General features: G+C 40.8%; 1 non-coding gene across 1 annotated transcript; it reads left to right on the top strand.

Moving 5' to 3' along the window:
• Positions 1 to 35,509: 35,509 nt before the first annotated feature.
• LOC138882071 (small nucleolar RNA R71) lies at positions 35,510 to 35,616 on the top strand. The gene has a single exon (XR_011403546.1). It is a non-coding gene; the product is annotated as a small nucleolar RNA R71 (small nucleolar RNA).
• The last annotated feature ends 36,473 nt before the right edge of the window (positions 35,617 to 72,089 follow it).

Raw genomic sequence — 72,089 nt, forward strand, 5'->3', positions numbered from 1 at the left:
TCTCATCATACTTCCCACCGAGAGAGAGAGGGTGAAAAGGTTTATTGATGGTCTTATTCTGCCGATTCGTCTTCAGATGGCCAAGGAGGCCGGGAGCGAGATCATATTTCAGGAGGCGGCCAATATGGCCTGCGGAGTTGAGATGGTTCTGTCACAGGGAGGTGGTCATGGGTCGGATAAGAGGCCCCGTCATTCAAGCAGATTCAGTGGTACCTCGTCTGGAGGTAGAGATTCGTATGGTAGAGGCCATCCTCCTAGGCCCTTTCAGTCAGCTCTCCAGGTATCACATGGTATCTCAGGTGGTCATGGTTCTCAGACGCATTATTTGGATCAGCAGTCCTTCAGTGCACCACCGGCTTCCATCAGTGCACCGCCGCTTCAGAGTTTCCAAGGTGGTCATTCAGGGCGACAAGGTCAACAGTCTCAGCAGCCGAGGGCTTGTTACACTTGTGGTGATATAGGTCACATTGCCAGGTTTTGCCCTCGAGCTTCGGGTAGTTCTCAGCAGCAGGGTCCTCGTCCTATGATTCAGGCACCAGTTGCTCCACAGCCTGCCTAGCTAGCTAGAGGCGGGGGTAGAGGACGTAGAGGTGGAGGTAGAGGTCATAGAGGTGGAGCTCAGACCACTAGAGGTGGGGGTCAGCCAGCAGCCGATCATCCCAGGGATGTGATTCAGGGAGGTGGGGCCCAGCCCCGATGTTATGCTTTGCCAGCCAGGCCAGAGATTGAGTCATCCAATGCTGTTATTACAGGTACTATTTTGGTCTGTGATAGAGATGCTTCAGTGCTATTTGACCCTGTATCTACGTATTCATATGTGTCGTCCTATTTTGCACCCTACCTAGTTATGCCTAGTGAGGCCTTGAGTATTCCTGTGTATGTATCTACACTAGTGGGTGATTCTATAGTGGTTGATCGGGTTCATCATTCCTGTGTTGTGGTGTTTAGGGGACTTGAGACCCGTGTTGATTTGTTGCTCTTAGATATGGTGGATTTCGATGTTATATTAGGGATGGATTGGTTGTCCCCGTATCATGCGATCTTGGATTGTCATGCTAAGACTGTGACTTTAGCCTTACCGAATTTGCCCCGTTTAGAGTGTAGAGGGACTTTTGGTCATTCTACCCGCAGTGTTATTTCGTATGTGAAGGCTCGGCGTATGGTCGAGAAGGGGTGTTTGGCCTACTTGGCTTATGTTCGTGATTCCAGTGCTGAGATTCCCTCTATTGATTCTGCGCCCGTGGCTCGTGAATTTCCTGAGGTTTTCCCATCAGACTTGCCAGGGATGCCACCCGATCAAGATATTGATTTTTGCATCGATTTGGCTTCGGGCACTCAGCCCATTTCTAATCCGCCATATCACATGGCCCCGCCAGAGTTGAAAGAGTTGAAAGAGCAGTTGCAAGACTTACTTGAGAAGGGTTTCATTAGACCCAGTGTATCGCCTTGGGGTGCACCGGTTCTGTTTGTAAAGAAAAAGGATGGCTCGATGAGAATGTGCATTGATTACCGACAATTGAACAAGGTTACAATTAAGAATAAGTATCCACTGCCGAGGATTGATGATTTGTTCGATCAGCTTCAGGGTGCCAAGGTATTTTCAAAGATTGACTTGAGATCTGGCTACCATCGGTTGGGGATTAGGGCATCTGATGTCCCTAAGATAGCATTCCGCACTCAGTACGGGCATTATAAGTTCTTGGTTATGTCATTTGGGTTGACCAATGCCCCATCAGCCTTTATGGATTTGATGAACCGAGTGTTCAGGCCTTATTTGGACTCGTTCGTGATAGTCTTCATTGATTATATTTTTGATATATTCCCGCAGCCAAGAGGGGCACGGGCAGCATCTTAGAGTGGTTCTTCAGACCTTGAGGGATAGTCAGTTATATGCTAAGTTCTCGAAGTGCAAGTTCTGGTTGAGCTCAGTTGCATTTCTGGGTCATGTTGTATCAGCAGAGGGTATTCAGGTTGATCCAAAGAAGATTGAGGTAGTCAAGAACTGGCCTAGACCAGCATCAGCAACAGAGATTCGGAGTTTCTTGGGGTTAGCAAATTACTATCGTCGGTTCGTGGAGGGGTTCTCATCTATTGCTGCCCCAATGACCAGGTTGACCTAGAAAGGAGCCCAGTTCAGATGGTTGAACGAGTGTGAGGCGAGCTTTCAGAAGCTCAAGATAGCTCTGACTACGACACCGGTATTGGTTTTGCCCACAGGTTCAGGGCATTATACAGTCTATTGTGATGTATCTCGTATTGGACTTGGTGCAGTGTTGATGCAGGATGGCAAGGTCATTGCCTATGCTTTGAGGCAGTTGAAGGTTCATGAGAAGAACTATCCAGTACATGATTTGGAGTTGGAAGCCATTATTCACGCATTGAAGATTTGGAGGCACTATCTGTATGGTGTGGCGTGTGAGGTGTTCACGGATCATAAGAGTCTTCAGTATTTGTTCGAGCAAAAGGAGTTGAATTTGAGGCAGAGGAGGTGGTTGAAGTTGTTGAAAGATTATGACATCACTATCCTATATCACCCGGGAAAGGCCAATATGGTGGTCGATGCCTTGAGTAGGAAGTCAGCCAGTATGCAGTCTTGCTTATATTCCGGTCGGCGAGAGACCGCTTGCTTTGAACACTCAGGTTTTGGCCAATCAGTTAGTGAGGTTGGATATTTCTGAGCCTAGTAGAGTATTAGCTAGCAAGGTCGCCCGTTCTTCGTTATTAGGGCATATCCGTGATCGGCAGTTTGATGATCCCCATTTGTGTGTGGGACACGGTACAACGTGGAGGTGCCAAGCAGGTTACCTTAGATGCTGATGGAGTTTTGAGATTGCAGGGTCGAGTTTGTGTGCCTAATGTGGATGGGCTTTGAGAGTTGATTTTAGAGGAGGCACATAGTTCCCGGTACTCTATCTATCCGGGCGCCGCGAAGATGTATCAGGATTTGCGGCAGCATTATTGGTGGCGTAGAATGAAGAAGGATATCGTTGCCTATGTGGCTCAGTGTTTGAATTGTCAGCAGGTTAAGTATGAGCATCAGAGGCCTGGTGGTTTATTTCAGAGGATTGAGCTTCCCGAGTGGAAGTGGGAGCGGATCACTATGGACTTCGTTGTTGGGCTCCCGCAGACTCAGAGGAAGTTCGACGCAGTTTGGGTCATTGTTGATAGGCTGACCAAGTCAGCGCATTTCATTCCTGTGGCAGTCTCTTATTCATCTGAGAGGTTAGCTGAGATCTATATCCGGGAGATTGTTCGCCTTCATGGTGTGCCGGTATCTATTATTTCGGACCGAGGTACGCAGTTTACCTCGCATTTCTAGAAAGCAGTCCAGCGAGAGTTAGGCACCCAGGTTGAGTTGAGTACAACATTTTATCCTCAGACGGACGGGCAGTCCGAGCGGACTATTCAGATATTGGAGGATATGCTCCGAGCTTGTGTCATTGACTTTGGAGGTTCGTGGGATCAGTTCTTGCCTTTAGCAGAGTTTGCCTAAAACAACAACTACCAGACGAGTATCCACATGGCTCCTTATAAGGCTTTGTATGATAGGCGATGTCGATCTCCGATTGGATGGTTTGAGCCGGGAGAGGCTCGGTTGTTGGGTACAGATTTGGTTCAGGAGGCTTTGGACAAGGTCAGGATCATTCAGGAAAGACTTCGTACAACTCAGTCCAGGCAAAAGAGCTACGCAGATCGAAAGGTTCGAGATTTGGCTTTCATGGTTGGTAAGCGGGTATTGCTCCGAGTGTCGCCTATGAAGGGCGTGATAAGATTTGGGAAGAAGGGCAAGCTTAGCCCTAGGTTTATTGGTCCATTTGAGATTCTTGATCGAGTGGGAGAGGTGGCTTATAGACTTGCATTGCCACCGAGTTTATCAGCCGTGCATCCAGTGTTTCATGTGTCCATGCTTCGAAAATATCATGGCGATCCATCCCACATGTTAAATTTCAGCACTGTCCAGTTGGACAAGGACTTATCTTATGAGGAGGAGCCGGTAGCTATTCCAGACCGGCAGGTTCGCCAGTTGAGGTCGAAGAGTTTTCCTTCGGTTCGTGTTCAGTGGAGAGGTCAGCCTCCTGAGGCATCGACCTTGGAGTCCGAGTTCGATATGCGGGACCGTTATCCTCACCTTTTCCCCGACTCAGGTACTTCCTTCTAATGTCCGTTCGAGGACGAACGATTGTTTTAGAGGTGGAGAATGTGACGACCCAAAGGGTCATCACTGGTTTTCTCCCTTTTTCCGTGCTTCCGAGGCCTTGAAAAACCTTACCTTTAGTTGCCTCGATTTGCGTGCATAGTATGGGAAATTTTTATGTGTTAAATTATGTGAAATTTGATAAATTGTGGCTTTAAAATGGTTAAAGTTGACTTTGGTCAACATTTGGGGTAAACGGACCCGGACCCGTGATTTGACTGTCCGAGAGGGTCCGTAGAAAAATATGGGACTCGGGCATATGCCCGGAATCTAAATCCTAGGTCCGAGCCCGAGAAATAAATTTTTAAAAGAAATTGTTTTTCTGAAATTTATTTGGAAATTTGAAATGAAGATGGATTAGAAAGCATTGGTATCGGGCCCGTATTTTGGTTCCGGCGCCCGGTACATGTCTTATATGTGGTTTATGCGCTTCCTATGAAATTTGGTTGAAATCGGACGTCATTTGACGTGTTTCGGACCTAAAACTCTAAGTTTGGAAGTTTATGAAGTTTGATGAAAAAAATGATGATTTTGAGGCTTGATTCATTGATTTTGATGTTATTTTGGCGATTTGATTGCTCGAGTAAGTTCGTAGGATGTTATTGAGGTAGTGTGTGTGTTTGGTTGGGAGCCCCGAGGGCTCGGGAGTAATTCAGAGGCAGTTCGGGGTGTTTTTGACCTTAGGAAGTGTTGCAAAATTTCTGCAGTCAGTGCCCAGTCATTTTCTTCTATGTGATCGCATAGGTATGTCTGTGATCGCGTAGAGTTATTTTGGAGTCACCCAGTTTTGTTCTATGCGATCGCGTTATTGGCCATGCGATCGCGTACCTCTACAAACTCATTCTATGCGATCACACACTCCCTTCTGCGATCGCAATTCACAAAAGGCCCAACCCCGCTTTGACCCTCTATGCGATCGCACTCGTCATCCCGCGATTGCAGTGACCAACCTACCTTAACCTATGCGATCGCATAGGGCAATTCCGCCCAGTTATTTTAAAAGTCCAAAACATACCCATTACGGGAGTTCTATCATTTTTCATAAAACTTGTCTTCTCCAAGCTCTAGGTGCGATTTTTGAATCTCTTCTTCCTCAAAGTCTTTTGGGTAAGTAATTTCCCACCTATTTCCTTCACTCTTCTTCATTAATTACTGAAATTCTAAATCTAAATCATGAAATCAAAGTAGAAATTAGGGGTTTTGGGTAGAGTTAGGTTTTTGGGAATTTTGAGTGATTCAACCTCAATTTGGGGTCGGATCTTAAAATAAATTATATATTTGAACTCGTGGGGTTATGGGTAATCGGGTTTTGGTCTGAGCCTCGTGTTTGGACCATGTGGGCCCGGGGTCGAATTTTGGTATTTTTGGAAGAATGCTAGGAACTTCATATCTAAGCTATGGGATTTTGTTATTGAGTCTTTATTGATATTATTGAATTAATTATGCCTAGATATCGTTGTTTCGGAGTCGGATTATAAAGGAAAGGCGGTATTTGAGGGGTGATTGCTATTCTTTGGACCGAGGTAAGTGTTTGTTCTAACTTTGGCTTGAGGGAATAGGATTAGAGTGTTGTTTGCTATTTGCTAATTGTTGAGTACGGCATATAGGCATGGTGACGAGTATCTATACACCGGAGTCTAGCATGACCGTGAGTCTTATTTGTGTTTATTCGGATTTTGTGATACCTCTTCCTTGTTAAATTGATAAATTTCATATAATGTGAAGAGTTTGAGGAAGAATTATGATTTGTACATTCTTGGAGCATTGGCTCGAGTATATCTTAAAGCGTGAAAGTATATGAAATGATTGAACCCCTTTGGAGCGTTGGATCGGGTGGTAAAGTGAGATAAGAGGTAAAAGTGAAAGAAAGAGAAAGAATTATTAAATTGCTCCCTTGCCAGGATGCTTGTTGCTTTGTTGACTATCTCCCTTGCCGGGATGCTGAGATTATTGATATTGTTCCCTTACCGGGTTTTTAACTGCTTAATTGTACTCCCTTGCCGGGAGTTAGATGTTTATTTGTATTCCCTTGTCAGGATTTCTATCATTATTTGTCTACTCCCTTGCCCCTTGTTTGTGATTGTTGCTTGGGTGAGGAAGAGTGATAAAGCACGAAGGGTGATGTCGTGCATTGTTTGCTATTGTGAGGAAAGAGTGTAAAGCACGAAGGGTGATGTCGTGCCTCACGATGTACCATTCCGTGCCGATTATTATATGGTGAGGAAAGAGAGTAAAACCACGAAGGGTGATGCCGTGCATATTTCATTTATATGATTGCTTTGGTGAGGACGAGAGCGTAAAGCACAAAGGGTGATGTCGTGTATTTGTTGCTTTCTGACTCTTTGTTGATATCCGAGTTATGTTGTTTTTTTCATTACTTGTTCTTATTTGATTTACTTCGAGGTTATAGATTTCCTTACCCTATTTGCCTTGTGATTGTTGTTTGGGTGAGGAATAGCGTAAAGCACGAAGGGTGATGCCGTGTATTGTTTTGTGAGGACGAGAGTAAAAGCACGAAGGGTGATGCCGTGCAAATTGTTGACTTTTGATTCTTGTTGACATTCTGGCTTTGTTACTTCTTTCTGTTATTGAGGATTTCTATTTGAAACTGTTAGCTCCCCATGGCATGCTCCCCCCTCTTAGCTTTTTAAATTCTGTATATTTTCTTTTATTGCATATATCTGCATAGGTTGTTTTTGGTAGGTCCTGTCTAGCCTCGTCACTACTTCGCCGGGGTTAGGCCAGGCACTTACCAGCACATAGGGTCGGTTGTGCTGATGCTACACCCTGTGCATCTTTTTGCACAGATCTAGGAGCAGCTTTTGGACCTCAGCAGTAGGATTTGATCGGGAGCTGACTTCAGTCCAGAGACACCGAGGTAGCCTTGCTGACGTCCGCAGGCCCGGAGTCTCTCTCTCTTTATTCAGTTTGTTATCTTTTGTACCGAAACAAACAGTTTATAATTTTCTTTCAGACGATTGTATTTTGTAATTCTTAGAAGTTCGTGAGCATTGTGACACCAATCTTGGGTAGAGGATTATGTTAAACTTTTCGCATTTCTATTCAGTTTTTATATAAGTTAAGACTTCCATTTGAAATTTTTAATTATGTTGCCTTTATTACATGTTGATAATTATGGAAAATAATGTGTGTTAAACGGAAGGTGATTTAAGTTGGCTTGCCTAGCTCCTATTAGTAGGCGCCATCACGACCCCGAGGGTGGGAAATCCTGGTCGTGACACTATTACTATGATTAACTACTAAAAATCAAGCAATTAACAATTGATCACAAAGGACAGCAGACGAGCAACGAAAAAATATCAATGAGAGAAATAAGGGTAATTGATTAGACAGGTGCAAGATAACTGACTCGGGATCCAATTCTTGAGTTAGTTCACTCTATAATACGATTAATTCTCATGAAACAACCGATAATTAGATTACACTTGAAGTTAATGCTCCTCTTCCGATTAAACATTAATTTCAGTAATTAATCCAATTGACGCAGAGTAAACAATTGCAATAATAAAATGATAGTTATGATCTAAAGGGTAACTTCTCACGAATAATTTTCTATTTTCTAGTTTGATTAATAATTCAAAAGGCTCTTTCGATTATCTATTTGAATCACGAATTTAAGCTAGAGCATAAGATGTAAAGAAATTTAATATCAAGCTGCTTTTTCGATTTAGCAAAATCAGAAATAACTCCACAATACGAATTAAAACTCCACCAATTAATTCCAACATTTATCAAGAATCGAATCCCTAACCAAGTTATCAAAACGCCATATTTTTCAACACCCTAATGGAATTTACTCCATGGCAATTGAATAAGTCATCTCAATAATGTTTAAAAACAAAGAAAACATCAATACTAATGATTCGATAAAAACTCACGTATTGCACCGATTGTAGGTTGAAATCTTGATGAATTCTTGTGTCTTCTTGCTTTGGTTGCTTCTCCATTCTTTTGTGGTTCAAAAGTCCTCTAAAAATTGTATTTTTGGTGTATTTATACCATGTAGAAACAAGCCCGTACAAAACTATCCTTTCCTAGACAAAACAGAAAATTACTCTAACAAACTTGTACAGGCGCGCTGCGCCATGAGGTGCGCTTGTAGGAATAGTCAGAGAGCTTGCAAAATGCCCGCCAGACCCAGTTTACACTACCGTGCCTTGTGGTGCCTCATGAGGCGCTGTCGTATCTTTTTCTCAGAGTAAATTCTTTCATCCATTTTTTGACATACATACTTGGTCCTCTACCCCCGAATGTGATCCCAAGGTAATTTCTTGAGCTTCTAATCAAGACTTCAAAGCTCCAACTTATTCGATTTAGCTCCAAATTATCTTAATAGCTCGGAACTGTTTCCTGCTATGCATAAAACACGTAATAAGTGTAATTTACTATCAATTAAACTCAAACACATATAAAATACAATAATTAGAGTGTAATACTACGGCTAAAATACGAGTTTCTAGCATACCATCAACACCCCTCACTTAGACCATTGCTCTCCTCGAGCAATCTAACTACTCTTCACATAGGGACGACCTCTTCATTAAACAACTTCCCTAACACATCATGCCAAGAATATTTAAAATAAACTAAGAACCATATCATAATATCTTAACCTCAAGAGTTGACTCAAAAGCACCACATATTTTTCACAACCTGTTCACTTACTCTAACACACAGGTCAAAGACTTTACCTTAACTTCACAAGTCATGTGCCCTCACACAAACAATAGAGAGTAGTTTCACACACAATAAAATTCAAGAATAAATAGGAACTCAATATAGAAAGAAGTCATTCATTCTCATAAATCAAACTCATGCGCCATAGAGAATGTACCATAAGCTTGCTCGTAGTGTAATACTCTACTATTTGAGCTCATTCAGTCAAAGATCATGTAAGAATTTATTTTGTTTGTAATATGTGCTGCGGGACGGATATGATACATATAGATATAGTGATTATACCTTCCTTGAGCATTTTAATACATATACAATAACAATTCAAACCCTCAAACTTGTGTTGAACCAAACCCCAATAACCTTCACGTCATATTAACACCAAGCTCTCAATTTCTTTAAGTACAGACAAAGCAAGGTTTACCACTATCAAGGGATAAATTTTCTTATAATATATACAAACACCAATATTTTTTCTCTTTTTCTAGATTCTAATTCTCTCTTCTTCTTTTTTCAATTCTCTACAAGTGGTTCTCACAATTGTTTCAAACAGTGCACATTTCTCCTTCTCTATAGTCCCACTCAAAACTCAACCACACCTCCACTTAGCTTTTAACAAGCTCATAAATATATTAAGTTCTCAAGAGAGGTAAACGATTCAAAGATATAGTCAATTCAAACAAAGGGTCAGGCTTGTAGTGTGGTTGCCAAAGAAAAGGATCAGGCTCAAAAGGGCTAACTAGGATTAGGTGGGTCACAGACATATAATTGGCTCGCAAAGAAATGCTTATATCACTTCCTAGACTAAATAAGACTACTCTTTTGCTTTCCAAACACACGAGGCAAGTTTAGACATCAACTGATATGTACAGAATATCAACACAAACCTCAATCTCACATTGGTACATAACTCACTTAGGATCGAGTCTATCCCAACTCTCTAGTCAAAGTAGTTAAGCAGAGTCACAATCAACCAATTTAAGGCACTTATCTAAGAGTCAAGAACTGAGCATATGCATCACAACTAAGGCATTCACCACTTTCAAGGCATATGCAGTCAAGGAAAATTGCTTCAAATTAGCACTGTGACTCAAGATTCTTTATTTCTATAAAACTAAAAAAAACTAACCACACCTGATTCAAATAAAACCCTTGAAAAAGAACCGTGACACAAAGAAAAACCAAGGAGAATTGTTACACTACCTAAGAAAGTAAAATAAAATAAAATAAAAATAACAAATATATATTTTTTGGATTTTCAATTTTTTTTTTGATTTTTTTTGTATTTTTCTCGTTCGACTTCAAATCCCTCAAGAAGTCAGCCGACGAAATCCATTATCGGGAAAAGTCAAAACTAAACAATTAATTACTAACTATTACAGGCCGATAGAATTTAGAGTTATGATTACAGACCATATTGTCTAAGAAAGCAAGAAACAAATCAAACAAAACCAACTGACAAATAGAAAAAAAATACAAATACAACCACATAGGAAAACCCCACCCCACACATAAAAAATTGCATTGTCCCCAATGCAAAAATAATAGAAACAAGAGTGAAAAAGAAACTCCCTGAGGCCCTTGGCCTACTCTTCATCAACACTCTTAAAGGTGCGCAGGTACTCCTCATCATTGAAGGGAACATATTTTACATCCTCATCCGGTGGAATCTGTTCTCCATCGCACAATCCCAACCACTACTCAGTGACCGCAGAGAGGGGATGATCCTCCTGCAGCTCTACCAAGTCAGTCTCCCCCAAAGCTACGCGAAGGCGCTTATCAGCAAATAGTATCTGCACTGTCTCCTCAACATGAAGAAATCTCTGATCTACAGGAACAAGAGTAGTGGGGGGTCTGCCACAACTGTGACATCAAAGGGCTTAAGAGGCTGCAGAACCGGAATCGTCCGATCATAATGGTACTCCTCATTCACATGGTGCACCCGCTAAGCCGCGTGATCATGCTGGGGAAGTACAGGCTATGGGCCCCAAGTGGTCCTACTCAATCCATGTGCTCAAGCATAGTCTTACCAAGATCGAACTCCATCTGAGTCAAGATAGCATAAATGAGACACACCTTCAACTGGGAGACGTTAGTGTCGTTCTGGGTAGGCAAGATCTATTCATTAATCAACTGGAGAATGACTCTGGCGGGACGCTGGAAATTGCACTTCTTTATTTCTTTGTGGAACTCATTAGCATCTCACGTCCATGTGGCAAGAGAACTCGCACCACACAGCTGGTGTCTAATATCAAGATAAGGGGGCGACGTAGCAACCTTAGGAAAAACTTATGAGAGTGCTTCGTGAACCCCATGGTTTGATCGATTACCCGTGAGGAAAAGGGAATCATCTTGTCTCTCACCTCCACTTCATATACTGCATCTAAACTGGCCTCAGGTTGCCAGTTAGCATAGAATTCCTTGACTATGTTCATGTTCACCGACTCACCGGGATGGAACAAGCTTTCAAAACCCAGTTATCTGAGGTTGTTGTAAATCCCGAGTACTTCCTGGCTAGCTTACCATCATCAATATCAACTTCCGGGTCGGGACTCACTGCTGGAACAAAGGTTCGGTACCACATCCTAGCATGAGCTGGCACAACCCGAATGCCATACTTACAGCCCGGTACTATATCCGCATCTAGATCAATGCGCTCCTTTTTCTCCTCCACTAGGCGGGGGAGGTGCCTGCCTACCTCCTCGACGGCTACGAGAGGAAACCTCGGAAGAATATGTGTAAGAAAATTTTCTAGGACATCAAGACATTGTACCTGCACAAGACGAACAATGTTAGCCACAACACTTAAAACAAAAACAACACCAAACAAGGTAACCACCCTGCTGTAACGACCCGACCAGTTGTTTTGAGCTTTTGCGCTTCTCTCGCCAGTTCTCGGGAATGACTAGCCCCATGTGATGTATTATGACTTATATAAATTGTCGGTTTTGGTTTTCAGGGTAATCGGAATGAATTTGGAAGAATAGTTCTCAGTTTGTAGCTTAAAATTTGAAAGTTTTGACTTGCTAGTATATGATCTCTGATTGGAATTTTTATAATTTGGTTAACTCCGTTAGGTGATTTGGCACATAGGAGCGTGAACGGAATGTATTTCGGAGCTCCGTGGAAGGTTTAGGCTTGAATCGACAAAATTGGAATTTTGGCATTTTTCGATTGATAGGTGAGATTTTGATATAAGGGTTGGAATGGAATTCCAGAAGTTGGAGTAGGTCCATTGTGTCATTTTTGATGTGTGCAAAATTCCAGGTCATTCGGACGAGGTTTGATAGACTTTTTGATTGAAAGCAAAATTTGGAAGTTTCTGGAATTCTTAGGCTTGAATTCGATGATGATTTGGTGTTTTAATGTTGTTTTGAGCGTTTCGAAGGTTAGAACAAGTTTGAATGATGTTATGGGATATGTTGGCATGTTTGGTTGAGGTCCTGAGGGCCTCGGATGAGTTTCGGGTGGTTAAATGGACCAATTGCATGTTTGAAAAATTGCAGATTTGGCTTCAGTTTTGTTGCAGTCTTTTGTTCTCTGCGATCGCGTAGTAAGGTTCGCGATCGCATAGGTCTCTTAAGGGCAGATGGGAAATTTGTCTTATGTGATCGCCAATTTGGGTTTGTGATCGCAAAGGTCTATGGATTTGGCTATCGCGACCGCGTGGCTAAGGTCGCGATCGCGAAGAAGGATTTGGAGCGGTCGTGAGGTGAAGGATTTTCTCTACGCGATCGCGTAGTGAGGGCCGCGTTCACGATGATTGATGAGTTTTTTGTTCGCGATCGCGTGTGTTGTTCCGCGATCACATAAGGTAAGTTGAAGGGCAGTCCATTTTTGTGTTTCGCGATCGCGAGGCAATTTCCCCGATCGCGATGAAGGAAATAACTGGGCAGAATGTTTCAGTTCAAAATCGAGGGTTTAAGTCCAATATCACAAAAACCATTGAAGAGCTCGGGAGAAGGTGAAATTTGAGGAGATTTTCAATGGAGCAATTGGGGTAAGTATTCTTCATTCATATTTGATTTAATTCCATGATTTAGTCTTGAATCTCATCATTTAATTTGGGAAATTAGATTGGAAATTGGGGAAAAATGGAAGAAAAATTTGAGAATTCTTTTGGGGATTTGAATGGGCAATTAAGATCGAATTTTGATGAATTTGATAAGGGTAGACTCGTGATAGGATGAGGATTCTATTGATATGATTTTTATCGAATTCCGAGACGTGGGCCTAGGGGTCGGGTTTGAGAAATTTCGGGATTTTTTTATGTAAATTGGATATTTTTGAGTGGACTTTGTTCCCTTAGCATATTTTAATAGTTATGTACTAATTTTGGTTAGATTTGGAGCATCCGGAGGTCGATTTGAGAGGGCAAAGGCATCGCGGGCTAGAGTTTGGACCGGATAAAGGTAAGTAATGATTGTAAATATGTGTCTTGAGGGTATGAAACCCCGAACTTCACATCGTTGTACTACTTTGAGGTGACGCACACGCTGGATGGCGGTCATGGGGTCGTGCACCATTGGGGATTGTGACTTAGTCTATCCCGAATGACTGTTTTACTGCTTATTTGATTGAAAACTGTTTTCTATCATCATGTTTTGGGCTGAATGCCATATTTGGGCCTCGTGCCAACTGTTTTGGACCCTTAGGGGATTTTTACTGCTTTTTCCTCACTGTTTTGATTTTTATATCTATACTCAGTCATGCTATATTCTAGTATTTTCATAACTCATCCATGTTTACTCTGTTTTAATACTTTAAATGATATTTTGGGCTGAGCATCATATTTTATTGTGCCGAGTGGCTTTTAGAGATTTTTGAATGAGTAGGGCCTTACCTATGTTTTGAGAATACTTTTGGGTCGGGCTGCACGCCACAGTTGTGATACACTGATTTATGATTATGAGGCCTAGGGCCTGAGTTGTACACCACAAGGTGGCTTGATATGAGGCCGAGAGACTATTGATTATGCCACGAGGTTGCTTGATATTGCGCTTGGGCCGTAAGGGGCCCCTCCCGGAGTCTGTACACCCCTAGTGAGCGCGGGTTCCCTGAGTGAGTGATATATTCATTATGCCACAAGATGATTTGTTATTGCGCTTGGGCCGTAAGGGTCCCCTCCCGGAGTTTGTACACCCCTAGTGAGCACGGGTACCTAGTATGAGATTCGATATAGCCCGAGGGGCTGATGTTGTTCCATGTTATTTCCCGAAGGGAAATTCTTGATTTATATTATGCCTGAGAGGATGATTACGAGTGATTGTGAGGTAGCCCGAGGGGCTGGTTCTATTGATATTATGCCCAAGGGGCGGTTTATGGTACATGTTTTGCCCGAGGGGCTTTTTACGTTTCTATCATGCTTATTCACTATTTTATCACTCGTTTGAAAATTATTAAAAATTGTTTTAAAAAGGGTTTTTACCGAAACTGAGCATGATTTATGAAGTAAATGATTTCTGTACTGTGTTGGAAATATCCTGCTTTTGTTATAGCGTTTTGACGTAGTTTACGTGTTTTCTTACTGCTCAGCTTTCATTTACCTTTATTACTTACTGAGTTGGAGTACTCACATTACTCCCTGCACCTTGTGTGCAGATTTAGGTATTTTCTGAACCCGGTAGCGGGTGTCGATTGCTTAGAGGCAGAGTCATCGGAGTTTAGTAAGGTAGTTGTCCGGCGTTCGTGGCACAACTTTTCTCCCTCTTGCTTTCATTAGACTGTATTTAGTATCTTCAGACTTTTCCGTTGTATTCATACCTTAGTAGATGCTCGTGCCTTGTGACACCCCGATGTCGGGCTTGTATATTATTTCCGCACTGCTCATTTAGACTTATATTATGAAATATTTGTTTAAATTTAAGGCTTAAATATGATTCTTATTGATAAATGGTTAATTTGGGAGTTGTGTCGGCTAGCCTAGTTCACGATAAGCGCCATCACGACCAGGTCGGTTTTAGGGTCGCGACACCTACACTTATGTTATTGGTATTTTCACAAGTACAATGTATATCGGGGAATCAGACTACCCCATTGAAAGCATGCCACAAGTAATCAACAACCTACCCAACCACCAACATAATATTACAACAACATAACCACTGACTACACTAAGTGTAAAATACAAAATTAAGAAGCTAACCTAGTAACTAATAAAAGAAGAATAAGAAGTTAGTCTAATTTACCACTAACAAAATAAAAAAGTTACAATACAACACTACACAAGTATTTAGCATGAATTGGACACCCCAATTAGCACCTAGCAACACATTAGCATGGGGTGGTCAATCGTTTAGCACTCGGGACTAATACGTTGATGTTTCACAACATAAGAACATGACCTCCCACCCCACACTTATCATCAAGCATCACATTATCTCATAACAAATTTTCTCTAATTAAGCACAACTTCACCTTCTATGTCGTTGGGGCATTTTATCAAACATATTGTATTTATCAAGTTCAACTCATAATTTCAACTTCAATTGGTCTAGGACCACTACACGACAACACCATTCAACCACCCAACAACAACCATAACACTACCACAATGTAACAATAGCTCAAAGGGCTCTAATTTTGCACAAAACACGTCGCGAGGTGCGGCGCCCCATACAACGAGTCAATGGAAAAGTTCAGAGAGTTGCTTCTCTGTCAGACCAATATTTGGCCTAGTGCGGCGAACCATGCGGCACACTTGGCCATTTTTCTTAGAGTTCCCAATTTTTTTCCACATTTTAACCTATGGGTTGCACACCAACTCTTTTATATACTTATTTCATATCCAATGCTTATACCTGTCCAAACAATTTTCAAAACTCCTAAACACTAATAATCCTACACTACATTTATCTAATTATTCTACAAAAGAAAGAAAAAGAGTTAGAAGTAGTTCTGAGTTATAGTCGTCAGCTTGACTCCATCACTTAGGCTCGTTTGATCATGATGCTAGAGGATTGCATGTCAAATCCTCCAACAAAGTACGGTTTCAACCTATCCCCATTCACCTTAAAACTTTCGTTCCTTTCCTCATCTTGGATCTCAATGGCTCCATATGGTGAGACATGTTTCACCACATATGGACCTGTCCATCTTGACTTGAAATTTTTGAGGAACAACCTAAGTCAACTATTGGATAGTAAGACTATGTCCCCTTCATGAGACTCCTTTGGCTTAATTACACGATCATGCCACCTCTTTGTATTTTGCTTGAAAATTTGCGCATTTTCATACGCATCCAGTCTAAACTCCTCCAATTCGTTCATCTGCGCCAACTTGTGTTCACCTGCAAGACTAAGATCAAGATTAAGAATCTTAATTGTCTAATAAGATTTATGTTCTATCTCAACAGGTAGGTGACACTATTTTCCATACAATAGTTTGAATGATGAAGTCCATATGGTTGTTTTGAACGCAATAATGTACGCCCATAGAGCTTCATCCAACTTTACAGACCAATCCTAACGAGAAGCACTAACTATCTTTTCAAGAATTATTTTAAGTTCACGGTTAGCCACTTCAACTGCCTAGTAGGTTAGGCATGGTACGAGGTTCTTGTTTTGTGTGTGACCCATTACTTAGACAGCAATACAACATACTACTTATTCACAAAGTGCGACCCATTGTCACTGATAATCACACGAGGTATCCCAAAGCGGGTAAAGATGTTCTTCTGTAAGAACCCACATACCATCCGAGCATCACTGGTCCTAGTAGGGATTACTTCGACCCATTTAGAGATATAGTCAATGGCTACTAGGATATACTCATAAGAATGATACGATGGGAAGGGGTCCATAAAGTCAATGCCATAAACGTCAAAAAATTCACATACTAGAATAAAGTTGAGAGACATTTCATCCCTCTTGCTAATATTACCTGCCCTTTGACACTTGTCACATGCAGCCAAGGACGGATTTAGGGGAGCGGAAGGGGGTTCACCCCAACCCCCTTTGCCAAAAAATTATATTGTATATCTAAGACAAAATCTATTTTTTTTACCTCTATATATTATGTTTTGAATCTCCTTGACATAGCCCAAAAACATAGTTTAGTAGTCAACGAGGTTCAAAACATTTGTATGGTCATTGGTTCAATTCCCACTAGGTGCAATCTTATTTAACTTTTTTCTTTTTTACCCCCTTAGTGGAAATCCTGCCTCCACCACTGCATGCAGCTACATACGCCCGTGTATCTTTGTACAAGGTAGGACAATAGAAACCGTCTTTCATAACCTTTGTTGTAGTGTTATTTCAACTATAGTGTCCTCCATATGCTCCATCATGGTACAGAGACAGAATGTTTGCCATCTCTCCTTCAGGCAGACATCTTCAAATCACACCATCTGCACATAGTTTAAACAAGAAAGGGTCCTTCCAAAAATAACTTTTTACCTCACCTTGAAGCTTCCTTATTTGATCATGAGAGAGGTCACGAGGCAACCATCCACTAGCCAAAAAGTTGGCTATATCAGCATACGCTTCCTTTCGAAGACCGTAACAATGGAGAAAATCAGCTCATCAGGGAACTGTTCCCTTATTTCAACTGTTTTAATCGGATGTCTCTCAAGTTGAGATAGATGATCTGCGACTTGATTTTCCGTACCCTTCCTATCTTTGATCTCTAAGTCAAACTCTTGGAGCAACAACACCCACTGCATCAGACGCGGCTTGGACTCCTTACTTAACATGTATTTTAAGGCTGAGTGATTAGTGTGTACAATCATTTTACTCCCCCACCAGATATGATCTAACTTGTCACAAGCAAAACCATCGCTAAGAACTCTTTCTCAGTAGTGGCATAGTTGACTTGAGAACCATTCAATGTCATGTTTGCATAGTATATGTGCCTAAACATCTTATCTTTTTTTTGCCCCAGAACTGCCCCCACAGCTACATTACTAGCATCACACATTATCTCAAATGACTGGCTCCAATCAGGTGTTACCATAATAGGAGCACACTCAAGCTTTTCCTTTTATCAATTCGAATGCTCTTAAGCACACCATAATGAAAACAAACTTGACATCTTTCGCTAACAATGCAGTCAACGGCTTGGTAATGCTAGAAAAGTATTTTATGAACCTTCTATAGAACCCAACATGTCCCAAAAAACTCCTTATGCTCTTCACAAAAGTCGGTGGAGGGAACCTAGCAATTACACCAACCTTAGCTCTATCAATTTCAATGCTATGTGTAGTCACTTTGTGGCCCAGGACAATTCCCTCTTTCAGTATAAAGTGGCACTTCTCCCGTTAAGAACCAAGTGAGTAGCTTCACAACGTTCAAACACAAGCTCCAGATTCTTCATGCAATACTCAAAGTCATCACGAAGGAGGGTGAAATCATCCATGAATACCTCAAGACACTTCCCGTTTAAATCGAAGAATATAGATATCATGCACCTCTAAAAAGTGGCAGGCGCAATACACAACCCAAATAGCATCCTCCTGTAAGCAAAAATACCTAACAAGCAAGTGAATGTGGTCTTCTCAATATCTTCTGGGGATATGTCCAGTCACTTTCTCGAGCATTTGATCAATAAAGGGAAGTGGAAAGTGTTCCTTCCTTGTTGTATCATTCAGCCTTCTATAATCAATGCACATTCTCCACCCAGATTGTTCTTGTGGGGATCAATCATTGGCTTCATTCTTCAACACTGTCATGGACCCCTTCTTAGGTATAACTTATACTGGACTAATCCACTGACTATCAGAGATGGGGAAAATCACTCATGCATCTAGCAATTTGATAATCTCCTTGTGCACTACTTCCTCCAACTTTTTGTTTAACTTGCATTGAGGATACACCACTGGCTTGCTATTTTCTTCCAATAGAATTTTATGCATGCAAATGGCTGGACTGATTCCTTGAATATCAGTTATACTCCATCCAATGGCCTTCTTGTACTTTTTCAGCAGCTCCACTAGCTTTTGCTCCTGTATACCTATCAAGTAAGCAGAAATGATTACAAAATTATTAATTTCTAGAAAAGCATATTTCAAGTGAGTAGGGGGGACTTTCAATTCCACACTAGGCTTAGAAGCCTCCTCCTTTAGTTACTCTTCATCAACCACTTGATACTCAGTTTCAAGAGATTCAACCTCTTTCTTTAATTCAGGATCTTCATCCTCCATTGTTCTAGACTGAGTAATATACCTCTCTAGAGTATCCCCCACAAGCTTGTCAAACTTGTATTTTTCAGCCAATTCCCATCAACCTCTAGCTTGAAGCACGAGTAGGCAGATGCCTTATCACTAGGGTATTTCATCATCCCCTTCATATAGAACACCACTTTCTCATTGCCCACTCTGAGCATAAGCTGCCCCTCGCATATATCAAAGATAGATCTGCTTGTACATAAAATTGGCCTCCCTATAATTAGAGGCACCTACTTGTTCATTTCCATATCCACCACAATAAAGTCTATGGGGAATCCAAACTTGTCCACCCGAACTAGAATATCCTTAATGATTCTCTCGGGTAAAATGGTGGTCTGGTCATCTAGTTGTAGGGACACTGGTATTGATTTGATCACTCCAAGATCACCTTCAAGTTTCCTGAATACTGACAAAGGCATTAGATTTATATACGCACCAGAATCACAAAGGGCCTTGTCGAAATTCTCACTCCCCAACGAGCATGCTATGGTGAAGCTTCCTGGGTTCCACACTTTCCGGGAACTTTATTTTGTAGTATGGTACTGTAGTGGGAATTCAACTTGACCACTGTTGTCTCCTCCAATTTTCTCTTCCTAGATAGGATTTTCTTCAAGAACTTTGCATAATCAGGCATCGGAGTGAGTACCTCTGTGAAGGGAATGTTCATAAAAAGTTGCTTGAGCATTCCAAGAACCGCCCAAAATATTTGTCAAGTTTTTTCCTCGTCATCTTTTGAGGGAATGGTAGAGCTGGCATATGTCTACTTTCGTCAATCTCTTTTTGTACCCCACTACTCTGGCCTTTCTGCTCTTCACTCTTTCTCTCTTCCGGTGTCTCAGTCTGCTTTTTCACCACCTCAGGTCTAGCTTTTACCATTGGGTCAGCCAATATTTTGCCACTTCTTAGAGATACAACTTTGATTATTTCCTGTGTGTTCTTTTTAGTGTCAGAGGGTCGAGTCCCAAGAGCCCTCTCAGATAACAAATTTGCAATTTATCCCACTTGCCTTGTTAAATTCCGGATAGTCGTGCACTAAGTTTCAAATTTTTCATCTGTTTTGTTGATGAATGCCTTCATGAGATCTTCCATACTAGACTAATTTGGTTGTTGTGGCTGGTATTGCTGCCTCTGCTGGTTCAGAAAACCTGGTGGTTCTTGACCCTGCGGTCTAAGATTATTTTGCTACCATGAGTTCAAACTCCCACTAAGTGTACTCCATAAAAAAAACTGGATATATTTGACCCAAAGCATTATAGTTGTTCTCACCTTGATAGTTTCCTCTATTATAGTTCCCCACAGCATTGACTTCCTAAGCTGAAGGTTAACATTCATGTGTAGGGTGTCCCATTCCACAAAAGTCACATGTTGTTTGCGGCTCACTCTGTACCTTGGCCAATGTCAGCTTTCTTATCTCCTTGGCCATAGTGTCTAGATGGGCTTGCATAGATGTGTTAGAGTCTACCTGGTGAATCCCAACTGATTTTTTTCTGTCATTACTGTCAGCAGGCCATTGGTTAGCATCCTCGGATAATTCATCAAGGATTAAGACAACCTCTTCCGGAGTTTCTTCATTAGTGGACCTCCACATGCAGTATTCAGAGTTTGTTTGCGAGGGAGGTGTTAGTCCATCCCAAAAATCGTGGAGTTACATCCACAAATCAATTCCATTGTGTTGATACTTTCTAACTATCTCCTTGAATCTTTCCCAAGCTTTTAAAACTATTTTTGTCTCCTTTTGGCATAAATTGTTGATTTCCCTTTTGAATTTCCCTATTTTTGCAATTGAGAAGTACTTGTCAAGAAACTTTTTGGTCATCTCTTCCCATGTCCTGATTGACCTTGAGGGTAAGCTACAAAGTAGTGTTTCGCATCGTCTTTCAATGAAAAAGGGAATGCCCTCAAGTATACTGCATTTTTTGGTACTCCATTGTACTGGAAGGTGTTCATGATTTCTTCAAAGTCTATTAAGTGAGTGTTTGGATCTTCATTCACCTTCTATCTGAATATGCGGTAGTTTTGGATGGTTTTAAGCAAGCCTTACTTCAACTCGAAGTTGTTTGCTACAATGGGTGGAGGTCTAACACTTCATAGTCCTTGATTGTAGACTGATCTGGCATAGTCACCCAATGATCTTCTAGGCTTAGGTGCTGCATTCTCGGATTGGTCATCAACCAAGGGTCGATTTAGATTAAATCTTTGACCCCCACCATATTCGATAGTTTCCTCAACAACTCTCTAGGCTGCTTCAGCTACTATTTGTGCAGCTTCTTGTTGTGCCGCCTCTCTTATAGCTAGGCCTACTCCATCAATCTCTTTGTTTGCCATGTTATCTTAAGTCGAAGTATGACCTAAAAAATTTCTGTTAATTCTCTTTCTTTTCTCAGTTGTCGCGGGTGTTTCTCCAACTCTATTTCATAAGGTATCACTTCTTTTGAAGAAGATCGAGTCATACACAAGAGAAATCAACCTTGACGAGCGCAAAATATCTATCCCCTATTGAGTGCTAAGGAATTTGGCTGTCAACCTGCTTTGTGTCAACTGGCATGCTTTCCTTCCTAACATGTTTTATGTGCTCCTAACTAATGACTTCTATGTTCCCAACCCTTGCTATCCTTCTTTGTATGGTTTTTATTCATTATTATTCTACTCCCAGCATGCTATGTGCCCCACCTAGTGATAACTAATAGATTGAGTTGAATCTATGCAATCTGAAGCTTGTTTGAAATGGTTGTGAGCTTGTGTTGTCGTTGTTTGACTATTTAGGGCTAATGATTCTGTTTACTCATATTTCACTTCTACTCTTGTTTCACTTCTAAAATATTTTACTTCTAAACTGTTTTCTTAAAATTATTTATATTTTCAAGCACCATTTTTATACTCTTATTCTTAGAACACCTAGGGTCTTTCCCCTCTAGTGTAAGTATTGCTTAGGAGCCCCTGAGGCTCCTCTGAACTTTGACACACTGGAGTTGGCTTTCCAAAACTTGCTCACAAAGGATTACTTTTAAGGTGTCTTGGTGTGAGCATTGCCCGGGGTCCCTAAGGACCTTGGGAACTTTGACACACCAGGATCCTATTGGGTGCACTATGAGATTATGGCATTTGTGGACTGGTTGAAGGCCTGGTCTGCAGGTTTACCTTTTGGGCCTATATTCAGGCTCCATATAGTTGTAGTAATTCGACTTCTGTAATTCATTATTAGTGTTGGTTTGTAATAATAATTTTTGTAAACAGATATTGGGAAAATTAGTAAAAGGAAGGGGTTTTTATATTTTTTTTGTGGGAATCAGGTAGAAACCATGCTCATAGGACTGTCATGATTGTCTACATGCATTAGAGACCATGCTCATAGGGCTGTTATGATTATGCTTGCAGGATTGTTATGTGTATTAGAAAACATGTTTATAGGATCATTACATAATTTGTTCTAAATTTCCATTCTGCATTCTCATACTTGCATCAAAAATCTGGTTCTTAGGTCATTTATCAATTATGCCTTAATAATCACGTTCATAGACCTTCCTATGTGCATTAGAGATCATGTTTCTAGGATTTTTACTGCACTTGCTTAAAACCATGCCTATAGTTTAAACACGTAAAAATCAGTTGTCACCTGGCCTATAAGGAATAAGCATAAAAACAATCTCAACACTTAGACATCATGCTCGTAGAGATGAAATGTAAACTAGTTCTGTAACGCCTGTGATCATTATTCAGCCCCTAGACAACACATAGATCCAATAAACAAAATCTTTTTGTCAATTACTGATTCAGAATTATGGTCTTTATTAATGCCTAGATAACATGTTACTATTAATCTACGCCTAGGCAAGCCTATAGGTAATCAAGGTCTAATAAATTGTGAAACTATGTTTTGCTTACTTGTGACTGCCCAAATTCAACAGGTTTTAAAATCAGTAGGCAAACTGATTAGGTCTTAACACTTTGCCTTAGCTCAATGCTGCATATTCCCCGCTTGTCATGCTCACCTAGATATCCTGTTCTAGGACCTCTCTGAAATATCTGAAATCTATTGTTTGAGACGTATACTTACTTGCTCTATTTATGGAGGTAAAATGTGATCCTTTTAATTGTTCTATCTTTGGTCCAGTCCTACATGTTTCGTTTGTCGCCTAGAGTTTTCTCCTTTTAATTACTCTAGGAGAGTCTAGATCCACCTTAACTAGAAGTCCTAAATACCTCCGGGACTATATAAGTAAAGGGACAGGTAATACACGCATAGGATACAACTTAAGGTTGCTAGAACGCTTTAGGATATGACCAAAGGGGGGGAGGGGTACATGGGTAAGGATATGATGACTTGTGCGCCAATGCCACGTGCAACCCCTCTAGTTGAGAAAGGGTTACCGGGTATTGTACTGATGTGATCTTATAGGCTAACAAACGTAGGACTTCCCTCACCTTATTTACATATGAGTGCTTAGACTGCCTATCTGTTAAACTTCCTTTATTTGCATATGTATGCTTAGACCGCCTATCTGTTAAATGACTAATTCACATAATTGAGTTTGGTCGGGACCCACCATTGTGGACCGCAAAGGGTGCCTAACATCTTCCCCTCAAGGTTATTTCGAGCCCTTATTCAATCTCTGGTAATGCAAACCGGTTTCATGAGTTATTTGCTTTAGGTGCACTAACGCACCTTAAATCCGTTAGGTGGCGACTCTTCAAATTCAAACACCCAATTTCCAAAAGGAAATGAGTTGTTTCCCCATGAATGTTTAAATCCGGACATCGCGAGGAAAAAGGGGGCGCGACATCAATAAGGTTTAAAAATAAATAAAATATCAATACTAATGATTCGATACAAACTTTTGTATTGCACCGATTGTCGGTTAAAATCTTGATGAATTCTTGTGTCTTCTTGCCTTGGTTGCTTCTCCAATCTTTCGTAGGTCAAAAATCCTCTAAAATTGTATTTTTGGTATATTTATACCATGTAGAAACAACCCTGGATGAGTTGTTTTGCCATGAATGTCGAAACTCGGAGTCCGTGAGGAAAAAAGGGGGCGCGACATCAATAAGGTTTAAAAATAAAGAAAATATCAATACTAATTATTCGATACAAACTCCCGTATTGCACCGATTGTAGGTTAAAATCTTGATGAATTCTTGTGTCTTCTTGCCTTGGTTACTTCTCCAATCTTTCGTAGGTCAAAAATCCTCTAAAATTGTGTTTTTGGTGTATTTATACCGTGTAGAAACAAGCCTGGATGAAAATACCCTTTCCTAGCCGAAACAGGAAATTACTCTGACAAACTTGTACAAGCTTGCCGCGTCATATGGCGCGCTTGTGGGAATATTCAGAGAGCTCGCACAACGCCTGTCAGACCTAGTTTACACTGCTGCGCCGCGCCTCTCGGCGCCCCATGTGGCGCGGCTATGTTTTTTTCTCAGAGTAAATTCTTTCATCCACTTTTTGATATCCAGACTTGGTCCTCAACCCCCGAACGTGATTCCGACTTAATTTCTTGGGATTCTACTCAGACTTCAAAGCTCCAACTTATTCAATTTAACTACAAATTACCTTAATAGCTCGGGATCATTTCTTGCAAAGCATAAAACATGTAATACGTGTAATTCACTATCATTTAAGCTCAAGTACACGCAAAATGTAGTAATTAGAGTGCAATACTGTGGCTAAAATACGAGTTTCTAGCCTACCATCATTATACATATTATTTCCCTCGATGAAAAAACTACAAATGCATGTCTTTCAAAGGGATTTCATATTAAAATTGTACTCCTAGATGGTATTTATGTAATTTCAGCAAAGTAATGCATTTTTACTGGGTGATAAAATAACTTATTGTAGCTCGCAACTTGAAAATCTTTGACTTACTTGATCAATTTGCCCTTTCACTTGTGGCATAAGTCACGATCTTGTGTTTTTTTTCCACCAAAAAGTCCAAATCTATGATTAATTTTTCAATTGAGGTTCAATTAGTGGATCAATTTCTCAATTGGAATTTTATGGCTCAAAATCATATACTATATAATATTTTTTTGCTCTCTCCTTTTTATCATCTATATTCCTTATGCTTTTTCCACATTATCGTTGAAGTCAATTGTTTTAGTGGCTTCAAGTTCAATATTGAGAAGATAAAATAATTTTATCAGTGACTTGATGAAATATATATTAAAGTGTTGATCACACCCAACTATGCCTTGTAAAAAGAACTAAGCAATCGTTGCACATATATTCCGGTTAACAAGACCGGAGTCGAATCCCACAGGGAATTAACCTATTAAGCACAGTTACTAGACTCGCACAAATTTACGCAATCAATCTTCAGAAATATTTAAATAACAAATTGGATGTTTACTACGAAAGATCTAGTTATGAAAATGCAGTAATTAATAACTAACTACGAACAAGGTGTAGACAAGATTTGGAATGATCTAAGTTATGATTTTCCCTATTGTCGGAATTCTTTTCGCTATGTTTTCTATAAATTTGCCTAAGTTTTATCTACTACAACTTACTAGACATATTCTTCCGAATTACGCTAGCTGGCACTAAGTACAGCTCACTCGGATCGCACCAAAGTTTCGTTATTCCTAATCCCACCTTTAAACCCTCTATATTGATCTTTCATATACGTTAGGAGTGATGTTGTTCAACAACTACCTAAATATGCACTCTCTTCCGAGTAATACACACTAAATAGGCATAATCGATTGAGATCTCTTTAACCAACCACAATATAAACGTAGTTGAACAAATAGAGAAAAACTACGGCAAATCTATATTAACGTAACAGAAAATTCATTCTCCAATAGGTTCCATAAAAACCCTAGATTAGGAGTTTAGCTACTCATACTCATAATAACAATATCCCATGTATTTTGCATAAATAAATTATAAAGTAAAGATGAAGGAATGTAGAAATCGATGATTCTATCTCCCAACGAGTGTTCCACGAGCTATTCTTGCCTCCGGTCGCAAAACTCTCTCAAAAGTGGTGTTTAATGTCTATTTATATGTTTAGGAAAAGCCCTAAATGACATAACCCCATTCCAAGTCCAACAGGGAGACGAAATGAGCCTTCAAAATTCGGATCAGGCTCGCCTCAGACCGTGCCTCGTGAGGTAAAACGCGAGATGCATCTCGCCCCAGACCATGCGATGCCTGCCTCCATGCGAGCTCAATCTTGCCTTATCCCTCGCGTCTACTACTCCCACGCGAGCTCAAAGGCTCGATTCGCCTGCTGCTTCATTTTTTTCGCTGCTCAATTCTTTTTTTCGTCTTTCCAACTGTTTTCGGGCACTCTTTATACTTTACATATTCCTTTTGCTATAATTTCATCTCCAATTCACATACACATAAAATAGACTCTATTACGTGCAAATAAAGTATACTTTAGCATCAATGCACCTAAAATGCAAGGTAAATAATGTGCAAAAATATGGAATTATAGCCACACATCAATACCCCACACTTAAACATTGCTTGTCCTCGAGAAATCAAACTACACTTATAGACATGACCTTTTTAAGCAATTCCCTTAACTCCTCACACCAAGAATCATTAAAATATACTAAGCACAAAGGTGTAACATCCTCACCTCAAGATTTGACTCACAAATACCATGCATTATTCACAATTCGCTTACTTAATCTAACATGGAGGTCAATAACATTACCTCTCTATCATGAATCGTTTGCCCTCAGACAACAAAAGAGATTAGTTCCACACAAAATAAATTTTAAGACCGTAGGAACTTAAGATAGGAAGAATTCACTCGCTCTCAGAAATAACATTCATATGCCACAAATGATGCATCATAGGCTTGTCTGTAGTGTAATACTCTACTAATCGAGCTCATTTTGTCTAAGATCAAATAGGTCTTTAATTGGTTGTAATGTAGGCTGCGGGTCGGGTAGGATACATTTGGATATGAGTGACTACATCTCCCTTAAGCACTTTAATACATATACTTTAACACTCAAGCTATACTTATGTCAAACCAAAACTCCACCTTCATATCAATGTATATTACCCCATACTTCTTTAAGCACAAGTATATCACTAGCCACCACCATCAAGAATTATTTTTCATACAATACAACTATATGTATATATATATATATATATATATATATATATATATATATATATATATATTATTTTTTTCTTTTTCTTCAATCCAAGTGGCTTTTATTGATATATTTTTCTTTTTTTTCAACACGGTGCACCTTTCTCCTTATTTCATTAGTTCCACTCAAAAGCTAAATCACCACCCTACACTTTAACTTTTACATAAATCATCACAATTCAAGTGGTCATGAGAGGTGACAAGGTTCAAATATATGGTCAATTCAAACAAAGGGTTCAAACTTGTAATGTGGTTACCAAAGAAACAGGATTATAGGCTCAAAGGGGATAACTACGGTATATGACATTTAGACAGGTAAACTATATATATTTGTCCCAACAAAGAAACTCCTATATAACTTTCCAAACTGAACAAGACTACTATTTTGCGTTGCATATACACTGGGCAAGTTCTAGACATCAACTGCATTGCACAGAAAACATACAAAATTCATACAAACATGGTACATAACTCACTCAAGATTGTTTTTACCATGACACTCTATCAAAGTAATTAAGCAAATTTAAGAATCTATGATTTAAGGTACTTATACTAGAGTCAAACATTGAGCCGAAGCGTCACAACTAGAGTACTCACTATTCTCAAGGCATAACAAAGTCAAGAGATATCGCTGTTATTCAATTCATAGCCTAATGGTTTCTACTCCTAAAAATTAAAACTAACAACGTCCGGTTCAACTAAAACCCTTGGAAAAGAACCGCGACACAAAGAAAAACCAAAGGGAAATTACTACACTACCTACAAGAAAATACTTTTGGGTTTTTTTCTCTTTAGACTTAATTCCCTCAAGAAAACTGTCTAGGAGATCCATCGTCGGGAAGAGTCCAATTTTTCTACTTTTTTTCTAAAAGGCTAAGATGACACTAACTAAAAAAATAACTAAAACAAGACTAATATTTAGAATTTACCACCCCACACTTATTTCATGCAATGTCCTCAATGCATACACAAAATGACAAAACAAGAAAAGAAAATGAGTAGGGTGTATGAAAACTCCCTGATCAAGCTGCGTCATCGCCTTCCTCTTCTAAGGCTACCCACTCCTCATGTTATTCTTCCTCCTCCTCATCTAACTGCTCTGGCTCGGCCTCAGATTGCTCAGGTGTGTTAACATACTCATCATCTGGGAGTCTGTATCCATCACCTAGCCCAACCAGCTATTGAGCATGAGAATTGAGTGGGAACCGCTCCTCCAATATGGCCCTCTCCTCCGTAGTGGCCGGCCGTCCCTGAATCCGAAGTTGCAAGTTCATCATCCCATATAAATGGGCCATAAAGCTGTCATCGCGTGCATCACGCTCAGCCCCTATCACTAAAGTTGTGGTATTCTCCTCCTTAACCCGAACATTTGTGAGGTCTGTTAGTCTTAGCTGTGGAGCAATGATGTGATCAAACTCTTTCTCCTCCTCCACCTCCTCTTGTCGCAAGTACTGAGTCAACATGTTTGCAAAGGACATTCGATCAATTTTCTTGTTAGTTCACACTTGGGCCATCTGGTAACGGATCAAGTGGCCCACATTCACCCTTTGGCCCGTCATTAAGAAATATAACACACAAGTCCTTTCATGGCTAATAATAGTGTCATGGCTGCATGGTAGGAGTCGTGTATTAATCAATTTCAACCACACTTGTGCTTCTGCCTTCATATTCTTCTTTGGAAATTTCCTATGGCGATTGGTTTTCTTATCCCGCACCCAAGCCGCCACCGAGTTGACACCACAAAGAGTGTGTCTCAGCTCTCGATAAGTAGGATGGATGATGAAATTATCCAAGGGTCCCTGGGAACATCTGGTGCACCTAAGAAATTGCATATCACCAAGGCTGAAAAATCGATTAACTTCCCCGAATAGGCATAAGCTGCTCAGGATCGTCTGGGTCAAACCGGTATAAAACTCCCTCACAACATTGAAATTGATATCTCTGGAGTTTCTGAACACATAGCTCAACCCCATATCACGAATACCTCTCCAGATTGCTTGGTACTTGGCTTGTAGGCGACGCTCATGAACAGCAGATTCTGGATGTACATGTCTCGGCCTACGACACTTGTACCAGTCCTTCACATGTGGGGGTATGCTCTTGATTCCAAATTCCCATTAGCCCTGAGGTTGTGGACGAGTGGCCGCAATAGTTGCAACTGCTCGAAGTCCTTCACCTTGACTGGAAGTAGCTTCCCCCCCCCCATCCCATCCCCCGCCCTTTTCTCTTCTTCGGTGGGGGTGCGGATGGAGCCTTAGCCTTAGACAGAGCACTAGATGTGGCCTTCCCTTTACTTGTGTCCTTTCTTGGAGGCATATTCGTACCTACACAAGTGAGCATTAATCAGTTTAAGCTACATTACAACATTTCAAAACATGATCTTGCCACCCCACACTTAAGAGTTCAACATATGATTTTCAACAATTTCCGAGGTTACTCAGACTTCACCTCATCTTTTCTTAGTGTGAGAATCAAGAAAGTGGTGCACGGCTACATAGCACTAGTCTTACAATCCCCAAGACTCGGGCTCCAATGAGGACAAGGAATGCCTTTGAGGCATTATGACAAACACTTAGCATTCACTAGTGCCATGGGAGTGCTTGTAGGGATGAGGGATTGCCTCATCGTCCCCAAATCGGCTTGGGAGTTCCATGCTACCACTTGTTCACACAATAACAATACTAATCCTATGGTGTTCATGGGGTTGGGACATACAAACACATTGTTACAATGAAGAACAACCCCAAAATTTGTGTCCAATGACATGCATTCACCCAACTCGAAATTGCCAAAGAATGGAGGTAGAAATCATACCTTAGATATTTAAGAGGAGAGATTGCCTTTGAATTGTTGTTGCAAGTGAAGGTCAGAGCAGAAGAGTGCTTGTCTTCAATGGGGTTGTGAGGGAGGGGGTTTTGGCAGTGTTCTTGGCATGAACAGTGAGGATATGTGCTTGAGTGTGTGTTGTAAGCAGTAAGGTTTGGGCATTTAGGTTAGGTTTTTAAGGGAGGGGGTTAAAAGAAATAAGGGAAAAGAAAGTAAAATAAACCAAAATTGCACTTACCTGGCGACGTGAGGTTTCTGCCTTGCTTTACCCCTCACGAGGCGAGCTCCAACATGAGCTCTGGGGTGTGCGGCGCGAGGCTCTACGCAAGATGCACCTCGCCTTTCCCTCACAAGGCGAGCTCCCATGCAAGCTTTCCATCAAGAGACGCGAGGCTTTCCACCTAGCCCATCTCGTTAGGGGTCAGGCGACGCGCAGTGCAGTGTACGACTTGCCGAAATTACCTACAAACATGTTAGTTCCTAAAAACGAAAAGAAAAAATTCGAACTACACAAAAATTCAACTACGAATTGGGTTGCCTGCCAACGAGCGCCTTAGTTAACATCACGTCATGACAAATATGACATTACAATAGGTTGCCTCCCATGAAGCGCCTGATTGAACGTCCTGGCACAATGCAGGCAATCAACTTAAGGCTCGCTCAACATTGTTGGCTCTATCAAATAAGTCACCGATACAACTTTCATGTCATCCATGCCCAAATAAATTTCAACCTGTGACCATTAACTCTGAACTTGCGAGAGCCATCTTTTGAAGTAATCTTTATGGCTCCGGTGGGATGAATCTCTAGCACATGAAATGGTCCTGACCATCTTGACTTTAATTTTCCCAGAAACAACCTCAATCTCGAATTGAATAATAGTACCACGTCTCCCGACTTAAAATTTTGCTCAAGAATATTTTTGTCATGCACCAGTTTCATTCTTTCCTTATATAACCTTGTACTCTCAAAAGCATGGTAACAAAACTCGTCAAGTTCATGCAGCTTTGTGACTCTACTAGTTCTAGTGGCCTCCACGTCCAGATTTAATTATTGTAATGCCCAGAAGGCTTTATGATCTAACACCACTGGCAAGTGGCATGCCTTTCCAAATACCAATTTATACGGTGACATACCAATCGGAGCTTTGAATGCAGTGAGGTAAGCCCATAGCGCATCATCCAATTGTCTCGCCCAATCAGTCCGAGTAGCATTTATAGTTTTGGTCAAAACACTCTTGATTTCTCTGTTTAACACCTCGACTTGCCCACTAGTTTATGGGTGATACGGAGTAGCAATTTTTTGGCGAACACCATATTTCTCCAACAACTTTGCAAAGGCTCGGTTGCAGAAGTGAGTGCTCCCATCACTGATGATAGCTCTTGGAGTGCCAAATTAGGTGAAGATGTTCTTTCTAAGGAAACCAATAACTGCATTCGCATCATTTGTAGGAAGTGCCACGGCTTCTACCCATTTTGAGACATAGTCCACCGCTACAAATGGACCCATAAAGTCGATTCCCCATACATCGAATACTTCCACCTCTTGAATTAGGTTCATGGGCATCTCATGTCAACGGGAAAAATTCCTCATCTGTTGGCACTCATCACAACTTTTCACCTAGAAGTGTGCATCTTTAAACAACATTGGCAAATAGAAACCTGACTCCAACATTTTAGTAGTTGTCCTTACACCTCCAAAATAACTCCATACGGTGAAGCATGACATGCGTGCAACACAGAAGATTGATCTATCTCGGGGATGTATCTCCGGATCATGTTATCAAGACAAATCGTAAACAAATATGGTTCATCCCTGAAATACATGTGATAGTCACGAAAAAACAATTTCTTTTGCATAGAAAACAAGTCATAAGGAACAATACCGCTTGCTAGGTAATTTGCAATATATGCATACCATGGTGTAGCCCCGAGGCTCGTTGCTAAAAGTTGTTCATCTGGGAAAGTCTCCATGATCTCCTCTACCTCAACCTTATTTTTCGCTCCTTCCAGCCTAGACAAATGATCAGTAACTTGGTTTTCTAGTCCTGTTCGGTCCCGGATTTCCAAGTCGAACTCTTGTAGCAGTAGCACCCATCGAATTAGGTGCGGCTTTGACTCCTTTTTATCTATTAGGAACCTGAGGGCAGCATGGTCAGTGTAAACAATTACTTTTGAGCCTATCAGGTGTGACCTGGATTTATTAAATGCGAACACCACAGCTAGCATCTCTTTCTTTGTCACTATGTAGTTCAGTTGGGCATCGCTCAAGGTTTTACTTGCATAGTAGATCGGATGCATGACTTTATCTTTTCGTTGCCCAAGAACCGCTCCTACGACATAGTCGCCTGCATCGCACATCTGCTCAAAAGGTTGCCCCCAGTCGGGGGCCACTATGATTGGTGCAGTCACCAATTTCTTCTTCAACTCCTCAAATGCTACCCTGCAGCCATCAGAAAATACAAAAGGGTGATTTTTTTCAAGCAGTTTACACAAGGGGTTAGTAATTTTGGAGAAATCTTTTATAAATCGTCTGTAAAAACTGGCGTGGCCAAGGAAACTTCTTATTGCTTTGACGGAAGTGGGTGGTGGTAACTTTTCTATCACATCAACCTCTGCATGATCCACCTCAATGCCCTTAGTTGACACTAGGTGCCCCAAGACTATACCTTCTTATACCATGAAATGGCAATTTTCCCAGTTGAGCACCAGATTAGTCTCCACACATCTTTTCAACACTCTTTCAGATTCTTAAGGCAGCAAAAGAGTCTCCCACCACTGAGAAATCATCTATGAAGACTTCCATTATGTCTTCTACCATATCTATGAAGATGGCCATCATGCACCTTTGAAATATGGCGAGTGCATTGCATAGGCCGAACAATATTCTCCAGAAAGCATAGGCGCCATATGGACAGGTGAATGACATTTTCTCTCTATCTTTCGGGGCAATGGAGATCTGATCATACCCCGAGTATCCATCCAGAAAGTAGAAGTGGAACCTCCCAGCCAATCTATCCAGCATTTTATCAATGAACGGTAAGGGAAAGTGGCCTTTTCGGGTGGCCTTGTTCAATCTTCTGTAGTCCATACAAATTCGCCATCCCGTAACTGTTCTTGTTGAGATCAGATCGTTGTTATCGTTTTTCATAACAGTCATTCCACCTTTCTTTGGCACATATTGAACTGGGCTAATCCAGTTACTGTCGGAGATGGGGAAAATGATTCCCGCATCTAACCAATTTATCACCTCCTTTTTCACAACTTCTTTTATATTGGAGTTCAGACTTATTTGATATTATATAGAAGGTTTTGGCCATCTTCCAGTAAGATCTTATGCATACAGAAGGCCGGGCTGATACCCTTAATGTCCGCAATGGTCCAACCAATTGTAGTTTTGCACTCTATTAATACCTGCAAAAGTTGTTCTTCCTGCACATCTAACAAACCAGATGAGATAACAACAGGTAAAGTTGAGTTAGATCCTAACAAAGCATACTTGAGATGAGGTTGTAGCAGTTTCAGTTCTAATTGTGGTGGCTCTTCGATCGATGGCTTAGCTAGAGAAGTCTTTCTTTCTTCTAAGTGCAAAGAGTCAAATTCGAGCTCTCTTTTTCAAAACCTTGGCCTTCTAGAGCCATCACCCACTCCGACAAGTCCTCTCCATTTACTTCTTCTAAGTTCATGAGATAGGCTGCTAGAGGGTCTTTAGCGTTTATAGTCTCATCTTCCTTCGCCAAAATTACATCCACAGCTTCTATTAGAGAGCAGTTAGCAAATTCACTTGGTCACCGCATAGACTTTTGCACATTGAATGTTATTTTTTCATCATTCAATTTCATTTTTAGCTCTCTAGTTTCACAATTAATTAGAGATCTCCCAGTGGCCAAGAATGGTCTTCCCAAAATTTTGGGAATCTCCTCATCAACCTGGCAGTCCAGAATGACAATCTGTTGGAAACATAAACTTTCCAACCTGCACTAGTATATCATCAAGGATACCTGATGGCCTCTTCAGTGTCCGGTCAACTAGTTATAGTAACATGGATGTGAGTCTTGTTCTTCCAATGCCTAACCTTTTGTAGATGGCCAAGGGCATCAAGTTTATGATTTCCCCCAAATCACACAATGCTTTAGCAAAAGAATAGCTGCCTATTGTGCATGGGATTGTGAAACTCCCTGAGTCTAACAATTTCTCAACTATGGGTCGTGTCACGACATCACTACAGGTCTGGGTTAGAGTAATAGTGGCCAAGTCTTGGAAATCGAACTTGCAAGACATCAAATCTTTCATCATTTTGGCATACCTAGGCATCTCCCTCAAGGTGTCAATTAGTGGAATGTTCACCTGGATTTATTTCAACATCTCCATGAATTTCTTATACTGCTCATCCCTATGATATTTGGCCAATCTCTGTGGGAATGGTGCCGTAGGTCGCTTCCTTCCTGTGATTTGAGTTTTATCCTACTCAGGCACTGCTTTTACTGTCGTTTCTTGTGCTACCTTAGTCTTCTTCGCAACCTCTTTTTATTTGCTTGTGCTCTCTTGTGCATGTTGTATTGTCACCTCAGTTAACTTTGTTAAATCATATACCTCAATGGGTACTAGCTCAAGTGTTTCAGTTGGTCTGCATTCACGAACAATTTCTTGCTCTAGATCTAGGTCTCTACCATTTCTTAAACTCACTACCATAAGCTATTTCGGGAACTGCTCTTTTGGATTAACTTGTGTGCTTGCAGGTAACGTCCCATGGGGGCGATTATTCAAAGCCATTGATATCTGCCCTAATTGAATCTCAATGCCTTTTATCGCTGAGTCATGTGTGTTCACTCTCTCCTGCATTTTTCCATTGGACCCAATCAGTTATTGCAGTATTCCTTTAATTTCAGACAACCCATCATCTTGTCTTATTATCTGTTTGTTGAGGTTGTTGATAAGCTAGCTGCTGATTTTGCTGGTTGTATCCTTGTTGCCTTTGGTAAGTCATAACTTGATCATGTGGTCGCATAGCTCCAAGATTACTGCTATTGTGCTGGTCCATATTGCTTATTCTGTTGCCCCCAATTCTGACCACCTTGCCTTTGTCCTCTATAGTTGGCCATATAGTCCATATCTTGTGATAGTGCTAGTTGTCACTTTCTGCACTCCAAGAGTATACATATGGTTAATTAATGCATGGTGTACATACGCCATCATTAGTCGCGTTAACTATGTGCACTTGTTGCTTCTAGCCTGATTCATCGATCTTTTTGGTGAGGATACTCGTTTGTGTCATCAGAGTGGTCATATTTTCTCTATGAAGTTGTTTGGCTCCAAAGCCACTAAGTGAACGACAGGAGTGATCGCAGAGTCTCTTGTCATCCATCCTGAGTTTTGAGCCATTTTATCAAGTAGGATCTTGCATTCTCTGAATGATTTGCTAAAAAATGCTCCACCTGCTGAAGCATCAGCATTGGCCTTTAAGCTGTCTACCAATCCCATATAGAACCTCTGCCCCAACATCAGATCTGGAATGCCATGATGTGGACACTTAACTAGCATACCCTTGAACCTCTCTCACGTTTCTTGTAGTGTTTCTGTTGGTCTCTGCCTGAAGCTCAATATCTCATCAATTTGTTTGGTAGTCTTACTAGGTGGGTAGAACTTGTTCAAAAATTGCTTGACTAATTCCTCTCAAGTAGTGATGAAGTTTATGGGGAGTGAATTAAGCCAAGTCTGAGCCTCTCCCATCACCGAGAATGGAAACAATAACAACTTTATTGCTTCCGGTGTGACATTAGGTTGCCTTTGCATGACACATATCGACAGAAAATTTTTTAAATGCTGCTGAGGATATTTAATGTAAGAGACTGAGAATAGTCCATTGTTCTGCACAAATGTAGCATGTTGTTTGTGATTTGAAATGATTCCACTTGTATCCGAGGGACTGTAATTGCAGTTGCCAGATTTTTTGTGGTGGGTTGTGCCCAATCATACATTGCTACTTCAGGCACAAGAGGCACCACACCCTGATTGTTCGGGACATTCGCATTGTTTCTGTTGTTTGGATTTTCTATTCCATCATCCATGTCTGGTTCGATTTGTTCTGTTGAGTTCTGTTGTTGTTTGCCTATCACGACTCGGATTTCCCACCCTCGGGAGTCATGATGGCGCTTGCTCGTGAAATCTAGGCAAGCCGCATAATATAGAATCACTAACTCTTTTATTTAATCTTTTTAACAATTTAAATTAACATGCGGTCAACAATGAAATATTACTGATAAATAAATACATGTGGAAGACTTAATCTGATAACTTAGCCAAAACCAGTACGACAATACTAACATACAGTTCTACCCAGAATCCGGTGTCACAATATCACGAACCAACTACGAATACTACATACAAATGTTTGGAAAGAAAGGTACAATCTGTCTCTGAAGTAAATGAAAACAGAATACATATAAAGATAGAAGAGAACGCCGGGCCTGCGAACGCCTGCAGGACTACCTCGGGATCTCTAACTAGACTGAAGGCAGCTACCTAATACTAAGGTTCAAAAGTTGTCGCTTTGGGATCTGCACATAGTGCAGAGTGTAGTATCAGCATAACCGACCCCATGTGTTGGTAAGTGTCTGGCCTAACCCCGGCGAAGTAGTGACGAAGCTAGGACCAAACTACCAAATAAACCTATGCAGTTATATAATATACAGATGAAAAATAGAACGGAAATAAACAAGTAAGGATAGGAGGGGGAACATGTTGCGGGGGAATATTATTACCAGCAGTAATTTAAGAGAAAGGCATAAGGATAATTTAGAATCTACAGCAAAACAATAATGGGCTCGTAACCAATCCACAAACACTTTGTATTATCAATTATTTCGGCGCGCAACCCGATTCCAAAACATAATAACACTATTGCGACGTGCAACCCGATCCATATCATTTATCACTGTTGTGGCATGCAACCCGATCCAATTATATTATTGTTGCAGCGTGCAACCCAATCTAAGCATAATATTGTTGCGGCATGCAAACCCGATCCAAATATAATATTGTTGCAGCGCGCAACTCGATCCAAATATAATATTTTTACGGCGCGCAACACGATCCAAATATCCCGGCAATCACAATAAGAGTCCCGGCAAGGGATCAATAAAAAAACAACACTATCCCGGCAAGGGAATCCACAATATAAGTAAATATGTCCCGGTAAGAGAAATTCAGCTATAACCAAACTTGTTCCAACATATATCTACCTCAACTGACACCAATACTCAATCATAAGTAATTTCCACGAGAATAATCATAATCCTTGCTCAACGGCAAGAATCAACGACTTAGGCATTCGTAGTACTTATTAAGAACACAACAATTTCAATTTAAGACTCACGGTCATGCTTGACACCAATGTATAGATACTCGTCACCATGCCTATATGTCATACTCAACAAGTAACATGTATCAAATAGGACACAACTTCTAATCCCTCAAGCTAAGGTTAGACCAAACACTTACCTCGAACTTCCACAGCCAACTCAAGCCTCAAACACCGCTTTTCCTTTAGAATTCGCCTCCAAACAACTCGTATCTAGTCCAAATTGATTTAACAACATCAATAAATACTACAGAATTCATACCCAATGATCAATTATAGGTTTTCTATCATTTTTCCCAAAAAGTCAAAAATTGACCCCCGACCCGCTTGGTCAAAACATGAGGTTCGGACCAAAACCCAATCACCCATTCACCTACGAGCTCAAATATGTAATTAGTTCCAAAATCCGACCCCAAAATGAGGTCTAAATCCCAATTATACAAAAAACCCTAACTCTACCCAAATCCCTAATTTTCTATCCTTAAGAACATGATTTATGCGTAGAAATCTAATGGGTATTAATGGAAATTGCAGAAAATGCGTCTAAGATTACATACCTATGAATTTGTGGTGAAGTTCTCTTTCAAAAATCGCCCAATTTGGAGTTTGGAAGAAGAAGTTATGAAATTTGGTTTAATCCCGAGTATACTGTTTACTGTTTAAAAATGGCTGGGCAGACCTTCATCTCGTTCATGATGGGTCTGCCGCGTTCGCGAAGAGCAGTCTTCCTCAGGCTTACGCGATCACGAGTCCTCCTACGCGTTTGCGAAGGGTTGGCCCCCTGACCTTCGTGTTCGCGGGCCTATGCACGCATTAGCATAGAGGAACGATTACTTCCCAGAATAGGCCCCCATTTATTCTATGCGTTCGCTGGACATGGGTCGCGTTCGCATAGAGCAACCCCCCAGTGCTCCGCGTTCGCGATCCTTACCTCACGTTCGCGTTGAACAAAAACCACCCCTACCCATTTTCCCTTTCGCGATCGCGTGAAGGGCTTCGCGATCGCGAAGCACATATGGACTGTGCATCAGAATAGTAGTTTCTGCAATTTTTCATAAGTTCAAAACCTTTCGAAACCCATCTGAAACTCAACCGAGCCCTCGGGGCTCCAAACCAATCATGCATGCTAACTCAAAAACATCATATGAACTTTTCTATGCGATCAAATCACCAAAATAACCTCTTAAACAACGAATTTAGCATAGAAATCTAAGAAAAATCTCAAAACTTTCAAAGTATCAATTTCCACAACTACGGGTCCGAATCACCTCAAACGACTTCCATTTCTTTTCAAATTCCACAGACTTATCTTAAATCACATATAAAACTTGTACCGGGATCCAAAACTAAAATACGGTCCCGATACCATCAAGTTCTAAACGCATTTCATTTCCAAAACTCATAAATAATTCCAGAAAACAATTTTCTTTAAAAATTCATTTCTCAGGCTTGGGACCTCGAAATTTGATTCCGGGCATACGCCCAAATCCCATATTTTTCCACGGACCCTCCGAAACCGTCAAATCACGGGTCAGGATCCTTTTACCCAAAATGTTGACCGAAGTCAACTTAAATCCATTTTAAAGTCAAAATTCATCATTTTTCATAGATTTTCACATAATGGTATTCCGGCTACTCGCCCGGACTGCGCACGCAAATCGAGGTGATGCCGAAAGAGGTTTTTAAGGCCTCAGAATGCAGAAGTCATTTCTAAAACAAGTGATGACCACATTCTCCACCTCTAAAACAACTGTTCGTCCTCGAACAGACATAAGAAGGAAGTACCTGAGTCGGGGAAAATATGGGGATAACGGCTCTTCATATCGGACTCGGACACCCAGGTCGATGCCTAAGCAGGCTGACCTCTCCACTGAACATGAACAGAAGGAAAGCTCTTCGATCTCAATTGACGAACCTACCAGTCTAGAATAGCTACCGACTCTTCCTCATAAGACATGTCCTTGTCCAACTGGACAATGCTGAAATCTAACACGTGGGATGGATCGCCGTGATATTTCCGAAGCATGGACACATGAAACACTAGATGCACGGCTGATAAGCTCGGCGGCAACACAAGTCTGTAAGACACCTCTCCCACTCGATCAATAATTTCAAACGGGCCAATGAACCTAGGGATAAGCTTGCCCTTCTTCCCAAATCTCATCACGCCCTTCATAGCCGACACTCAAAGCAATACCCGCTTACCGACCATGAAATCCAAAACACGAACCTTACGATCGACATAACTCTTTTGCCTGGACTGAGCTGTACGAAGCCTGTCCTGAATAATCCTGACCTTGTCCAAGGTATCCTGCACTAGATCTGTACCCAACAACCGAGCCTCCCCCGACTCGAACCATTTGATCGGCGACCGACACCGCCTACCATACAAAGCCTCACAATGAACCATTTGGATACTCGAATGGTAGTTGTTGTTGTAGGCAAACTCTGCTAGAGGCAAAAACTGATCCCACGAGCCTCTAAAGTCAATGACACAAGCTCAACTCAACCCGTGTGCCCAACTTTCGCTGAACTGCTCTCCAAAAATGTGAGGTAAATTGTGTACCTCGATCCGAAATGATAGACATGGGCACACCATGAAGACGAACAATCTCCCATATATAGATCTCAACTAACCTCTCGGAAGAATAGGAGACTGCCACAGGAATGAAAAGTGCTAACTTGGTTAGCCTATCAACAATAACCCACACGGCGTCGAACTTCCTCTGAGTCCGTAGGAGTCCAACAACGAAGTCCATAGTGATACACTCCCACTTCCACTCAGGAATCTCAATCTTCTAGAACAAACCGCCGGGCCTCTGATGCTCGTACTTAACCTACTAACAGTTCAAACACCGAGCCACATGTGCAATAATGTCCTTCTTCATTCTCCACCACCAATAATGCTGCCGTAAATCCTGATACATCTTAGCGGTGCCCAGATGAATAGTGTACCGGAAACTATGGGCCTTCTCTAAAATCAACTCTCGGAGTCCATCCACATTAGGCACACAAACCCGACCCTGCAATCTCAAAACTCCATCATCTTCTAAGGTAACCTGCTTGGCACCTCCATGCTGCAATGTGTCTCTAAGGACACACAAATGGGGATCATCATACTGCCGATCATGGATACGCTTCAATAAAGAAGAACGAGCAACTGTGTAAGCTAACAAACAGTTGGGTTCAGAAACATCCAACCTCACGAACTAATTGGCCAAAACATGAACATCCAAAGCAAACGGTCTCTCACCAACCAGAATATAAGCAAGACTGCCCATACTGGCTGACTTCCTACTCAAAGCATCGGCCACCACATTGGCCTTTCCCGGATGATATAAGATGGTGATATCATAGTCTTTTAACAGCTCCAACTACCTTCTCCACATCAAATTCAACTCCTTCTGCTTGAACAAGTACTGTAGACTCTTGTGATCTATGAACACCTCACATGCCACACCATACAGATAATGCCTCCAAATCTTCAATGCGTGAACAATGGCTGCCAACTCCAAATCATGAACTGGATAGCTCTTCTCATGAATCTTCAACTGTCGCGAAACATAAGCAATGACCTTACCATCCTGCATTAACACCGCACCAAGTCCAATACGAGATGAATCACAATAAACTGTATAAGGCCCTGAACCTGTGGCCAAAACCAACACTGGTGCCATAGTCAAAGCTATCTTGAGCTTCTGAAAGCTCGCCTCACACTTATCCGACCATCCGAACTAGGCACCCTTCTGGGTCAACCGGGTCATCGGGGCTGCAATAGACAAAAACCCCTCCACAAATCGACGATAGTAGCTTGCCAAACCCAAGAAACTCTGGATCTCTGTAGCTGATGTTGGTCTAGGCCAATTCTTGACTGCCTCAATCTTCTTTGGATCAACCTGAATACCTTCTGCAGATACAACATGACCTAGGAATGCAACTGAACTCAACCAGAACTCACACTTCAAAAACTTGGCATACAATTGATTATCCCTTAGAGTCTGAAGAACCACTCTAAGATGTTGCTCGTACTCCTCCCGGCTGTGGGAATAGATCAAAATATCATCAATGAAGACTATCACAAAGGAATCCGAGTAAGGCCTGAACACTCGGTTCATCAAATCCATAAAAGCTGCTGGGGCATTTGTCAACCTGAATGACATCACTAAGAACTCATAATGCCTATACCGAGTGTGGAAAGCTGTCTTAGAGACATTAGATGCCCTAATCCTCAACTGATGGTAGCCAGATCTCAAGTCAATCTTCGAAAATATCTTAGCATCCTGAAGTTGATCAAACAAATTATCAATCCTCGGCCACGGATACTTATTCTTGATTGTAACCTTGTTCAACTGCCGGTAATCAATACACATTCTCATCGATCTATCCTTCTTCTTAACAAACAACACTGGCGCACCCCAAGGCGAAACACTAGGTCTAATGAAACCTTTTTCAAGCAAGTCCTACAACTGTTCCTTCAACTCTTTCAACTCAGGCGGGGCCATACGATATGGCGGGATAGAAATGGGCTGAGTGTCCGGAGTCAAATCAATGCAAAAGTCAATATCCCTATCGGGTGGCATACCCAGTAGGTCTGAAGGAAATACCTCAGGGAACTCATGAAAAACCGGCACAAAATTAATAGAAGGAACCTCGGCACTAGAATCACGAACATATGCCAAATAGGCCAAACACCCCTTCTCGACCATACGTCGAGCCTTCACATAAGAGATGAGACTACGGGTAGAATGACCAGGAATCCCTCTCCACTCTAAACGAGGGAAACCTGACAAGGCTAAGGTCACAGTCTTGGCATGACAGTCCAAGATAGCGTGGTAAGGTGATAACCAGTCCATCCCCAATATGGAATCAAAATCAACCATGTCTAGAAGTAACAAATCTACACGAGTCTCGAGACCCCCAATCACAACTATACACAAACTATGGACTCGATCTAGCATAATAGAACCACCCACCAATGGAGACACATATACAAGGTCACTCATGGAATCACTAGGCATGACCAGATACGGTGCAAAATAAGATGACACAAGAGTATGTAGACCCTAGATCAAATAAAACTGAAGCATCTCTGCCACAAACCAGAACAGTACCTGTGACAACTGCATCGGAAGCCTCAGCCTCAGGCTTAGCTGGAAGAGCATAACATCGGGGTTGGGCCCTACCACCCTGGACTACATCTCTGGGATGACCTGCCGCTGGTTGGCCTCCACCTCTAGCGGTCTGAGCTCTACCTCTAGCACCTCTACCTCCACCTCTAGCACCTTTACCCCCCACCCCTAGCTAGCGGAGTGGGCGGCGAAACACCTGGTGCCTGAACCATAGCACGGGAACCCTGCTGCTGCGACTGAGTACCCACCAATCTCAGGCAAGCCCTCTGAATATGACCATACTTACCACACTCAAAGCATCCACCTGAGTGTTGCGGTTGAGGAAACTGAGACTGACCCTGGTGACTTGAATGACCACCCCGAAAATTCTGGAGCGGCAGTGCACTGATAGGAGCTGGTGGTGCACTGTAGGGCTGCTAATTCGAATACTACATATGAGAACCATGGCTACCTGAAGCGTCTTGAGAAATCTGAAGTGCTGACTGAAAGGGCCTAGGAGGATAGTCTCTACCATACGAATCCCTGACTTCATATGAGGCACTACTGAATCTGCCTGAATGACGAGGCCTTTTATCAGACCCCTGACCACCTCCCTACGACAGAACCATCTCTACTCTCCTAGCCACATTGGCCACCTCCTGGAAAGAAATCTCACTCCCTGTCTCCTTAGCCATCTGAAGCTGAATCGGCTGAATAAGTACCTCAATGAACCTCCTCCTCTCTCTCTCTCTCTCTCTCTATTGGTGGGGAGTATGATAAGATCATAACGGGCCAAGTCAATGAATCTGGTCTCATACTGAGTAACGGTAATAGAACCCTGCTGGAGACGCTCAGTAAACTACTCCCAAGTCAAAGCTGGTGATCCGGCTGATCTAGTCAAACAATAATCTCTCCACCAAGTCTTGGCAGGTCCAGATAAGCGAAAAGTAGCAAAATTGACCCCACTGGTCTCCACTATCTCCATGTTCCTTAGAACCTCATAACAGTTGTCTAGAAAATCTTGGGGATCCTCAGAAGATGCACTGCTGAAAGTAGTAGGGAAGAGCTTGGCGAACCTGTCCAATCTCCACAAAGCATCGGTAGACATAGCTGCTCCCTCACCGGTCTAAGCTACCACACCTGGATGAACTGCTCCAATTGGCTGAGCTACTGGAGTTTGAAACTGGGGAGTCGTTTGCTCCGGAGTGCGAGTAGCAGGAGTCTAGGCTCCTCCTCCAGCCTGAGTGACGTCTGGTGCTATAAGAAGCAAGCCTGTCCAGGTGACACTCTCCATAAGGCCCACTAGACGAACCAGAGCATCCTGGAGTACTGGGGTAGCAATAAACCCCTCTGGGACCTGAGCTGGGCCCACTGGAACTGCCTGGGCCGAAACCTCATCATCAAAGTCAACCTGAGGCTCCGCCGCTGGTGCTGCTGCTCTAGCTGAGCTCTGCCCCTACCTCGGCCTCTGCCCCTCATGGGAGCTGCTTTTGGGGGCTCGGGATGCTGATCGGTGGATGAGGAAGCGTGTGTTCTCGCCATCTGCGAAAGAACAGAGTAGAAATTCAATTAGCATTGAGAAACCAAACCGCACAACAAGAAAGAATAAATGTGAAGTTTTTCCTAACTTTGTAGCATCTGGGGGATAAATACATACGTCTTCATACCGATCCCTCAGACTCTACTAAGCTTGTCTGTAAATTGTGAGACCTATATAACCTAGAGCTCTGATACCAACTTGTCACGACCCAGATTTCTCACCCTCGGGAGTCGTGATGGAGCCTGCTCGTGAAATCTAGGCAAACCGCATAATATGGAATCACTAACTCTTTTATTTAACCTTTTTTAACAATTTAAATTAGCATGACAACCAACCACAATATAAACGTAGTTGAACAAATAGAGAAAAACTACGGCAAATTTATATTAACGTAACAGGAAATTCATCCTCCAATAGGTTCCATCAAAACCCTAGATTAGGAGTTTATCTACTCATACTCATAGTAACAATATTCCAATTATTTTTCATAAATAAATTACAAAGTAAAGATGAAGGAATGTAGAAATCGATGATTCTATCTCCCAATGGGTGTTTCACGAGCTATTCTTGCCTTCGGTCGCAAAAACTCTCTCAAAAGTGGTGTCTAATGTCTATTTATATGTGTAGGAAAATCTCTAAATGACATAACCCCGGTCCAAATCCAACAAGGAGACGAAATAAGCCTTCAAAATATGGATCAGGCTCACCTCAGACCGTGCCTCGCGAGGTAAAACGCGAGATGCATATCGCCCCAGACCATGCAATGCCTGCCTCCACGCGAGCTCAACCTCACCTTATCCCTCGTGTCTACTGCTCCCACGCGAGGTCAAAGGCTCGCTTCGCCAGCTTCCACGCGAGCTCAAAGGCTCGCTTCGCGTGCTGCTTCAATTCTTCCGCTGCTCAATTCTTTCTTTCGTCTTTCCAACTGTTTTCGAGCACTCTTTATACTTTACATATTCTTTTTGCTCTAATTTCATCTCTAATGCACCTACACATAAAATAGACTCCATTACGCGCAAATAAAGTATAGTTTAGCATTAACGCACCTAAAATCAAAGGTAAATAATGTGCTAAAATATGGAATTATAGCCACACATCAACTGTTTAGCGCAAACACATATTCATTTGCTTATTGAATATGCTAAAACTGAGAATTCAGAAAATCAACAATTTCTTATGCTTTTGTTCTGAAAGTGAGTGACAAATATGAAACATTGTAAGAAAGAAAGATGGCTGAGCAAAACTAATGGGTTTGGGCAAATTGGGCTGGGTATTTAAATTTTGGGCTGGATTGTCAGAAGAACGATGGCGAAGAGGCCCAAATATTTTTTCAAAAAGTTCAATTTTTCGGTAACCAAAAACAGTCGAACCACTGAACTGAGGGACCGAAGTTGTAAATGAAATTTTATAAAAATTAAATAGATTTGATTTTTTTTATTTTATGTCCATCGCTAATTCCAATCCAAATGAATTCTCAAATGACATAACAACATATATACCAAAATAACATTGTTCCACTAAAATGACATAAGTGAAGCGTTATTGTTTTACGTTTTTTTACTTCACTGTAAACACATTAGGAAGACCTCTAATTAAATCGTGCTCTATAATCATCTACGTAGGTAGGATCCATCATTCTAATTGGTACATTATGAAAAAAGAAAGCCATTTGCATGAGGTGCACAATGCTTCCCCTTGCCCAGATGTTCGCCCTTTTAAGTCAAGTAATAGTGACCCACCAAAAATTGAAACTTCATAACATATTCACAAAGGCCTCCGAACTCAGGGTTCAATAAGTAGAAGTGTTTACCGTGAAAATGATAATAACAATTAAATTTGTTGATGGGACTCTAAAATACGTGATCTATTCTTATGCTAGTTGTTTAGAGCAGTGGATGCTAGATATGTGAATATAAAGGTGAAATGCGAGCTAAAATAGTGTTACGGTCAAACTGATGAGTTAGCTGTCAGGGCCTCGGGCTAACCGATAAAGGGCCTCAAGGTCGATGCATGGGCTCGGGCTCGAGCTATCGGGGGTAACCGAGAAGGGGATAACAGTTAGAGTATAATCAAGGGAGGCTCTATATGGCCAATAACAAGCAATGAATGAAGAACAAATATGAAAGTGGTAAGCAACAACGTCGAGAAAATACGTTAGAGAGAAAAGAGAGAGAGAGATGTTATTGATCCTATGTAGAATAGTTGGAGCAACAACAACCACTTACAAAGTGATGAGGATCCCCTTTATATAGGAGGAGAAATACAACATGGTACAGAATGCATTAATTATAAAGGTACGGAGATGGGACGGCTAGACACGATACCAGACTCTGCCGGTATTACCTGCTTGCCTTGGGAATTCCCCATCCTCGGCATTGTCGTTGGGTCGAGCATAAATGAACATCGAGGGAGAGAACTCGACCGCAACCCCATAGCCTCGAGGTCTCAATATGACTTCCCGAAACCCCTTAATGACGAGAAATTGGACCCTCCAATTTTATCGTATACAGATAGTCTCCCCGTTTCCTGGAATGAAGTAATAGGAAACGATCTAGAGTTGTCATTCCGAGGACATCATTACCGTGACATCAGCCGATAAGAGCATTAAATGCCATGTTCTAGAAAACCGTGCAAATGTCATCGTCAAATACGACAATCGAGGAACCCACAAACTGCCATTGGCTCGTCCTTTCCGCTGCCCAAGCGGTTCCTATAAATGCATCGACTGTTTGACATTCCTTATTTTCACCCCATCTTCAACTTCAGAGTCAGAACCCATCGCCTTTTACACTCTTCCATCTTGTTTTAGAGAAATTTTTTTATCATTGATATGGCTAGGACCTCTAGAATGGTTCCTTGGCGGAATGAAGTTGCATCATCATCTCGATTGCCTAAAGAGAAAGCCAAAGCAATTCCTTCCTTGGAGCAGTGTACTCCACCTAATCTCGATATGTCAAAGGATTTTAACATCGATACCACTTCATCCACACCGGGCTGGTATGAACACGTGTCCCGATACATTAGCGTCAAGACCAATATACAAACGGCGAGGACAAACTACCGATGGAGCGAGGCAGTAGGGGTGGAGATTCCCGATCCTAATAAGAATATAATGGATGTCGCACCTCCTTTTTACATACCCGAGAGGGTACAAGGGGAGTTTTCTCCAATTAAAGGACAGTCGAAACGGGATTTGTTTGTTTGTTTCAGAGTCGCCACCTAGGAATTTTAAGGCATCCCAAGTCACCGGTTTTAATCCCTGAATCGAGGAGAATATGACTCTGTCTATTTAACAGTCTGCGCACCAGAAATCCGGATAAGGAATTCTGTTAACCCGGGAGAAGGTGTTAGGCATTCCCGAGTTCCGTGGTTCTAGCACGGTCGCTCAACTGTTATATTCGGCTTGATTATTTTGATTTGTTAAATACATTTTTATTGCATGATTTTATTGTTACCGCTTCTATTTAGATTTAAAGACCCTTCTTTGAATCGAATCACGCGTACGTATATTCGTGTTATAAATTATATTTTTTAAAACATGCGGAGTTGTGTCACGCGCACGTGTACACAATGATATTGATAATATAATTATTATTTTATTTCGAATTTTTTTTATTATTATAAAAATAGACTTAAGTTCGAAATTGTGCTTAAACAAAATTAAGAACGTCTGTCGCTCTTGTATGATTAAATAGTGAACTGCACATCTCGGGTTATATGAAATTAATATTGATGATCTCCGAAGAACCCCTTTTTATTAAAAATTTGCTCGAAGTTGCGCGAACGCATAATCCGAATCGCCTTTAGAAGTATAATCAAGTCACGCGAACGCATCCTTAATTATGCAAATATTCTTGACAGTAATATAAATTCTCTACAAATGTTTATTGCATCCATCTATTTTTAAATGTAAGAGTCATGAGAAATCACTATTTGAGATGCCTCTAAATTCCTTGAAAAGAATTCACAATTCATTAAGTGTTAACCGCAAATTATATTTTTACGTGTGAATTATATTCCTCAAAAACCATGAGTTTAAAGAGTAAAATAAAAATAAAATAAAAATAAACAACGTATGATTAATACTACCATTTTCATGGTAAATACAATATTTATCTACCCAAAAAGCGAATTGCGTATAAAACTTAGGAAAACAATTGATTTAATAAATGAAGTAATATTTTTTTGAAGAATTTTCATTGTTATATTTGGAGCAAACGCTATTTACACATTTTTTTGACTTAAAATATTACAATCTATAAATCTCATCCTTCTTTTACACCACTTGTTTTTAGTCCGAGGTTATAATTGTTTGGTTAATTTTGCTTACGAAGATTGGGTTTGAGATAAATAAACCAATTCTTATATTCTGCCTATGCGAATATTTGCAAACACTAACTCTATATTTTGTAAAAAATCATTGACATTATTTCATATATTAAAAGAAATGAGTTGATCGCGTTCCTAAAATAACTAAGCCATTTGTTATTAAGAAAGAGAACTAATCTACCAATTGATTTAATACTATATTAACCAACTAAAACAAAACTGAAACTTAAACTAATAAAATTTAAATGAGTAGAAGACATCCTTATAATTCCAAACTTCATTTACTTGCCATGTTGAAGCTCTTCACAACATGAGTTTAAAAGATATGTACCTGATATTGGAAGCAAAAGAAAATGAAGATGAAAATCAGCAACAGTAATAACAGTGTAACAGCAACAACTGCCCAGCAACAGTAACAACCCAGTAACAGACCGGTGGAGTAGTAATCCCAAAAACAAAAGCTTTAAGCTTTAAATGAAACAACAACCATTAATACTAATTTCAAACAAAGAAAGAAAGCAGTAGATTTTTTAGCTTTTATTTTTATTTTGAAAGCTTAAATATTTTTTCGGAATTTTTCTCTCTTCTATTCTCTGTCTGTTTTTTCTCTCTATCTGTGTGTGTATTTTTTCTCGTATCTCTTCTCTATTTTCCTTCTTGTCTTGTGTTCAAGACTTCATATATATAATCCCATCCCATAAATCTTTTAATCAATTAAATCAATACTTTTTCTCTACCCAACCCATTATCTTTCCACTCATCCCCATTACATTAAATAAACATATCACACCACCCCATTATATTTTGTCCCCCATGCTTCATTTAAAATAATGCAAGATTCCCCCTTTAAATTAAATCTTGTCCCCCCTTTATATTAAACAACTATATCACAACCCACCCCATTTCATTTTGTCCCCCATGCTTCAAATAAACAATTTCAAAATGTACAATTCCTAAACTACCCCTCACGACCTTACTGAAATTACCAAACTACCCCTGAACGTACTACAAATTTACCAAACTACCCATCAACTATAACACATCAATTAATCAAACTTAACCAAAATATAGACAATATGATCAATTTCTAACAATGTTCAAACAACAATATGAACACGGATGAACATCATAACAACAATATCACATGAACACGATTTTAACAATATTTCAACAACAAATCACATGAACACAAATTGAACAACAAAGAACAACTAAAATTTGATTGAACAATATTTTAGCAACAAACAATCCTATTTTCGGATTCAACAACTACAACAAACAAGTATATTTAGATTTCTAACTTCAATCATATTGAACTTAAAATCAATTCTAACAACATTACAACCAACAATTCCTATATTAAACTTTATGAGATAAATTCAAGAAATAATCACAAATGGTAAACAAGAAATCAAGCTATACAAATTTCGGATTCAAGAACAAACAAACATAATATGAACATGAATTAAATCTAAAAATAAAAACGATGGATTCAAATGATTAAAACCAACATACTTCCCTTATTACAACTAAATTCTTTAGACAAATAACAAGATCGACGAAGAAACAATTATGAACTTAAACTTGAACTTAACAATATTAACAATTTCTAACAATACATAAACACATGAAACAAATTGAAGAAATAGTTAATTAAATTTCAATTTGAATCTAACAAACATCAAACTAACAAATATTCACTTAAACAATAATACAAACATGAAATGAATATGAAAACAACTAATTAAACTTCTATTTTGAAATCTGAAAATTAATTTAACAAACAACATGAACATGAACAAAACCAAAAATCAAATATCTAAGCATAGACATGAACAAAACAAACATTCGCCGATTTTAGATTCGAAAAATATCAAAACAAAATACGGACAAACATAAAACTCAAAATCTACTAACCGGATCGAACGACATACGTACGGACTGTTTTGACGACCCAAGCATCGAGCGAATGACGATGAACTTGGATGGAAACAATCTGTCCGGAAACGAATCTCGCACCAAGATAACTTGACGCCGAAGACGACCACGAACGGACGACCAAAGAAGGTGGTCGCTTGGCATCGTTTAAAAATGAAAAATGGCAGCCCGTCACAAGCAGAAGGCAGCAGCAGCTCGATTAGCGAAGAAGACGCATCTACGGCAGCCATGGATGGAGGTCGAAGCTCGAGCTTTGACGAAGAACGGAGAAGATGAAAGCAACCACCATGGATGACGATGGCAGAAGCTGTGACGGGCAGTCGCGGGGAGCTTGGTGTTGAAGATGATGAGCGCGATGCAGCAGCTCGGAGACAGAAGTAGTCGCGGAAATCTCAACTGTGAGCTTTCATGGTGGAGCTCGACGGATTGGTTGTTGGTTCGGTCGCGTTTGGAGGTCGTTTGGTTGAGCCGGGGTCGTGAGGGTGACGTGCGTGTGTGACGTTGGGAAGCCATGGTTGAGCTTTGAGGGGGAAGCCATGGATGACCTTGGAGAAACTTGAGGAAGAAGAAGAAGCTAGGAGGGGGGGCGGATGACTTCTTAGTCTTTTTTAGGGTTTTTTCTTCTTTTTTCTTTTGTTTTGTGTTGTAAAATGTAAGACAAAGGGGTTTGGGTCTTTTGGGTTATGGACTGGGTCGACCCAGTTCGAAATGGACTGGGTCGTAGGGAAGATTGGGCCATTTTTTGGGCCTATGGCTTGAAATCGAAGAAGAGGCCCAATTCCGACTTTCTTTATATTTTCGCTCTCTTTTCTTCTTTTATTTCTCTAAAACTAAATTATAAAAATACTTAAACTATTATTAAGAACTAAATTAAGTTATAAAAGCGCAAATTAACTCCCAATAACAATTAACGCACAATTAAGTAATAATTAAGCATAAAATTGTATATTTGGACATTAAATGCTAAAAATGCAAACGATGCCTATTTTTGTAATTTTTAATTTTTTGTAAACAAATTTAATTAGTAACAATTATAGAATTAAATCCTACATGAAAATGCGACATATTTTTGTATTTTTGTTTTATTAATTTAGCAAATAAACACGCACAGACAAATACAAATAATTATTCAAAATATCACAAAATTGCACACCAAAGAAAAAATCATTTTATTTTTGAATTTTTTGGGAGTAATTCTCATATTGGGCAAAAATCACGTGCTTACAGCTGCCCCTCTTTGCCCGAAGACATGAAGGGTTTTCGTGCAAAGATAAAGCGAGCGATTTTTTGCCCATCCGAGTACTCCGTTGAAGCATTTTTTTTTTTGAAAGAGATTTGACCGAACCTTTGCTTCAAAGGTTTCCTACATATCCTGGGCTAAACAGGAATCGGGTCAATGTAGTTCGGAAACTTTGGTAGCTGGGACTACCGTTGGACTGCACTGTTACTGTTGTTGCATGCTATTACTACTGCTTATCGATCTCCTTGTTACACCATGCTTAAAAGAAAACAAGAAGTTAAGCTATACTGCAATTTTCTTGTTGCCTTGTTTTCTTGTCTGCTTGCATTTTTTCCGGTGCTTTTCTTCTTTTTGACACATGCACTTGAGTTTGTGTTGTGACCTCTTGTTGCAACCTTCTGCTTCCCGGTGCCGGGGAATTTTATTGTTTCCTGCTGGGGATTCCTATTTTAACCCTCTGTTTTATTGTCCTCTGACTTGATCTTGAAATGTATGCCTCTGTTGTATGGGCGGGCTCCCAACTTCAATACTTGAAAATTTAAAGACTGAAATGTATGCCTCTGTTATCTGGGCGGGCTCCCAACATCAAATAAACAACTTTTGAAATAAACGTCATTCCTTTCTTCAAGCGGGCTCCTGACTTCAACAACAACTTCTAAAATAAAATGTCTTTCCTCTCTTCAGGCGGGCTCCTGATTTCAACAACAACTTTGAAAATAATCGACATTACTCTTTTCAGGCGGGCTCCTGACTTCAACAACTTTTAAAATAAAATCCTATTCGAGGGCGGATGAACCCGAAATATCCTATTCGAGGGCGGATGAACCCAATAATATCCTATTCGAGGGCGGATGAACCCAAAATATCCTATTCGAGGGCGGATGAACCCAAAATATCCTATTCGAGGGCGGATGAACCCAACAATATCCTATTCGAGGGCGGATGAACCCAAAATATCCTATTCAAGGGCGGATGAACCCATTATATCCTATTCGAGGGCAGATGAACCCAAAAATATCCTATTCGAGGGCGGATGAACCCATTATATCCTATTCGAGGGCGGATGAACCCAACAATATCCTATTCGAGGGCGGATGAACTCGAAATATCCTATTCGAGGGCGGACGAACCCAAAGTATCCTATTCGAGGGCGGATGAACCCAAAATATCCTATTCGAAGGCGGATGAACCCAACAATATCCTATTCGAGGGCGGATGAACCCAAAATATCTTATTCGAGGGCGGATGAACCCATTATATCCTATTCGAGGGCGGATGAACCCAAAAATATCCTATTCGAGGGCGGATGAACCCAAAATATCCTATTCGAGGGCGGATGATCCCATTATATCCTTATTCGAGGGCGGATGAACCCAACAATATCCTATTCGAGGGCGGATGAACCCAAAATATCCTATTCGAGGGCGGATGAACCCATAATATCCTATTCGAGGGCGGATGAACCCAATATATCCTATTCGAGGGCGGATGAACCCAATATATCCTATTCGAGGGCGGATGAACCCAAAATATCCTATTCGAGGGCGGATGAACCCAGAATATCCTATTCGAGGGCGGATGAACCCATAATATCCTATTCGAGGGCGGATGAACCCAGAATATCCTATTCGAGGGCGGATGATCCCAAAATATCCTATTCGAGGGTGGATGAACCCAAATATCCTATTCGAGGGCGGATGATCCCATTTTCAACATCTTGGAATTGTCTTACCTCCGACTGTTTTTCTCCAAATCTTGTTGTCTTGCTATCTCTTAAAACTTGAATTGATTTCCTCGTTCTTCCGAGAAAATTTTCGACCATGACAGAAAATCTTCTGCCCAAGTTTTGATGCTTTTCCTTGTTCTCCAGGTGGACGCCTGACTTCTGATATTTCAATTGTTCTTCCTTGTTCTCCACGTGGACGCCTGACTGCTAATTCAATTCTTCATCCTTGTTCTCCAAGTAGACGCCTGATTGCTATTTCTTTTCTTCATCCTTGTTCTCCAGGTGGACGCCTGATTGCTGTTTCTTTCATTGCTCTTCCTTGTTCTCCAGGTGGACGCCTGATTTCTGATATTTCATTGCTCTTCCTTGTTCTCCAGGTGGATGCCTGATTACTAATACTTCAACTACTCATCCTTGTTCTCCAGGTGGATGCCTGATTGCTGTTTCTTTCATTGCTCTTCCTTGTTCTCCAGGTGGACGCCTGAATTGCTAATACTTCCATTACTCATCCTTGTTCTCCAGGTGGACGCCTGACTTCTAATACTTCCGTTGCTCTTCCTTGTTCTCCAGGTGGACGCCTGATTGCTGGGGATAATACCACTGGGGGAGTCTCCTTTCTTTCCTTCCTTCAAATTCAATTTTTTTTCTTTTTTCTTTTTTTTTTCTTTCTTAACACTGCTGGGGATAAATGTGTTATCTTCTTGGGATAACGTTGTTGAGGATAACGCTGCTGGGGAATTTTATCCCTTCAAATCGATGCTTCATTCTTCTGGAAGCTGCTGGGGAGGATAATGACTCTTTGCTTTTCTGAGCACAAATGTCATCTCTTTGTTCTGTCTGCTGGGGATCAACTTCCTCCATTGGAAGCTTATTATGTTGGGGGAAACCCTGGTTCAAAGACCACTTCCTTGGTGCTATCTTTATTCTTCCCCAAATGGGTACCTGATTTCCAGAAAATTTTCTAACTGAAAAGAAAATTTTCTGCCCCAGTTTGCATTTTCCCTTATGGTCTTCACTGCCATTCCATTTACCTGTTTCAAACCAAACAAAATTTGTTAGTTTAAAAACCCGGTGGTTGGTTATGATACTCCTACTGGGATGGTTTTTTCCCTTTCTCCCTTCCCCACTCTATGTTGTCCGACCCTCTTGGAACTTGGTCGAAAATCTGTTGGGGATGCTCCTACATCTCGATGATCTGTCGGGGGCCCTCTTGGAATTAGGTCCACAATTTTCTCAACTGTTGTTTTCCTGTTTTTCTCCAACTTCCCCTGGAAATTTGGTCCTATTGGGATCTAGGCCCCTTTCATCATTTGGTCTTGCGACCAACTTCTTTTCTCTTTATCGCCTTATCTTTGGCGTGTCCTATTCGCATTTTGCTTTGCATCATTTTGGCAACTGGTAGTAAGCTCTGAAAATCCTTTTCAAAAACAAACTGCTGGGAAGGTAAGTCTTTTAAACCAAGAAATGAAAAAGTGATGATTTCAAAAAATAGAAAAAGAAGAAGTCTTTCTGAACAAATGCTAGGGAAAAGGAAAGAAAAGAACTTATCTGAATGATATAACCGATTCCAACGATCATGTCGCGCATTCCGGATTAATCAACCCAGTCTATTTGTATCAATCAACCTTCCAGACGGCCTCATGTTGCTGGGGATAAACAGGCACTCAACTCTTTGCGGATCCTTCCCGCCAATCTTGTTTTGTCGCCTCATAGTGCCCTTCGAGGGGTTTTCACTAATAAGACTCTCTCATTTCTCTCAACTCCCGTCGCCTTATGGTGCCTGTGAAGGTTTTCACCGATAAGACTCTCTCATTTTATTTTATTTTTCAGCTGGGAATTGGAGTGTTGCCGATATGACTCTCTCTGTTGGGGATTCTTTCGGCTATCAATTCAGTTCCAGCTTATGATCTTCTTCTTTGCTGGGGATCAGAGTGTTATTCCCGACTTCCATTTGCATTGACTTAGCACTTCTCAGATACTGATCGGGAGGTCTTTTTTGGACATCAATAGGGATTTTTGTGTATGGCTGAAAGGAGAAGGGGGTATCAAAAGTTCAAAAATAATTTTTAGGGGTAAAATAGTACAACTCTTGGAATCAAACTTTCTTGCCAAAATTACAAGCGCCAACTTCTGCCCCAGTTTTTCTTGCTTGGGGATTTTTATTTTGTCACAATATGTTACCTTATGCACACTATGTTACACTATGACCGAGCCGTGAGGCGCCTACGTATCCTTCTTTGAGGAATCAGGTCAAACGTAGTTCCCATTCCTTTGTTTTTTTTCTTGACTTTTCTTTTGTTCTTATTATCATTACTTTTTTCGTTTTCATTACTGATTCCAAAAGAGGGGTATGAAAGAGTAAATAAGGCTCAAAAGGGGAAGCAAAGGTCAAAGTGTTTGGATAGAAGAAAGAATTGCCTCCGTCATTTCATTCTCTGATAAATGCTAAGTACAAACAAACAACAATTACAATTACCAGAAATCATAATATCTCTTAACTGCGTCAGAATTGATAGCCATGTCGACGCATTTCCCTTCGATATCTGTGGATCATAAAGCATCATCGGGCTTGCTCTGTTTAGATTGCGATGATCAACACATACCTCGGATTTTACGTTTTTTTTTTTTTGGCACCACATTAGCCCACCAATCAGGATATCGAGCGGCCCGAATAACCTTAGTATTCAGCTGTTTGGTCACTTCTTCCTTAATCTTCCCACTCACGTTGGTTTTGATCTTCCTGAATTTTGCTTGGACGGGGGGTAATGCCGGGTCAGTGGGCAATTTTTGAACCACTAGATTGGTGCTTAAGCCTGGCATGTCGTCGTATGACCATGCAAAATGTTTTGAATTCAGTAAGTGCTTTGATTAGTTCTTCCCTGATGTTTGGTTCCATGTGGATGCTTATCTTAGCTTCCCTGATGTCATCCGCATCCCCTAGATTGACGGCTTCCGTGTCATTTGAGTTGGGCTCTTTTTTTCAAATTGGCTTCAACTCTCTATTAATTTTTCTGAAGGCTTCATCCTTATCGTATTCCGACTTATCATCACAATCTTGTACTATAAGTTCGAAATCAGATTGATTGATTTCTTTTTTAGACTAGGTTGAAGATCCGTCGTGCATGCCATGTCATTAGAACCAGTAGAAAGAGAACTGTTCAGAAGAGAAAAATAAGAAGAAAAATTAAAACAAAATAAGGAATGAGGAAAAAAAACTTTCACTTTATTAAAATACGGGATAGCAAGGTTTCACACTTTGGCGAGCACAAGAAAGATTTGGATTACAACCCTGGAATAATCCAGACAACAAAAAAGAAAATCAGAGCCCACTACCAAGACTCCCTTCGTATAGGAAGAGGAGTAGCCATTCAATTGTTGATTTTTGCTTTCAACCCCACAAACTGTACATCTGCCTCATTGGACCCTTTTCCCAACACCATAACTGGCTTGTTATCCACCTTTTCCAACTATACCACCGTTTTCCCACTGGTTAACATTTATTTTGAACCGACACGGATCATCATCACTGTTTGTGAGGGTTTCTTTAGCTTCCCTCCTTCGTGCATTAGCTCAATCATGTGGGTTTCAAGGTGTGCCGGCAACGGGTTCTGATTGATGTTGGGTGCCTCTGGTGTCTGAACCTCAATCTTGTTGGTGTCAATAAGATTCTGTACTGCATGTTTCAACTTCCAACATTTCTCGGTATCATGTCCGAGAGCCCCCGAACAATACTCACAGCTTACCGAGTGGTCCATATTTTTGGGAAAGGGATTTGGCAATCTGGGCTCAACAGGACTCAACAAGCCTAACTGCCTTAATTTGTGGAACACGGCAGTATAGGTTTCCCCCAACTCAGTGAATGTTCTTTGTATTTTTTCATTTCTGAAAGCCTGATTTCCCCGGAAACCTGCCCCTGGAGGGTTCTTGTAGGCTCTTGGTGGTGAATAGGTGTTTTGCAGTGGTGTATGTGTGTTCTAGGGAGCCGGTGCGCGCCATTGCGAGCGAACCGGAGGCTGAGTATATGTTTGGGCTTGGTTAATGGAAGAATGGGGCTCTGAAGGGTGATAGTAGTGTTGGGATGAATTGTGGTGGTAAGTTGATTGGCGAGGTCGTTGTTGATTATAGTAAGGCGGTGAACCTCTGGGTCCCGACCAAATTCCTGAATCAACTACCGCTGCTTCCTCTCTCTTCTTTCTTCCGATTTCTCCTACCCCGCCTTGAATAGCTTGAGTAGCTGCCTTAATTGCTGAATAGCTCATAATTTTATTTGTCTTGAGGCCTTCTTCCACCATACCTCCCATCTTCACTACCTCGTTGAATGATTTCCCTACCGCTGAAACCAAATGGGCATAGTAAGTTGGTTCCAAGGCTTGGAGGAAGTAGTCTACCATTTCACTCTCCTTCATAGGAGGATCCACTCTTGCTGCCTGTTCTCTCCACCGGAAGCCATACTCTCTGAAACTTTCATTGTGTTTCTTCTCAAATTTTGTCAAAGATAGTCGATCTGGGATGATTTCCAGATTGTATTGGAAATGGTGTGCGAATGCCTGTGCTAGGTCATCCCAGGTGTACCATCTCCCATGGTCCTGGCGTGTATACCACTCCAAAGCTGATCCGCTTAAACTTTGACTGAAGTAAGCCATCAATAATTCGTCCTTTCCCCCAGCTCCTCGCATCTTGCTGCAGAAACCCCTTAAGTGGGTTACTGGGTCGTCGTGCCCATTGTATAGGTCAAATTTAGGCATCTTGAAACCAACTGGTAATTGTACATTTGGGAACAAGCACAAATCCTTGTAAGCTACACTGACTTGCCCACCTAATCCCCGCATGTCTCGGAATGATTGTTCTAGACTTTTGACCTTCCTGAACATTTCTTCTTGTTCAGCATTTTTGGTTGGCTTGTCAATTTCGGTTGGGATATCAAAACGAGGAGCAGTTGAATGGATTTCGGAGGCTTTGAGGGTGGGCTCCGGGGGTAATATTGGTTGTCCTGGGCCTGGAATGTAGGCTCACTAGGAGATTTGTGGAATGTAGCCGGGGGATGTGCTACGAAAACAGGAGTCACAGGTGGAGGAAAGTATGAAACTGGTTTTGGAGGTGGAGACTGTGGTGTTTGAGAGGTGGTTCCTCGGTAGTGTTGGTAAATGGGGAAATTTGGGGATAATTCAGTGGTAATATTATCCTGAGTTTGGGTCATTGATGGAGCAGGGTTAGTTGGGTAAGATAGGGGTAACTGCCCTGTAGACCAAGCCTGGTACATTTCAGCCATTTGCTGTTTGAGTTTAAACATCTCTTCTTTCATTTTCCCGACATCCATCTCCTCTAGCTCAATACCTGTGTCAACATCTGGGATAGACATACTTTCGGGTATTCGTCCTTTTGATCTCGTGTGATAATGATAATATGCCAGTATACTCTTTAGAGAAACTAACTGCTTGAATTCTGGAAATGAACAAACTTGTTAGTTTTGAGAATTTAACACATATATAATTACACGTTGAGATGCAATGCTCCTAGACAAATATCCCCTTTCTATTATGCATTTGCTCGACTGCTTGTGTCGTCCCAGTTTTCTTGAAAATTTTATTCACTTATATTTTATTTTATTTTATTATATATATTTTATTGTGGTGGTCGAATCTTATAGAGATTGCCTACGTATCATGACCCCGCATGAATCAGACCTTGCGTAGTTCGGACCAATAAAAGATGAACAATACTAATCATTTTTTTTTCAATTTTCATATTAAAACAAACTGGGTTTCAATGGTTTGAAGATTACCTACAAACTTGAAAATCAAACAACCCACATATTTTAATCAAAAGATTTATACTCTCAAAACAAAAAAGGCCAGCTTCCTTTCCCCGTTTGACAAATGCAACCAAACGGCTATTTTTGCAAATGTGGCCCCTTCCAAATCTCACATGAATTTTGAGGCCGGGGAGGATTATTTTGACACTTTACAAACTTGTCTGTTCTTTTATGAAAATAACCTTTCGACAACTGAAAGATACTCTAAGGCTATTTCGGCAAGAACCGTTTAAGACGCGGTCGAAGCTGGCTCGACTTATTTTGACAAAAAATCCAAACGGTATTCACCTGACCACTAACTCTCTTTTTTTCAAATTACAATAAAAATCGGGTGTTGCAAACACGGCCCTTCAGCGCCTCGGGGACGAAGATTTTTAAGGCTGTGTGGGTCGATTGGACCAAATCTTAAAAAATGACCCAAAGGTGGTTATTTATGCAAAGTCAGCCTTCCGGCGTCCCTTTCGGGAACATTCGGCTATGTCTTGATAAAACAGCGTCACCCGACTTCTTTATGACAAAATTAAAATTTGACATATTATTTTTGGCTATATTTTAGCAAAAGGGGAGGTTGGACACCACCCGACTTATTTATGACAAGATTAAAATTTTGACACGTTTTTTATTTATTTATTTATTTATTGGTTTTTGGCTATTTTAGCAAAAATGGGGGTTGGACCCGATGAGGGTTGCCTACGTATCTCACATCCGGTGAGAATCAAACCCGCGTAGTTCGGGCAGGTCATGAATAAAGTAAGTAAACTAATTTTAAATTATTATTATTTTGAATTTGTAAAAGAACTGCTTTGAAAGAAGAAATGAAGTATATATATTTTTTTTGAATTTTTGATTGATTTTCTTTTTGAAAGAAAGACTTCTAAGAATTCCTTTTCTTTTGATTTGAACTTTGAGAATTTCAAAAGTAAAAGGAAGATTTTTTTTGTTTTGTTTTTTCTTATTCTAAGAAGAAAGAAAATATTTTTTTGGAATTTTACCTTTAATAAATGAAATGCTTTCTAAAAAAAATATTTATTTTTTTTGAATTTTGAATTTTCTTTTCAATTTTTAAAGAAGAAGGAAAATATTTTCGAATTTGTTTTATTTTATTATATATTTTTTTTTTAATAATTAAAAAGACTTTCTTAAAGAAGTCAATAATGGAAAATATTTTTGGATTTTTTGTTTTGAAAATTGGGAGTCTAAAAAAAACTTTTCTAGACTTTTTGGCAGGACAAATATTTTTGCAACAAATAAAGATATATATACATTTTTGGAAATAAAGAAAAACTTTTTGGATCTATATATATATATATATATATTTGCAACAAATAATAAAACCACTTTCAACGCGACTCTTTTTATTTTATTATTTTGAATTTTTCAGAAACGAATAAAAAAAACTATTTTAAAAGTAAGACTCTTTTTCATTGTCATTTTCAGGGGAAGACAAACTATTTTCCTTTATATATATATATATATATATATATATATATATATATATATATATATATATATATATATATATATATTTTATTTTATTTTGAAAAATAAGACAAAACAACAATTTTTTTTTCTTTCTATTTTTTCTTTGTTTTAATAAAACAAACTAATAAGACATTTTTTTTTCATTTTCTCAAAATTTCGGCAGAGTTTTGACAGTATTTGGGCATTGGTTTTTTTTTCAAAAATAAACAGTCAATTCTCTAACCGCTATTTCTTTTTTTCGATTTTAAAATATTATTCATGATATTCAAAAGTCAGTCAACACACAAATCCGGATCAAATAAATGCGCAAGTAGCAGCAAGTAAGATGCATCAGGATGGTCATTTTTTTTGGTACACCTGTCCTAGACAGACCCAACCCCTGTGTTGAGTCTCCAAAGTCAAATGCACGTGATGCAAACAATCGCTCCTACTAGGGATCCGGCATGAAGCTGAGTTATTCTAAGTGAAAAAACCTGAGGCATATTGATCTAGCCCTGGCTTACCCAAACGGACAGTTTGAGCCGAAGCGGGGGCAACGTACCGGGAGCACGAAAGTCTACCCGGCCTAGTTACTTGTCCCAACTTCGTCTTATTTGGTATGACTTTAACAGAAAGGTGGGCCACGCGCACGTGTGCACCATAAATTTAGAAGACTCAGAAAGAAGGGGGTTTCGTAGCAGTTGTATATATTCATAATTCAAATAATATTAAAGCGGTAAAAGTGTCATTTAGCACATTGGGCATATATCATGTAAAAAAATCAGATAATAAATAAAGCCAACTATAACAATTATTTTAAGCTCGAATTCTTGAACCCTAAACCAGTGGTTCTGGGTTTTTCCCCAACAGAGTCGCCAGAGTTGTCGCACCTCCTTTTTACATACCCGAGAGGGTACAAGGGGAGTTTTCTCCAATTAAAGGACAGTCGAAACGGGATTTGTTTGTTTGTTTCAGAGTCGCCACCTGGGAATTTTAAGGCGTCCCAAGTCACCGGTTTTAATCCCTGAATCGAGGAGAATATGACTCTGTCTATTTAACAGTCTGCGCACCAGAAATCCGGATAAGGAATTCTGTTAACCCGGGAGAAGGTGTTAGGCATTCCCGAGTTCCGTGGTTCTAGCACGGTCGCTCAACTGTTATATTCGGCTTGATTATTTTGATTTGTTAAATACATTTTTATTGCATGATTTTATTGTTACCGCTTCTATTTAGATTTAAAGACCCTTCTTTGAATCGAATCACGCGTACGTATATTCGTGTTATAAATTATATTTTTTAAAACATGCGGAGTTGTGTCACGCGCACGTGTACACAATAATATAGATAATATTTTTATTATATTTCGAATTTCTTTTTTATTATTATAAAAATAGACTTAAGTTCGAAATTGTGCTTAAACAAAATTAAGAACGTATGTCGATCTTGTATGATTAAATAGTGAACTGCACATCTCGGGTTATATGAAATTAATATTGATGATCTCCGAAGAACCCCTTTTTATTAAAAATTTGCTCGAAGTTGCGCGAACGCATAATCCGAATCGCCTTTAGAAGTATAATCAAGTCACGCGAACGCATCCTTAATTATGCAAATATTCTTGACAGTAATATAAATTCTCTACAAATGTTTATTGCATCCATCTATTTTTAAATGTAAGAGTCATGAGAAATCACTATTTGAGATGCCTCTAAATTCCTTGAAAAGAATTCACAATTCATTAAGTGTTGACCGCAAATTATATTTTTACGTGTGAATTATATTCCTCAAAAACCATGAGTTTAAAGAGTAAAATAAAAATAAAATAAAAATAAACAACGTGTGATTAATACTACCATTTTCATGGTAAATACAATATTTATCTACCCAAAAAGCGAATTGCGTATAAAACTTAGGAAAACAATTGATTTAATAAATGAAGTAATATTTTTTTGAAGAATTTTCATTGTTATATTTGGAGCAAACGCTATTTACACATTTTTTTGACTTAAAATATTACAATCTATAAATCTCATCCTTCTTTTACACCACTTGTTTTTAGTCCGAGGTTATAATTGTTTGGTTAATTTTGCTTACGAAGATTGGGTTTGAGATAAATAAACCAATTCTTATATTCTGCCTATGCGAATATTTGCAAACACTAACTCTATATTTTGTAAAAAATCATTGACATTATTTCATATATTAAAAGAAATGAGTTGATCGCGTTCCTAAAATAACTAAGCCATTTGTTATTAAGAAAGAGAACTAATCTACCAATTGATTTAATACTATATTAACCAACTAAAACAAAACTGAAACTTAAACTAATAAAATTTAAATGAGTAGAAGACATCCTTATAATTCCAAACTTCATTTACTTGCCATGTTGAAGCTCTTCACAACATGAGTTTAAAAGATATGTACCTGATATTGGAAGCAAAAGAAAATGAAGATGAGAATCAGCAGCAGTAATAACAGTACAACAGCAACAACTGCCCAGCAACAGTAACAACCCAGTAACAGACCGGTGGAGTAGTAATCCCAAAAACAAAAGCTTTAAGCTTTAAATGAAACAACAACCATTAATACTAATTTCAAACAAAGAAAGAAAGCAGTAGAATTTTTTAGCTTTTATTTTTATTTTGAAAGCTTAAATATTTTTTCGGAATTTTTCTCTCTTCTATTCTCTGTCTGTTTTTTCTCTCTATCTGTGTGTGTATTTTTTCTCGTATCTCTTCTCTATTTTCCTTCTTGTCTTGTGTTCAAGACTTCATATATATAATCTCATCCCATAAATCTTTTAATCAATTAAATCAATACTTTTTCTCTACCCAACCCATTATCTTTCCACTCATCCCCATTACATTAAATAAACATATCACACCACCCCATTATATTTTGTTCCCCATGCTTCATTTAAAATAATGCAAGATTCCCCCTTTAAATTAAATCTTGTCCCCCCTTTATATTAAACAACTATATCACAACCCACCCCATTTCATTTTGTCCCCCATGCTTCAAATAAACAATTTCAAAATGTACAATTCCTAAACTACCCCTCACGACCTTACTGAAATTACCAAACTACCCCTGAACGTACTACAAATTTACCAAACTACCCATCAGCTATAACACATCAATTAATCAAACTTAACCAAAATATAGACAATATGATCAATTTCTAACAATGTTCAAACAACAATATGAACACGGATGAACATCATAACAACAATATCACATGAACACGATTTTAACAATATTTCAACAACAAATCACATGAACACAAATTGAACAACAAAGAACAACTAAAATTTGATTGAACAATATTTTAGCAACAAACAATCCTATTTTCGGATTCAACAACTACAACAAACAAGTATATTTAGATTTCTAACTTCAATCATATTGAACTTAAAATCAATTCTAACAACATTACAACCAACAATTCCTATATTAAACTTTATGAGATAAATTCAAGAAATAATCACAAATGGTAAACAAGAAATCAAGCTATACAAATTTCGGATTCAAGAACAAACAAACATAATATGAACATGAATTAAATCTAAAAATAAAAACGATGGATTCAAATGATTAAAACCAACATACTTCCCTTATTACAACTAAATTCTTTAGACAAATAACAAGATCGACGAAGAAACAATTATGAACTTAAACTTGAACTTAACAATATTAACAATTTCTAACAATACATAAACACATGAAACAAATTGAAGAAATAGTTAATTAAATTTCAATTTGAATCTAACAAACATCAAACTAACAAATATTCACTTAAACAATAATACAAACATGAAATGAATATGAAAACAACTAATTAAACTTCTATTTTGAAATCTAAAAATTAATTTAACAAACAACATGAACATGAACAAAACCAAAAATCAAATATCTAAGCATAGACATGAACAAAACAAACATTCGCCGATTTTAGATTCGAAAAATATCAAAACAAAATACGGACAAACATAAAACTCAAAATCTACTAACCGGATCGAACGACATACGTACGGACTGTTTTGACGACCCAAGCATCGAGCGAATGACGATGAACTTGGATGGAAACAATCTGTCCGGAAACGAATCTCGCACCAAGATAACTTGACGCCGAAGACGACCACGAACGGACGACCAAAGAAGGTGGTCGTTTGGCATCGTTTAAAAACGAAAAATGGCAGCCCGTCACAAGCAGAAGGCAGCCCGTCACAAGCAGAAGGCAGCAGCAGCTCGATTAGCGAAGAAGACGCATCTACGGCAGCCATGGATGGAGGTCGAAGCTCGAGCTTTGACGAAGAACGGAGAAGATAAAAGCAACCACCATGGATGACGATGGCAGAAGCTGTGACGGGCAGTCGCGGGGAGCTTGGTGTTGAAGATGATGAGCGCGATGCAGCAGCTCGGAGACAGAAGTAGTCGCGGAAATCTCAACTGTGAGCTTTCATGGTGGAGCTCGACGGATTGGTTGTTGGTTCGGTCGCGTTTGGAGGTCGTTTGGTTGAGCCGGGGTCGTGAGGGTGACGTGTGTGTGTGACGTTGGGCAGCCATGGTTGAGCTTTGAGGGGGAAGCCATGGATGACCTTGGAGAAACTTGGGGAAGAAGAAGAAGATAGGGGGGGGGGGCGGATGACTTCTTAGTCTTTTTTAGGGTTTTTTCTTCTTTTTTCTTTTGTTTTGTGTTGTAAAATGTAAGACAAAGGGGTTTGGGTCTTTTGGATTATGGACTGGGTCGACCCAGTTCGAAATGGACTGGGTCGTAGGGAAGATTGGGCCATTTTTTGGGCCGGTGGCTTGAAATCGAAGAAGAGGCCCAATTCCGACTTTCTTTATATTTTCGCTCTCTTTTCTTCTTTTATTTCTCTAAAACTAAATTATAAAAAATACTTAAACTATTATTAAGAACTAAATTAAGTTATAAAAGCGCAAATTAACTCCCAATAACAATTAACGCACAATTAAGTAATAATTAAGCATAAAATTGTATATTTGGACATTAAATGCTAAAAATGCAAACGATGCCTATTTTTGTAATTTTTAATTTTTTGTAAACAAATTTAATTAGTAACAATTATAGAATTAAATCATACATGCAAATGCGACATATTTTTGTATTTTTTTTTTATTAATTTAGCAAATAAACACGCACAGACAAATACAAATAATTATTCAAAATATCACAAAATTGCACACCAAAGAAAAAATCATTTTATTTTTGAATTTTTTGGGAGTAATTCTCATATTGGGCAAAAATCACGTGCTTACAATGGACTATAGGGCCGGCTTTCTTTATGTGTATACCTGCCCGTTCACTTTGGGTCCTGATAATTCTTCTGAATCCTCTCCTCCGGAGATAGACCCGGTTATCCTTGACTTCTGTGACAAGTACCAAGTGATGCTTGGTCAGATCTATCCTTCTTTCTGGAGGATAGTATTGATGCTCCGCCATTTCACCGAAGGGGTTGGGGGTGAAACTTTTACCCTCAATCATTTGATCAAGATGTATAGCCCTCGATTTTATCGAGGTTTGATCAGGCTCCATCATCGGTCCAAAAAATCATTTTTCTCGAGCATCGAAGAGGGAAAGGATCGAGGGTGGATGAGCAGATTTGTCTGGGTAAAGACCTCGGATATCATCCCAGCCCGAAGGATGCCCTTTCCGGAGAAATGGAAGGCAACGTAAGCAATTTTCCCTTAACCACTTTTTAATACTTTTCTTCTGAAATAACGACCTCTCTGCGCTTCCTGCAGCTGTTGCCTGGTACCCCAAGGCGGTTACGGATTTGTCGGGGTGGATCGAGCAGTTGGACAAAGTGTTCCCATATCTTGTTCGATCTTGGACCGACCTGGCCAAGGAGCGATGGGTGGCCAAGAATCATGGTAGAGTTTCCTTACTGCCTACGCCTCGTATTTGTGTTTCTATCTGCGCCCTTGGTGATGACATATTGCGGTTACTGTGCTTGTGAAGGTCTTGGCGAGAATATGCAGATGAGGCCACCCCCTAGTGACAAAGTGGAGGCTTCAGAGCCCGACAAGGGTAGGAAGATAAAAGGCAAGGCGACTGACGCCCTTCCTACGACAAAGAAACCCAGGTCACTCGAGCCTCGGGCCGCTTCTAAGACCTCTGCTTCAACTTTAGGGGCGAATCCTGATACTGAGGAAAAGGATGATGATGAGTGCCAACTAGCGCAGAGGACGAGGTCAAATGCAAAAGCCTCGCAGGTGCCTCGATCGGAGGCTACTGAGTCCAGAACGGCTGACTCCGGTTGGTCTCGTAAACTAGAGACCCTTGAAGAGGGTGTTAATGCGGCCTCAAATCGCACAATCGGGTTCGGTGCAGTTTCCGTTGGAGGGACCGCTGCCATCGATCCTGAAGGGCCGGGGCCTGGAGTTTTGTAGGAGCAGGGGTTGCCTTTTGGGGAAGTCGGTGACATGAACGACTTCATCTCATGTTTTCAGGTCTCGTCAGGGGAACTAAGGGACGCTCAAGAAGCGGTCGTCGTCAAAGCAGGGATTCCTCTCCAAGAGGGAGGCTCTTTGTCCAACATCTTTGACAGTGTTAACGATAGTGTCGGTCTTAATGTTCCTGGTGCCGTCAAGGCGGCAGAGAAATTTATGCGGCAGGTGATAGCCATCTTTCGTGCATTTCTTTTAGTCTCGGGCGTCGTTCTCTATCTTTCTAAATTTTCCGATATGCTGCAATGTAAGGATATGTAGGATCATGCCTTCATTCGGCTCCACGAGGAGCTTTCTACCATGAAAAGGAGTGTAAGAAACTTACCTTGATGCTGCGAGTTTCAGAGGCTCACTCTGCCCGAGGAGGGAAAGAACTAGGAGAGCTTTGAGCTATTTTGGAGACGGCGCTCCGGGAAAAGGCTTGCTTGTATCCGATTTCTGCTCCAGTATTCCAACATAAATTGGCTTACATTTCTTTTGTAGGTCGAGCAGAGTGATTCACAAATTATCCAACTGAACACGGAGATCTCTGGGCTGAAGAAGCAAAGTGACGTAGCGACTGAGGAGTTGGCGACATCCCAGGATCTTCTCAAGAATGCTCGTGAGGAGGTTGCTGCCTTGGCCGCGGCCAAGTCCAAGGTTGAAAGAAATGCTGCCACTTATCTGGAGGACGCAGCCACGACACACAAAATAGCTCATGACATATCAATAGCAGCTGATCAGAAGCTAGACCGAGCTATAAACCATGCTAAGGCAGAGGCGAGGAGAGATACGTTGGAGGAGATTGGGGCTAGAGGCGTCGACCTGTCAGCTGATCTCGAGGAAGCCCGTGAATTGAAGAGAGAACTGGCGCTTTTAATTGCCCCCGATGAGGGTGAATATAGTAGTGATGAAGAGTAGTCCCCAAGTCGTTTTGCATCCCCTCTTTTTCCCTTTATATGCAGCCCCTGGGGGTGGATTTTGTAAAGATGTCTCTTTTTTCTTTGTTCCTTTGCTTTTGTGGATTGAATTTTGACTTTTGACGTTGGCCTTTCGAAATCCGTTCTCGGAGCAACCGGGACCCTCAAACTGGCCATGCCCTGGGGTTGAATCAACAGCTCCTATCGGACCGGTGCTGGCGATATTGGGGAGCACCCGAGGCCTTGTAGTTTTTTGAGAAGCAACATTTGCTCGATCTGGTAAGAAGGGGCCCGGGGCGATTCCATCAGTACGTTTTCCTAGGAGAGGGTGACGTTAACGTGGCCAGAATTAATTATCCTTTCGGGTAGGCGGGCAGTTGTTGCTTTGCTCCTATATATTCATTCTTCTACCTTTCCAATGGTGATTCTGTTGCTTTGAGAAACTATCTCTTCCGCAGAGCCTGGCATTTTGCGCTAGTTCTTCTATTGCCCCAAATCAAAATTTTTGCTCAGGTCCACATCTTTCTCCTCCTATTCTATTGTAGTTATGACTGCTACGTCAACGTTCGGCAGTCGGGTGGAGAAGAGTTCTTCATGTGCTCCGAATTTGGTTGGTGATAGCGACTCACCGCCGATGCCCGATGAGCTAGCCTCGGGGTGCCCTACCTCGAGGAGAGCCATCACGCCGGGGAGGCCTCCAAATGTTCCGGGTCACCGGGAGCATGTGTTGAGGATCATCTCATTAGTGGGAGAGAAAAACCTCAAAATGATCAGAAAAGATTGCGGATGGGGAGAAGGGCGCAGTATTACAAGTACCTTCTCCCGAGGAGAGCATCATGACATACGTTGAGGGTTTTTTGAGTGTATACATGCATGTTTTTGTGCCGGGTTCCCCCGACTGGGTCGTGCTTGATTTCATTCAGAGATATCAGGTTACACTGGCGCAGGCTCATCCCTTCCTTTGGAAAATAGTGCGGACGATGAGATATTTCGCCAATAAGGCTGGGATAGAGTTTACCCTCAGCCATCTCGTGAGGTTATATCAGCCACTGCGCTACTGGGGTTTGATTGCTCTTCAGCATCGATCCACCCAAGCTCCTATCATTAGTAGCGAGGAGGACGAGGACCGTGAATGGATGAATCGGTTCATTCAGATTCGAACGATCGATGTCATTCCTAGAGAATTTTTGCCATTTCCTGAGAAATAGAACTTCACACGTAAGTGTCTCATCCGAACTATCATCGTTTTGACCGGAGGCAGACTTCGTAATGATGTCTTTCCGTTCCATATTTGTAGCAACTCATTGTTCGCCGAACGAAGTCCCCGATTTAGCTGAGTGATCTCGTAAGCTGGCAGCTTGCTCGATTTATGATAGGCACCAGTGGCGAGATCTGTCCAAAGGGAGATGGGAGGCGAAGCATCGTGGTAGGTGTTCAGCACTTTGCTTCCTAAAAAATGGCGCTTTTCTTGCCGGCTTATTTAACTCAACTGTCACAGGTACAGGGGTTTCTTTCGAAATGAGACCGTGTCCTCCAAGGGAGGAGGAGAGATTGTTGGCCTCGGGATCGAGAAGTGATGACAAACGAAAAGATGCTCCGGGGTGTGAAAGGGCTTGCAATGAGTCGACTCCTTCTCAACGGTTAAGGAGAAGCGATTCGGTTGATTGGCCACCTTCTAAAGGCGGTAAGCCATCGGATATTGCTTCGGCGAGGCTCAACGGCTTGGCCTCATGGTGAGTTTTAATTGTTGTAAGATTATTCCGGCCCCGTGCCTTTTTTTTTTTATTTAGCTTTCTTTCATAGGCTTTTGACAGGCTTAAATTTGAGTTGCTTCATAGTGATGCCCCATTGCGAGAGGCTTTGGATAGGGAGAAATCCCTTAAGCTTATTTGCGCGGAAAAGGAAAGCGAGCTGGCTTCCCTGCGGCGCGAGGTGGACCGGAGCCGGAGCCGTGAGATCCGCCTAGAGAAACAAGTACCCTGTATTTCACGCTGGCTTGCACTCCCCCTTTTTACCTCGGCATCTTGATGTTTTGATATTTCAGTTGGGGGACAAGGCCGAGAGCTGGGGCAGCTCTGGGGCAAGGTTGGTCGAGCCAAACGCTAATTCAATGAGCTGCAGGCGCATCTAAGTGCCCATTTTGCGGCCAAAGAGAGTTCTATAGCCATGGTTTCTGCTCTTGAGGTGAAAATCCAGACCGTTCGCATGAATGATTCTGCTCGGGAGAATATGATCGCAAGGCTCTCGTTTGAGCTTTTGAAGGCGAAGACCGAGGTGGTGAATGTCCGGGCCGAGGTTGTGATGAGCAATACCAGGGCGGGACAGAAAGTGGTGGCCTATTTGAAGATGTTGAACATTGCTAAAGTTGAACTGAAGAGAGCCCTTGATCGTGCAAGCAGTAGCAAAGAGCATGCGAGGTGCAGAAGTTCTCGAGGAGATTCATACCAGGGGCTTTGATCTCTCGGAAGAGATCGAGCAAGCCAAAGGGGAGGAGTATGATGCCAAGTTCCTTCTGTCCGATGCTGAAGACGACAAGGAGGGGGCCGCTGGGCCATAGTCACCGAGGGGGGACGTTTATATCCTGCCTTGTTCTTGTGTACATAGCTTTCATAGTATGTTGTAAACGGAGCTTGTATTTCACCGCCTGTATGTAAAAAAGGGGGAACCCCGCAATTTGGGTCTTCTATGTTTTTGCTTGTCAAGATCTCAATCGGGTCGATTCGACCTTTGAATTAGTAGGAATCTTCGAACCCGTGGTATGACCCTGAGGTTCGTTAGGCCGGCGACAACCGCTTTTACCTTTTGCCCTTGGGCATTTGCATTTTTACTATTTTGGGTTCAGTCTTCGAGTCGGGCTTCGACTCGAGCTCAATCGACCCTCAAGTTTTGTATCTGCATAGGCTGGCGACAATGGCTCTTACACCTAGGGTCGAAGCGACCTTTTATGTGCGTGGCCCTGAGGCTCATGAAGGTGGCAACGATGGCTCTTACGCTTTGCCCTTAGGCATATGTAGTTAACTATTTTGGATCCGATCTCCGAATCGGGTTACGACTCGAGCTCACTTGACCCTCAAGCTTTCAAATTTTTAAGTTGGTGACAATGGCTCTTACGCTTTTGGTTGTCGCGGCCGTTTAGTGTGTGTGGCCCTGAGGCTCGTTTGGCTGGCGACAATGGCTCTTACGCTTTTCCCTTGGGCATATGTGGGCTTTGTTTTCCTCTCGTTAAGGACTTTTTGAAATGATTTTGATTGATATGTCGTCGGTTCGGGAAGAACCTCAATTTCAAGTTGTTTGCGGCGATGTTCAAGCACCTCGGAAGGTTTAGCTCGTAGGCTGAGTAGCTCGAAGCCTTGTAATTTGGAGCTGACATGGTCGAAGCTCTTTTTCTTGTCGAGGGTAGCCTGTTTAACCGGTTTTTTTCGAAGTAGATTCGAAGTAATGGCCTGTGATTTTATAGCGAAGGTCGGGCGTCCCCGAGTCGTGTTAATTTGGCTAGTGTAGCCGTATTGACTGTAGTCATTTGTGTTTGGCCAGAGCCATTTTTGATCCCGAGTGTGGTAGTTTAGGCGTCTACACCGAGGGTATGCCCTTTCGGGAGTCTTACAAATGCGACATATAGCCTAAACTTCGGGATCGAGTTTTATGCCTGTAGTAAGGTCTTACAAAATTTTCATGACTGTTGAGGTCTTACAGTTTTTACATGCATGTTGAGGTCTTACAATTTTTTCATGCATGTTGAGGTCTTACAGTTTTGTCATGCCTATTGAGGTCTTACAGTTTTGTCATGCCTGTTGAGGTCTTACAGTTTTGTCATGCCTATTGAGGTCTTACAGATTTGTCATGCCTGTTGAGGTCTTACAGTTTTTATTGCTATATTAAATAGATCTTGCTAGACCGAGTTTGCCCGCTCAGATCTTACAACCTCGGATTTTTAAGTGAACGGCGATTGGCGACAGTCTCTGAGTCATCGAGTTTGCTTAGGCTCGGAGGTCGTTACTCGTGAGCTCGAAATTGCCTCATTGAGGGCTTATGACCATGTGTTTTGATCCCGATGTCATGCAGGTATCAAATTATTGAAGCTAGTCTCCGAGTATTTCGGGACATACTCGATGGAGGGATCCTTGTTGTGAACACGCTGAATTTTTTTTGGAGTACGAGATGCTTTTGGTGAAAGATATTCTTTTATTGTTTGGCGTAAATACATGTTG

Source organism: Nicotiana sylvestris, chromosome 1 (genome assembly GCF_000393655.2).
Source record: "Nicotiana sylvestris chromosome 1, ASM39365v2, whole genome shotgun sequence".
Lineage (NCBI taxonomy): Eukaryota > Viridiplantae > Streptophyta > Magnoliopsida > Solanales > Solanaceae > Nicotiana > Nicotiana sylvestris.